This window comes from Ambystoma mexicanum, chromosome 2p, assembly GCF_040938575.1.
Source record: "Ambystoma mexicanum isolate Mex_15411 chromosome 2p, UKY_AmexF1_1, whole genome shotgun sequence".
Taxonomy (NCBI): domain Eukaryota; kingdom Metazoa; phylum Chordata; class Amphibia; order Caudata; family Ambystomatidae; genus Ambystoma; species Ambystoma mexicanum.
In genome coordinates, this window is record NC_090923.1 from 455,013,810 (window position 1) to 455,085,898 (window position 72,089).

Genomic DNA, 72,089 nt, shown 5'->3' on the forward strand with positions numbered 1-72,089 from the left:
AATGCAGGATAGCGGGACAGGCCCTTGGCCCTATCAGGTCTGAACAGGCACAGGCAGGTGAGGTCCTTGTCTTTGTACATCCTTTTTTGAGGACGCTGGCGATGAGTACACCTAAGGAGGACAAATTAAATAGGTGGCGGCGTAGCAACTGAGTGGCAGGGCCTGGTTACATGACCAGCATCTTACTCAATGCTGTCTGACTGGAGCTGGCTTATGGTCCTTAAGTAGAAGATTGGAAGGTGCAAAAACTGGAGGTGGGCTGATCAACTGAGGAGCAGTGCCTGGTCACATGACCAGCAGCCTGGTCAGTGTTGTCAGCCTGGAGCTGAGCTACAATCCTTAAGTAGAGGCTTAGAAGGCATGAAAAATGGTGGTGGGTGGAGAAGCTGAGGGGCAGGGCTTGGTCACATGAAAAGCAGTCTACTCAATGCTGTCCATGAATAACTTGAAAGTGGTCCCTTCAATCATCTATGGAGTGGAAGCGATGCATTTACAATACTGATGATGCTTTTGTAAAAATCATTTTCTTTTGAATATATAAAAATAAATTCTAAAAAATAAAAAAATAAAACTTGTAGCCATCTCTATAGAGGTTCGAATTGCTCAAGCCGATTCAGACGTTATCTTCAAAGGATTGAACTGGCATTCAAGTCTAGCACTTCAATTCTGTTCCATCCCCAATTTTAGGTAATCCCTTTGAATATAGATGCCAATATATTTTAATGTGAGTTCATTAAAACAAAAAAAGTAACAGGTGCAATATAACTGCATCATAATATAGCAGAACATTTTTACAGGAATTATTAACTCTCAGGCATCAAATAAAAATATGTGTCAACATCCCTGTGTGTTCTCAAAATGCGCTCAAAAGTTCATCAATTCCCAAAATGATTTTAATCGTATGTATTCGTTTGTGTTTATGTACGTGTAAGGGGTTCCAGATCTTTTTTTCCGTGCAGTTTTTTGTACGTCTCTTATTTTGGCGTGGTTTTGCTAGCTTTCCTGCAGTTTATCCCCTATTTCTTTTTTCTTGGTAAATGTATTATATCTGCTAGAGTGACCTCCTGGGTCCCCTTTCTGATCATTAGCTTAACTGGCAGGGTGCCAGCTTTTCAACTGTTATTTATGCTTGTTTTACAATGGGTTTTTAAATGACCTTTTAACTACGTATGTACTCTTTTGCATTTCTGTCTATTAACCTGCACTTATGTTTTGTTTTTGAACGGGGTTTGCAATGTTTCGGTTCTGCTAACTGTGGGTTTGCCAGGTTTGTATTTGTATCACTGCTTGACGTTTCGTTGTTTATTTCTTTTTGTGCGCTCACTTTTATTCATCAGGCTATTTCAGATTTTCTTTTTCGTAGATTAAACATCCGAGAGGAAGACGTCATTGCACAATTAATAATGGTCCATGTGTTTCTGTGTGATTGGAGGCCTCCCCAGTGTTGCCAATCATTTGATTGTTACTGGAAACGGCTCCGCATTTCTGTGTTATGTTATTCTGTTATGGGGTGTGACATGTACTTTAATTAAGAAGTGCAGATATGTTATTTTTACTTTGAATGAGTCCCTTGGTGGATTCGGCATAATTGTATTTTTTGAAGAACTGAGCCGCTCTTTTGGCGTCTCTCTTTTGCCGAAGGCCGCCATTTTCTTGTTGCGTATTCCATACTATAATTGATATATTAGAAATACACGTGATTATGTATTTATTTGTTTCTGTGCTGCGCTTCGATTCAGTTGAATGCCGACATCTCGCTGTTGTGCATCCTAAGGATCCATGCGCGAGTTGTGTTTGTATTCCTCGTGTTCATTATTCTTTCAGCCACTAGTGTGGCCCTTGAGGCACAGTGCAGATTGGTTATCGAACTGCTCTGCTGTGTCTTTTGCATCCTGTGCCCTATCGTTGTAAAGTTGTGCCTGTGCTCTGAACCGAACTGAAGCTTTGTATATCTTCCTGTTTCCAGTTGCGGTGCTACCAATGTGTATGTGAGTACCTTGTTTGGTAGCAATACACTGTGAATTATTTATGAATCTCCCCGATTTTCCTAAGAAAGGGTTTATCTTTTAGGGGAGTCTATGAGATGGGATTCGGAGATGTATGTTTATTTCTGTTCTTTTATGTCTGTTTTTGAGAATTAATCCAGAATGCAGAAATGTTTTTTTTTAGACTTCAATGCAACTACAATCTCAATGAGGCGCCAAGTGACTTTGGTGGAACTCGAGTGCACAATCTGTGCACAGCCAGCAAGGTACCTACACGCGTGGTACATTGCGCAGGGTTTAGTTGATCACTTTTGGCGTAACACCATCCTAGCCAATTATATTTCTATTGCTTTATCTGAAACGTGATCATTTATGGTACTTCGTTCTATGTGTTCCTAATGTCTTCCAGAATTATGTTATTTATATAATTTTCTTCTTCTTTTCTATTCTGATTTTATATAATCATGTGAAAACTTTAAATATAAACTGTAACACATTATTAAATAAATAAATAAAATAGTTGAGCAATTTGTGTATTAACACTTTTCACATAGGATCTAGCAAAGGCACGCTGATTGCCCTTGAATGGAGCTAGGTGAACAGATCAGCCCAATGTATGTGTGTCCTCTCTGGGTCGGGTTGGGAACTGTGCTGATGTCTGTGACACATTCCCCAGCCATTAACCACAATTTAGCACGAACATCGCACCGCTAATAATTATAACAATTGGGTGGGCAGATTAAATGGAACATAAGTAGCGTCTGTCTTTGTGTTACTACATTACAAAACTGGGTAACTGCCATCTGCACAATAAACCCTATTGTTTTGAGGAATAATTATGATACAGAAAGCGAGAAAATAGCGAATGTTAAGAAATCTCAATCAAAGTGGCAGCTACCTGTCATGTCCCAAAAACTGCTTCTCTGACAATGGTTTATTGCTTGTGTAAGTGCCATTTCCATCCGTTCCTTGAGTGAATAATGATCCCTGCGGCTGATGCAGAAGCCTGCTCCATAACTACCTGTGCGGTAGGTGGGAGGGGGGGAGGGGGTGTGGAGGAAGGTGTGCTGGTATTTCTCTAGGGAAAGGGAAGGGGGTGGAAGATCGATGGAACTTGGGTTGGAACTAGGGCAGAGCTGAAACTCATAAAAAGATAAGCAATTAGCATCCCTTTATAATTTAAGGATGATATATCTTGCCACTTAAAAGTAGTGCTTTTCCATTTGCCGGCGGTTTGCTAATGACCTGTGCTAAGAGCTTTGGAGTAAATGTGGTCCCGTGTCACTTGATATACCCACGCTTGACAAAGGGAAACAAATCAACAAAGAAACAGGCAAAACGGGCTTCAAGAAGCACACGCCAGCAAAGGAATACCACACGGGTACTTAGCTGCCAAGGGCATAATCATTGTGGGAGCAAATTCTGTAAGAACAGGCAACAAAGATAGTGGCACAATTGCAGACACATAGGCAGAGTGACAAAGCAGTGTCGTGCACATAATTCCACTTCTGCAGTGACTCGGGCAGTTAATTTCTCAGGGACTTGTGATGTGTCTCAAACTGTGAGTGTATTTTGTTACATGTTTATTCATATTTACGTTTTGCGTCATTGTGTTTTCAGGTGTGATCAAGTGAGTTCTGTCTCTTTGACAAGTGCACAGTAACATACATCCAACTGGAGATTGTATGTTAGAATAGATGAATGTTTTTGTGCACATGTGGTACGCCTTTTGAACATTGTTACCGATGGAACACTGCGTTTGCCATGCTGTGTACTTATTAGTGAACCCATTCTACTGCCATGGCAACATGTCGTTTGTAGTTTTTATTTTCACTGGGGGTCCTGTTTTGAGGCCTCGTCAGACACATGAATACAGACTGTCTCTCCTGACAAATTCTAGAATCAGGGTGCACCCGGTAACATGTTTCCTCGTGAATGTCTGGGAACTGAACCCCACACCTCTCGATTCTGTTGTACTTTACATAAGAAAACTATCAAAAGGTTGGAGTCTAACCTAACTTTACACAATAAACAGTAAACTCACAAGCAGTCCTTCTGCTGCCATGCCCTGGCCATCTGGAACACAATGCCCATAGAGTCTCGAAATGCCCCCACCATCCTCCAGTTCGCAATACTTTAAAAACGTGGCTATTTGGGTAATACCTGCTGGACAAATACAAATCTATCTATCCTTTCCAAGCCCAATGCTGCCCCACACCTGCTGTAAAGTGATTCACTTTTCTTGAGCTAGCTTTGTGCTATTAGCAATATAATACATTTTTTAAAACACATTTTGTATTGTTATTTGGTTAACAAAGTTAACTTTACAAACTTATAGAAGAGATACAATACAAAAAGAAAACAATTACAGGTTCACATTTTACAATTCAGAATAAAATATTCAAAAAAGCATGAGCATACAAAAAATAATCAATCATAATTAAATCATAGTTTCATGTTATTGGTAGAAAACATTCTTTTAAAAAGTGAGTTGCAGCAGTAATCTAGTTATTACAGCAATAAGAATTCATGATACGTTGCCACACTCTTTCGATCGGGACCTGGGTATAATTTTGAAAGAGGTGCCAAAAGTAAAACATACGCCTTCCATCCAAAGCCCTGCAGTACAGTAAGATGTGTCTCAAAGATTCCACCTGACCTGGTGAAGAGCAAGATCAGTACAATCTCAGGGGCCTGGGTATTTTGTTTCTAGCACCCATAATTTTGTTAGTTTGGAGCAGGTTTAGGCGCAGCCTCGTCACCCTAGATCGCCAGGATCTACTAGGAGACTTACTAAGATATTCGGGACAGGGTCCCACTGCTCTCAAATCAATCAGCAGGTCGGCATAAAGATGGTGTGTTCTAACTCTGCCAATTGTGTCTATCCAGTCCCATTCCTTTAATTTCTTTTTCAGAACAGTTGGGTGGTACAGAGATATGTTTCTGGAAATACCATACCTCTCACAGATACTGTAACAGTCAGTCTCCCAGGTGTTTAGGGCTTTCCAATATTTCTTATAAAGCAGCTGCTTTAATAACCAGCATATCAAGCCCCTCTTTGCGCAGACACTGCTCCTCAATAAGGACATATTCTTCCCATTGAGATAGAATGGAATGGATGATAGACCCAGATCATAGCAGATAACATCTGCTGTATGTTTGTTAGAGAATTGCAGAACGTTCCTCCAGAAAAGCCCGTCCAATGCATCACAGCCCGGGGATATAGTGTGACCCAGGTTCTCATCCCCATTCGTAATAGTTGGCATAACCTTCATCTTGAAAAACTTGAGCACTGGACTGAAAGAGAAATGCCCACATTTACGGTTCATAGCACAAGCTTGGGTTGCGAGCATTAGCATTTGGGAGCGATAGTGAGTCTGAGACTCAGTTCTGTTCTGTAGCACAAACAATCTGCAGCCCAGATAAGAAAAAAATGAACACTCATCCAGGGACAGGCCACTCAAATTACAGCGAAAGCTCTTATACATATCTATATATTCATTCCTGGCCTTAATGAAAGTATATGAGATTTGTTTGTGTTAATGCATACATGATTTAGTTCTGCATAAACTACCAAAGCATCCAGCATGTGCTGTAGCCCTATCAGGGTATAATCGAACATGACAAGTTTGACCACATACAACAAGTATTCCAAGCTGAGATTAGCCAAACATGGGGATAAACTGCAAATGTTCCTTGAAAATCTCAACAAGGTCTGAAAGAAAGAGGCTAAACAGTAAGGGGGCCATGACACAGCCCTGCTTGAGGCCACGCATAGTAACAGTAGATGAAGAGAGTTTGCCCTGAGCATTAAGACACACTCTGATATAAGTATTATAGTGTAAGGTACAAGAATCCCAAACAAGTGTTCTGGACACCTCCACTGTCTGAGTTTGGACCATCGGCAGGCTCGATCTACACTCTCAAATGACATAGAGAAGTCGATAAACACCATATATAATGGTTTCAACATCAGATGGCCTTTTTTTTCAACAGTCCCAGATTGAAGATATTGGCATTAGTACCTATCCCCTTCCTGAAGCCCATCTGCAGTGGATCTATTCTACCCTCACCAGGCGCCCAATCAGTCAGCTTCCTCAAAACAATGCTAGCATTCCCTTTTTGCAGGGAAAGCTAAAAGCGCAATAGGCCTATAATTGGATGGGAGTGATTGTTGTCCCTTTTTTTAAATCGGGACTATGATGGAGTCTTCCCACGATTTTGGCATACTGTCTGGTGAAGTAATTTGACTAAAAATTGTGCCTCGAATGTACACCCACAGGTAAGGGTCAAGTTTTAATACCGCGTTGGACAGACCATCAGGCCCTGGTGCTCAGGAATTCTTACTCCGAATGATTATTGAGGCAATATGCTCCTCTGAGCAATCCAAGCGCTACGAACCAGATGGAGGATCCAAAAAGCAATTCTTCTCCCAAGTTTGCCGTTATACACCTTAGTGACATTTTCAGTCCGGCCTTCTTCCCCATAGGATTGATCAGGGCACAGGAATGTGAAAGCGCAAAATTGTTAACCATTTGCCAAAAGTAGGTGACATCCTTAGAATTAACCTGCTGCAACATTTAGATACATCCTTCAATACGATGTTGTATTTATGAAGTCAGAGCCATTGTCTATATTTAAGCTTCAGACACCTAGTTGTTCAGCAACCCGAAAGTGAGCCGAGGCGTAAAGCACGCCTCAAGTCCCTTTTCTTTGACTGAATTATAGGGTTATAGACCTAGTTCCTTAGTATTTTTGTTCAGTGTTTAGGGCATGGTGTATAATAGAATATATTTGAGACAGGATGTCCCTATATGGGACAGTTAGCAAAGCCGTCTCAAGTTTGTCTGGTGGAAAAAGGTGGAAGAGTGCCGCATAGAACTTCTCCACACTCACTCTAGTCCACTATTCCAACCCACCCTGTTTTTACTTGAGGTTGCCTCTAACGCCTGGTCATAGGTTTGTCTACCCTCTTCCAATCTGACCACCTTCCAACCCAAAAATAACGGGTAGTGGTCACTAAATTCGATTTTCGTATTGTCAGGGAGTTGACATTCTGCAAGATTTCACCCGAGGCAAAGAAGCAATATCATTTTTATAAAAATGTCCGTTCATACCACTCGCTGCATTGGCCCTGCCAGTTGGTGGCAGTGGGATACAACCTGCTGTACACCTCTGTCAATCAACTACCAAGTCCAAAATCTAGCATTCCTCCTCTCAGGGGGTGGCTAGAATGTGCACGAGGACACCTATGGTCATGGCTACTGCCTACCACAGAGGGTGAGGGTTACAGTTGCAGGAATCAGGCATGACTAAATCTCTGAATGGTCAACAGCGCACAAGGGCAACCTCTACACACTCAAGGCATTGAACCATACTACAGGCAGCAGAACTATATGTGTGGGTGATTAACAAACATCATTCTGTTGTGTCCTACTTTATAGACTGAACATAAACATGTCCCTTACTTGTAGTCACAGACATTGCATTCCTTCTCTTATTCAAATGTTCTAAATCTTGCCAGTGCCGATTTCCAATAAGCCCCAAAGCATATTTTATAGTTTAAATGCTTATTTTTTAAAAAAATTATCTATATATAGTACTATTTCATCCATTCAAAAATCCGAGCAAGGTGCCACACTTCACAAAACACCATTATCAATATAACTTGACAAAATACACAACAATCCACAACTATAGGCTCTACATCCTGTGTTTAAAAAATAAAAAAAACTAGCCAGGTGGTGTGGCATATCTAAACAGGTGGTTTGAAAGAAGAGAGCATCTTCCAGTGAAACACTCACATTCTGAACCCCATCTCAGGCTTGCCATACAACAATCTGTCATTTTCTACCAAATTACACACCTGTTTCCCACTGTGCCACCAACCTCACTCCTCGCCCGTCTCTCCTCTCTCCTCTACTTGCACCTCTTTTCCGCTTCACTTGTTTCCACCAGCATTTTTGAATTCCATATTGACTCCTCTTCGGCGTGTCTTGGTGTAGCATGTGCATTCCGCAATTGTCCAATGTGCACAGGTCAGCTGCCTACCATGCAGCACAGGCAGCAGGTTCTTTAGCCAACTGTATGATCTTTTCTCTTCCAATTGTCACCCTGTAAGGGCCAATCAAAGCCTCCCCAGTAGCCCTTTGCAGCCTAGTAATGGCCCAGCGCGTTGGATAATGCTATTGCTTCACTGCCCATTCCCTCAGTTGTTTGGAGTTGACCAGCCAGTACTGCCCTCCACACATATCATTATTACTATATTCATAAAGCAGGAGCTGCATTTTTCACAAGAACACGACCATGATATTCGTGTATCTTTTAGAATCGATTCATACCATGATCATCTCATTTATATTTAAGATTTATCTCATGTGTATGGTAATGCATAATTGGGCAACATACAGGTTTTAGATCCCAGAACTTATTTTTTAAATTGCAGGTGGCATCAAATACTGTCACATTCAAAAGTACCATTCCATTGATTAGGGTAGGCACAAACTCAATGCCAATAATAACTCATCCTTAGCTTTACTGGTACAAAATGTGTTTATAGCATTATCCATCCTCTTATGATTATAGGACATCATACTTAAACTCTATGTCACTCACAATATTCAGCATGCAATTTCATGCATGGAACCAGGCAGAAGAACAATTACTGATGATGCCTCCATTATTTGTCATAATGGCAGCAAAGATAATCTGTAGTTCTCTGTTACTCATTTAGGCTCATAGATGTGTGAATGGTGCCTTGGACTCAAGCCTAAATCCATATCTAATAGCTAGCCTAGGGAATCGTGAATGGGGAGGTCCACATTAATTTGGTGTGTTCTGAAATGTTTGAATGGCTCCAAAACTGTGTCTTAGGTTGATTACCTTCCTTGCCCAATGCTCTTAATACACAGGAACATGACGTCATACTAGCCCTTAGCCAATCAGAAGGAGCAGGTCTCAGGCTTCACTGGATGGTATTGCCCAAGTACTCTGCTGGTTAGATGCCTATGCTGATGCTTTGCTGCCATTACCCACCCTGTTCCATTCAAAGGCTCACTGCGCCCCTTCTTTGACTACTGCCTCACTCCCCCAAACCCTCCATTCCTTGTCCTGCATGCTACCTGTCACCAATACACCTGGATACCAAGCATGGGAACCTCCCCCCTCCAACTCATATTGTGCTGGTAACAAACACTCTCTCACCTGACCAGCTACAGTTACCTCCAAAATGCTTGTAAACTGCCTGACTACCTACCTCATGCCACAGGGTTTAGTGACTAAGAATACTACACATCTCCGTTTTAGTGGTGGCCATAATATTTGTATTTATTATTTTAAGTTGTCAAACAGCCATTGTTCAGTTTCCCAACTTAAAAGAAGACTTTTAGCAACCTAGACACCATGCTTGAATGCTAATAGTTGTAGGTGCCCTGCAGTCAACAGGTTTAACCAAGCTGAAATTGACCCCAAACCTCATTAAGCACCCTCACTTAGCACAGGCTATTAACCTGGATAGAAGTAAAGCCCTGTTGTTCATGGCTTATTGCTTATAAAAGAATAACACTTGTGTACAGGCACGTTATAAATGCCATATCATATCATATCCTGCTGTGCTCGCTTACCTTGGTACAAGCTCCGATGTACAGAGGAAGACACCAAACCAAAGACAGATTATTGAAGAATTATGGTCTGAACATACTCCCTGCCAAGATCCTTCCTAATAGTGGGTCTCCCATTACTTGGGAAACCTCCAAGATGTGTGCTCTTCTTGGCTTAACATGACAATCTTAGTCACACGCCCCAGGATCCTATGTTGTTAGGAATAACCTGCTTGATCTTCACTTTGTGCTTCTGACATGGACAAGTATATGGTGTATAGTGTATGGAGTGTGGTGAAATGCACCATGCACCAATATCACAGTTAAACAACGGTTAATAGTGACTTTGCGCTGCTGGAAAGTGATGTTGCAGTGCCGAACTTGTATTTTTGCTGTGCAAATTCAGTGCAAAGTTATTTTTGCAGTACAAAATGACTTTGCACTGACTTTGCACAGCAGAAATACACTTTACACAGTTCCATGAATCAGGGTTTGTGCAGGAACGTCATTTCACCAAAATGCCAGGGGTAGCGGAAGTGACATCACATGACCCTTGACCCCCGATGACATCACAGGAAGTGATGTCATTTGACCACACCCCAAAGTGATATCGCGGGAAGCGATGGAACACGACCTTTCACCCGTTGACAAAACAGGAAGTGGCATCACATAGCATTGTACACTACGAAAAATATGGTTATGTTATCACTATAATATGATGTACCTTTCATACTTGAATGGATCAGCATATGTATCGTTAAGATCAGTGTGTATAGGCCCATATTACCAAATGACTGTGATTGCAAGCAGATGTCCATGACCAAATGATAATGATGTGTTATTATATAACACTTAAGCTTAAGCGCTTTACATAGAAGCAATATACACCCAATATCACCCAACCTGTGTTGGTACCCATTTATCGATCTCAGAAGGATGAAAGGCTAAGTTGAGGCGTTTGAGGACAGACTAAATCAGTGACTCCCCCTGAAGTGTGCCTGAAATAAACCTTTAATGAGTCTATTAATTATTGTATAGAATTCCAGAAAGACACATTTTTTGGCATTCCTATTCTTTCTCATTTAGGTTCAGTGCTGAAAGTGTTAAACTTGTGGCCCTCATGTTCTTATTTTTCTTCTTTTTTTAAGGGGCCTGAACAAGAAAGCTAGCCACTCCAGAATTAAAGAGCTACACAGTGCTGGCTACAGCCCAGGAGCTTGAATTGCAACAAAAAAAAAAAGGTCGCAGGGGAGACCACAGAGGTCGCAAGGGAGACCTCAGAGGTCGCACTTGCGACCTCTGGCGACCCCAAATTACATCCCTGGGTTTGTGTCTGCAGTGCAAAGTCACTTTTCAGCAGTGCAACGTCACTTGCAACCGTGCAAAAAACTCCATGAATCGGGCCCTTAGTGTCACCTGAACTGAACTGACCAGCAGCACCATAACCCAGCTGCAGGAGTTCTGCATGATTTTAGCATATCAGCAGCAATTCAAGTGGTTCAATCAGAGTTTGTGACAAACTGGATTCTGCTAAGGATGAGCAGGGGTATCATTGCCCACTTGCACACTTCTTCAAACCAAAAGACAGCGCAATCATAAAGGTAAACAGGGGCAGGTAAGAGATATACCGCCAATGCATTTTGCAGTAATGTCGGCCGAGGGAAGATTATGCACTTATGAGGGGTGCAAATGGGATCCAGTACTGACCCAAACAACAGAGTAACACCGCCCAAAATAAAAAGAAATGTCCAATTAAGGTTCTATAGAATATATATATAGATACTTTAATTAAACACATCATCTGCAATAGAACAAAATATAAGCACTGTACAAAAACCTAAACCTGTTGAAGAAAACAGCGGAAGCAAGAGACAGAAGAAAGTAGCCCTCTTAGTGTGAGTACAGGGGTGATAGGCAAATACCTATAATGAAAGGATATGTGTTAGGTGACTGAAGGTGCTATAGTGACCTAACCAGTCTCTATGGTCCCAGTGGACTGAGGGAGCAGTTTGTTGGTAAGCAGCACCTACTTTCAGTTCTTGGGTGGGTTGGCAATGTTGAACCCGGTGTTGAATGTGGATGCAAGCAGATCAAGCTCAGTTCGAATAGAGTGGATCTTTTGTGCCGAAACAGCAAGCAAGTCCTGGGAAGGTGTGAATGCATTCCCTTTCTGGGTTCGGATGGGGGCTTTCAGTTGTGCAGGTCGGAGCATTCCCCAGGATCTCATCAAAAGCTGGGCCAGGGAGTGTCAAGCTGTAGCCTCTGGGAGGAGTTGATGTGTAATGCTCTAGTGGTTCAAGTCAGTGGCCAATGATCGTCAAACTGGTGATCTGGGTGATCTGATGTGCGGGTCAGTGAAGCAGCCATTCAAGGGCTAGTCAGATCAAGCTGTGGCTGTAACATCTGATGACCAGAGTTGGTTTGTGACTCTCCAGAGATTTGTGTCAGGTCCCGGCATCAAGCAGTGGAATTGACCTTATCAGGTGGCTAGCTCGGCTAGGGCATGATGCAGCATCAAGCGGGTTAGAAGTGCAAGCAATATTTTGGATTGGTGGGGGAGCACAAAAGCCAGCGCTGGTGACTTCCCTCTCATTCAAGGAGTGGTGAACACAGCACATATGGTTCTATGTAGCAGAACCGTGAGATTCAACTGGTTTGATACTATGGCTTGTGTGAGTCCTGCTAAGGGAGATTCGAGGACACGACGGGTCCATTCAGGACCTGCTCTTCTAGCTCTGGGAGATTCTGTTGCAGAATGGCAGGTTCAGGTCCACAGCAAAAGTCACTGCAAATATGCCCTGCAAGTGGGTAGCAGGCAGACATTTCTTCTGCCTTGTATGGCTACTTCTTCACTTCAGACTGAGGGCTTTGGAAAGTACGACTTTCCCAAAAGAGGTCCAGTGAGTTCTTCTCATGTGTTGTTCTAGAGCACATCTGCTGTAGCAGAGTGAGACCTTCTTTTAAAGGCCAAGTTTTTCATCTGATTGGACTAAAGCTTGCTTTCTTTAGTGGTCCAATCCCTGCTCTTCAACAAAGTGGACTTTTTCCTTCTGACATCATGGCCAAGATGGTTTGCTCCAGAGGAAGTGAAGGGCAGAGCAAGGGAAGAGAGAAACAGGGAGAAACAAAATGGTGGAAGTCCATTTCCCATGACCAGATCTCTTGTGCATACTCTAATGTTGCCCCATCCGTTTCCACTAAGAACAAAGGCCTTTAGAGGTGCATCACCCTGGTGTGGCACAAATTCTTTTGAATGGGCTTGCTTGGAGGGTGTTACTGACACAAGTATTCAGTTTCCTGTCCTGCCATTTGGCAGTCTCAACTTGTCTGGCCAGAGTACACATCATCTTCCACAGCAGAGCTGACTTACAGGAGCTGGCACATGCTTGATATCAATTTGGATGAAGGAGTTGTGATCAGGAGTTGTGATCATAAGCACCGTCACGGAGTTTATCCTGCCACCAGCACAGGTTGCTTAAAATCATCTTCCTTTGGGTATAGAGAAGCATTTCTTAAATGTCGGCACTGCAGAGACTTGGCTGTCACTGCAGCTGTCAAATGGGCATTTGTAACCTCTGAACCTGCTCTGTGTCACTGGTAGAGCAGGCGCTGCAACTCAGAATACTGTTGCAGCCGGTCATATATGCACACTATGTTTTTTGGCACAAAGCTTATATTACCCTTTCTGAGTTGAAATTCCAAGCATTATTTTAAATCTACATATAAAAGGGAAATTTGTGGATATGTGTGTTACTGCTCAAATTGTTCAGCAAACTTCCCAACAGGCTACACACCTGACATTTGGCATGTGGGTAGGATCCTTGGTGTAGACAATGAAACAATTATAAAATGTAAATTGTTCAAATGACTTTTTTAAAGCACTTGATTTTAAGTGGTCTGCAATGTTTGGATGTGTGTGTGTGTGTGTATGTTCAAAATGTTCAAAATGTTCAACATACTTTGAAACATGCTACAAACCTGAAATTTGGCATGTGGGTAGGTTCCAAGGTGTTCAATAGTGTCTACAATGACGTTGTCCATCAGATCATGGTACATCTTTGATGATAATTACAGAAACCTAATTTCCCACGCAACAGTGCAAAGCTTACATGCTTCTGCTGTACACATACAGCACTTCAAGCTAACACACTTCAGCCCTACATGTACAGCACTTATGTTGAGGTCGCTGCGGCCTTGGCTGTAGATCGACACACCAATAATGTTGCTGCGCAATCTCAATGCTCCAACTCAAAGTAGCTGGAAACGATTTACGGGATTCATGCTTTTCTCATGGTCTGCTTTATGTGACTTGTTCCAGAGTTGGAAACAAAGAAAATATGTTCACTCTAGCTTCTACAGGAAAGACTAGCAATATTGTCTACAAAGAAGCATTGATTTAGTTCATTACACACACTTTAAACTAGGACTGAAGTAGGAATTCATGTGCGAAGCACAGGTACACCAGCTAGTTATTGAATACAAATCAAAACATACAGGGATATGCACCATTGCCAGATGGCAATTCCTCACACTGTTCTTCTCACTTAAAGATCTTCTTCAGGTGGACAGAACTGGACTCAAAAGCTAAATGACACGGGAACTATTGGCAATGCATCATTGGACACAAGGGGCATGTTCTCATAAAATAGTTCATGCACAAACAGCAAGTTAACAAATAGAAATGTTGCACCTTCAATTACATTACTGCCAGTGCAAATGCCACTGTGCTATATCTGCATGCGTTCTTATACAATTGTGCGTGCATTTCAGCACAGCTCCCTTGTAGATTATACCCACTGAGTAAATTCATCAGTCCTTGTGTTACGTTTGCGGTTAGGGGTAGACCACTCGTTGGATTTTAGTAAACTCAAAATGGACTTTATTATAATCTAATAAGTACCTTCATTAGCAAAAACATCAAGAACAGTTAAAGAAAAGAAGAGGTTGATGAGGGACTCCTTGGATCTGTTCTTATTGTCCTCTCTCTTCACCCTGGGATTCTCTAAGAAAGAATGTGGTAGCGTTTTGCATGTGGTATGAAATCTTGGGAAAGATCTCGATAGCTTTTCAGAAGGTATGAGGTCTTGAGATTAGGATCTCTATTCTCTCTGTTTTATCTCCTTCTGAATAATACAAATTCTATATAACGTTTGTCCCCTGGGGTTGGACTACATTCACTCTGCTGGAAGTTCTTCTTAACTGTTCATATCCAGCGCTCCCCTCTTGCTGAAACACACCACTCGGTTTTTAGTTCATAATGGAACTGAACGTCCTCCCATGTTACGTTTCTCTTCAGCGTGCTACTGCTTTATCCTAGCATCGCTCACCTTCTTTAATTCGTTTGACGTTGTGGATCAGTTCGCCTCGGCATATCTCGTAAGAGTTCTGGCCCCTCTCTGACATTCACTCATCAATTCCGGATCAGCTGTGCTGTTTGTGCGGCCTCCTCGTACCTGATAGGCCCTGCCGGTAGGGCCCTCTTCCTGTAGGCCTGGAGCTCAGGGAGGTGCTCAGCAGCAACTCCTCCCCCGTGAAGGTGGAGGCTAGAAGCGGCGTCGCAGACACGGCAGCGGAGGTCTCAGGAGACTGATGAGGAGTTTTCTCCGCTTCAGCTGGCTGTGTGCTTTTGACACACGTAACTTCAACTTAACCAAATAACTTATCAACTTGGCCGCTTACTCGACCAGCAGGATTCTTCTTATCTCGCACAACGGGTGCGTTTCGACTTCACTTTCACGGCCTTGAACTTATTAATAGGCCCATTCATATACACCTTCCTCCTCAGGGTCAGCCGTGTCCGGCCCCTTATCAAAACAAAACACACAAAGCCCAGTATTAGAAAAGAGCATCTTGCAAAGGTTGTCATTATCTCTCATTGGCTTATCCACGTGTCATTCATGATACTGTAGACCGTCCCTTTTACATACTTCATTAACTCTCCCTGCTCTGCTGTTCCACTAAGAGAGACTTGAGTTGGCTCTGATTTCCCCTCTCCTCCTCCGGCTTCCCACACATTGCCAAAGGAACGAGCCACACACGAGGTGGAGTTATACTCGTCTTTATCAGGGATGATGTTTGTCCCTAGAATCAGCATGAAGAGATTCTCCACTCTCTTTAATGCCTTCTCCCAGAAACACCTAATTCTACATCCCTGGGGCAGTGGCGATCCCAACCCGCATTCCCTGGGAGAGACAATAGTACACTGGTTTTGCAGGCCAGTCCCACTACCCACCAGGCCACATTTACAAACCAATATAATACTTCCCAGAGCAGATGGTTGGGGTTCTGCTCGGGTATGGAGCTTAGCTGGGCCTGGATGTTGCCCTGTACCTCAGAGAAAAGAGAAATGGCAATTACACAAATGCTGCCACAACCAGCACAATACTATACAGCCTCCTACCCTGATACTTATGATACTGAGTAATATCTGCGGTGTACTTTAAATTGTAGGCTACACTTCAGGCTTCTTTTGGATTTTTATGCATTGACAAATTTGTTTTAGTATCACTGCTTGGTTAGAAGGCCATTTACAATGATTCTGTCTTCATGCCTCTCTTCACATCCAGTCCAGAAAGAAACATGAGAGTAAGGGGTTACTTTATGTATGTTGTCTTATTTTGATCACTTTTCAGTCAAATTATGTTGCTGGTCAAACTCTAAATGCACCCACACAGAGAGGAACATTCCGATTTTGGTGTGATATGGTGTCCTTGAGCTTTCTATTCTTTTTATATGCTTGATTGGGTTGTTCATGTTGGTCTTTTAATTTGATTGGTCTTTTAAATTGGGTTCAACTGCCCTCATACATTACAGAGCTGCTGCTTGAATTCTATTCCATGCCAATGTACAGCGGGTCACCACAGCAATGAAAAATACAAAAGTAGTATAACAAAGGAGTGCACACCAGGCAAGAAGTAATGCAATTTATTCTGGGCTCAGATAAAGCTGGGAAAGCAAAACTCAGACAAGATGCAGAACAGAACTGCATGAAAAGCGCTGTCGAAAATATGGCCCCAAAATGAAAACATTTATAATCATACAAACGAATTAGCATCAAGTTATATTGCAACATTGGGTCAATCCTCCAAATGAGGCTAAGTGGCAGTCCTATGTTGTTCCCTTGTAGTAGGACATACATTATCGAAAAATTATTGGATCCTCCAAATGTCACCACAACACCTTTGACTACCCCTCTGACATCACAGTCTAGCCCATAATTCCCACATCATACGTTCAAAATATTGAGACATTTGAGATGACCAGCAGATCTTAATTTATCTGCGGCTGGACATCTCCATCCGTTTCTCATGAGAACACAATCGATCATGACAGTACAAGAGCCTTGAACTGTTCACAAGTTATCAGAATAATGTTGCCTCTTAGGAACTGTCATGTCCTCACTAGCAACCTCAAACACACCCTCACTAGAAACCTCAGACACACATACAAGGACTACTGCAACACCGGGTGGTACCTCGGCTCGTTTCCTTTCCGATGTGCTGCAACGCAGGCAAAGACTGCACCATAGCGGCACGAAGAATAAATGCTGCTATCCGAAGTCATGGCGCTGTAGGAATCACTGGCGCTGGTGGTTGCCATGGACGCTACCTGCGTTATCCCGCTCACGTGACTGCATCGGCTCAGCTTCCACAACGCTCCGAGCCTCTCATTCCTCACGGTTCAGGTCACGTGTTCCTCCGTCAACCCGCTCACGTGACCCGAGTAAATGCCGGTCACATGTTCAATCAGTAAGCGCTGCAGTATAAAGCACTGCCGGCCGCTTCAGTCAAACGCTTCTCAGCTGCTTTACCTCAGCGAGTGGCGTTTCAAATTCAATCTTCTGGTTCCTTGGATTTTGACCCTGGCTTTTGTATCACGGACTGTCTTTGCTTACCCCTGAATATTACTTGGCTACTTGTGTACACGGATCGGGATTTGGACTTTGAACTCCCTTTGACTCACGATTTTGGGTACTTTGCTTCTGGTGCTTCTTGGATCTCGCCTTTTGGGTCTGTTCAAGAGTGATTCACCCAAAGGGCCTTGCACCTTGATCAAGAGGCCCACAGGAACACCAGCCTTCCTGCTACCACCCGGCTGTTGCAGGTTCTTTCCCATATACCCCCCTGATCTACTTGGGGATAGCTCACCACCTTCCTTTGCCCATTGTGACCTATCCCAGGGGTATCATTGGTAGGTGTTTATCATTGTATTACCCAATTGTTGTTTCTGCAGTATTTGTTATTTCCTCATTGTGGTTTACTGTTTCCTTCTGCAGCTGCCTGGGTACCTGCATTCCTGTCAACAATCACCTGTGGCCTCAATAACTGGTCAGGGAGTGGTCTTGGTCCTCCCTTACCGGTGCTTGGGGACAGAGGTATCTATAGTCTACAAGGAGTTGCGTTCCTGACAGACTGAGAAGCCTTCCTCCTAGACTATGGATACCTCGGCAGGGGACCCAGAGGCTTCACAAGTCCAGGCTATTACAATGCTACGCTCTGACATGACGGCCGCCACAGCCGCCATACATCAGAGATTGGACACGATTCAAAGCGAACGGCATGCACTACCCGTTGATCCCGAGTTTGGAGACCCACCACAATCAGGTCCATCCGCCAATGTCCCCACACCAAATCCCATCTATGTACCCACACCATTCCGTTTAGCGGCCCCCGAAAAGTTCCAGGTGGACCCTAGGAAATTTCGTAGATTTCTGAATCAATGCAAACTCAATATTTTGTGTCGCTCCCCAGGCCTTCACAGACTCCACCACAAAGGCGGCCTTTACGCTCTCCCACCTTGGCAGTATAGCCGCTGCTTGGGCTAATCCTCTGCTAAAGGTACAGCCCGGTCCTGTATGACTTTGACTTGTTAATAACCGAAATGACTAGAGTATTCGATACCCGGCATAAGGCCCAAACTCGGGATTTGGAGTTGTTGGATCTAAATCAAGGCAAAACCACTCTGGTCAATTACATAACCCGCTTCAATCAGCTGTCGGTAGAAACAGCATGGCCAGAAAACAAGAAAGCTGTTGTATTCTATAGAGGCCTTAGTGAATCTATGAAAGACGCTCTAGCGGTTGTCCCCTCCTTGGCGGCCGAATATCGTGAGTTAGTGGATTTAGCCTTACAGGTAGATGCCCGAAGAGCAGAACGTAAAATGGAAACCGGGAAAAATGGCCCTTTCACACCCGGCACGGCTTCCAATGAAACACAAGGGGAACCCATACAGATAGGGGGGATCCGGAGTCCAATCACGGCCACTGAAAGGGAGCGACGGAGGGCAGCCCATGCTTGTTTCTACTGTGGTCTCGATGGTCAATTCATTAGAGAATGCCCAGGTGGCCCAAACTGAAGCCATCGGGTTTTCAGAAAGCCGTCCTTAGATATGGGGGCACGGTCGGGCTTTCCTTCGACCCCTTTGGAATCCACTTCTGTTCTCATGAGACCTGTTTATATCCAGGCCCTTTTGATACCTGTGGAGGGCACTCGACTCCAAGTACAAGTGATCATTGATTCTAGCGCCAAAGGTAACTACGTGGACATCTCTCTGGCTGCATCTCTCAACTTGCCCATTCAGAACAAAAAATGACCCGAGCACGTACAAACAGTAGACGGCTCCTCTTTGGTTTCAGGTCCAATAAAAAAGCAGACAGCCCCACTGACCCTGGTCATTCACGAGGTTCACAGGGAGGTGTTGTCTTTTGATCTCATCTCCACACCCCAGTTTGGCCTAATCCTCGGTATTCCTTGGTTATGAACACATAACCCAATCATAGACTGATTCCAAGGCAAGGTGTTCTTTGAGTCCCCGCATTGTCAGGAACACTGCCTGGTATCGTCAGACATTGTATCATGTCCTTCCCAGGCATTAGGCGCCCTAGCCCAACTGACATTGTGTGAAGACCAGGCCATGAATATGGACCCCCCAAGTCATTTGGTGGGGGCTACGGTCTCAGTTATTCCTCAGGAATACCATGATTACTTGGAGGTCTTTGATAAAAAGAGCGCTGAACACCTTCCACCTCATAGGCCCTGTTATTGCCCCATCAATCTTGTCCCTGGGGCTATCATCCCATGCAGGCGTATCTACTTTTTATCACCTTCTGAAGACCAAACCCTGAAGGAATATCTACAGACCGCCTTACGTTTAGGGCACATCCGTCCTTCCCAGTGCCCCGCTGCTCGTCCCATCTTTTTTGTGCCAAAACGGGAGGGTGATCTCCTTCCCTGTGTGGACTATCGATGGCTCAATCAAATTACCATAAAGTACCGGTACCCCATCCCACTCATTAATCCCTTACTGGACCGGCTCACACATGCTACCATTTTCACCAAGCTCGATTTCATGGGGGCTTATAACCTAATTTGGGTCCGCCGAGGGGATGAGTGGAAAACGGCTTTTTGCACTCGACACGGCCTGTATGAGTACACCATCATGCCCTTTGGCTTATGGAATACTGCAGCGACCTTCCAAAGGTTTATGAATGATGTATTTCATGATATCATTGACATCTACATGGTGGTTTACCTGGATGACATCTTAATCTTTTCACCGTCCCTCCAAACCCACATTACCCATGTTCGGGAGGTGTTACAATGACTGCGAGACAATGCATTGTTTGCTAAACCCGAGAAATGTCTCTTCCACTCCACCGAAATCAAATTTCTAGGATTCCATTTCACACCAGGAGGCCTCCCCATGAACACCGCAAAAACCAAGTCAGTTCTCGATTGGCCTGTTCCCACCATTGTCAAGTCCTTGCAGTCTTTCATTGGTTTCACAAATTTTTACAGGCGGTTTATCGCAGGCTTCTCCACAATTGTAGCTCCACTGACCCTGCATACTAGTCAGCGGAACCCTTACTTGTGGACTTCAGTTCAGCAAGAGGCATTCACTGCTCTGAAGGCTGCCTTCACTGCAGCACCTATTTTGCAACACCCCAATGCAGAACTTCAATTTATTGCAGAGGCTTATGCATCTTCCTTCGCTCTTGGCACTGTCCTTTCACAGAAATGTCCTGCTACTGGACTTCTCCACCCTGTTGCTTTTCATTCTCATAAGTTTACTCCCACTGAACTTCATTACACGGTCACTGAGAAGGAGTTGTTGGCTGTGAAAGATGCATTTCAGGTTTGGCGGCATCATTTATTGGGGGCCAAGCATCAAACCACTGTTTACTACAATCATCGGAACCTCCAGGATCTTGCTTCCCTGAAATGCGTGAACAGCCGACAGGTCCGGTGGCATCTCTTCTTTTCTTCATACGACTTTGTCATCCGACATCGCCCTGGGGCTACTCATGGTAAGGTAGACGCCTTATCCCGTCTGCCAGGAGGGGATTCCCTTCCTCTATTTCCAGACACTCTCCTGGACCCAAAACATGTCATCTGCCTCTGTACCCCCCAAGTGATATGCTTGACTCCATCCACCAGTGTGTAACACAACATCCAGAAGTGGCACATGACTGGAATCCTGTTTTTCATGAGGGATTGCCTTTTGTTCAGAATAGGTTATACTTACCCATTCCTGACACACGTACGCTGGCACTGGAATAGTCACACAGCGCCCCCCTTAATGGGCATCTGGGCCAGAAACACCCATTGGCATTACTACACCGTTGGTGCTGGTGGCCCACTATCTGTAAAGATACTTATGATTAAGTCTCTAACTGCTCGATATGCGCCCAATGTAAAACCGCAAGGGTCGTACTCTAGGGTTACTCCAGCCCATGCCTCTCCCACCCAAGCCCTGGCATACTGTCACGATGGACTTTATCACTGATCTGCCCAAGATCCAGGGAAGTGATACAGTTTGGGTTCTAGTTGACACCTTCACCAAGATGGTTTTGTTCCATGTACAAGCATTCCCTCAGCCCCTACTTTGGCCAACCTGTTCTTCCGCTTTGTGTTTTGTTTCTTTGGTCTCCCTTCTGTTTTGGTCTCTGACAGGGGTTCCCAGTTTACGTCACGGTTTTGGCGCTCTCTTACCAAACTCATAGGTATAGACGCCCGTTATTCCTCGTCATACCACCCAGAGACAGATGGCCAGACAGAATGCGTCAACCAGTCCCTAGAGCAATACTTACGTTGCCTCTCTCTCCAACACCAACAGTCATGGCTCCAAGTATTACATATTGCTGAGTTTGCATATAACAACGCCCTGCATTCCTCCACTGGCTTCTCCCCGTTTTATGCCCTTTATGGACAACATCCACAATTTTTGCCCATACCAGACTTTACTATCCCCTGTAATTTCGCTGCTGATGCATGCCTGTGGGACATGAAGGATACACACGCACAAGTCCTCACGCATCTCAAGGAGGCCCAAAACGTCATGTGCACTTCAGCTAACAAAAAACGTGCTCCTGCCCGCTCATATAACTTCCGCGACTGGGTCTGGCTGTCTACAAGACATCTCCCGGCTGTCAGAAGTTGTTGCCTCGATTCGTGGGCCCATACCGGGTCACGAGAATCATCAACTCTGTGGCATACCGTCTGTCTTTAACCCCGGCTTGGTGCATACACCCTGTTTTTCACACCTCGTTGCTAAAGCCATGCTCACCTTCAACTAGATTGGTTTCGCCCCCTTCACCTGTCCTTCGCAGTTCCCCTGATGAGTACGAGGTATGTGATATCCTGGGTTCACGGTTCCATAGGGGCCGGCTGTACTACCTGGTCGATTGGGCAGGTTTTGGTCCTGAAGAACGTTCCTGGGAATCCGCTTGTAATGTCCATGCCCCGATCCTAGTGTCCAGATTTCATAGGAACAATCCTTCTTGCCCAGGGGGTCGTGGGCCTTTGGGGGGGGGGGTTCTGTCATGCCCTCACTAGCAACCTCAGACACAACCTCACTAGCAACCTCAGACAGACATACAAGGACTACAGCAACACCGGGTGGTACCTCGGCTCATTTCCTTTCCCATGTGCTGCAACGCAGGCAAAGACTGCACCATAGCGGCATGAAGAAAAAACGCTGCTATCCGAAGTCATGGCGCTTTTGGAATCACTGGCGCTGGCGGTTGCCATGAACACTACCTGCATTATCCCGCTCACGTGACCGCATCGGCTCAGCTTCCACAACGCTCCGAGCCTCTCATTCCTCACGGTTCAGGTCACGTGTTCCTCCGTCAACCCGCTCACATGACCCGAGCAAATGTCGGTCACATGTTCAATCAGTAAGCGCCGCAGTATAAAGCACTGCCGGCCGCTTCAGTCAAACTTCTCAGCTGCTTTACCTCGGCGAGTGGCGTTTCAAATTCAATCTTCTGGTTCCTTGGATTTCGACCCTGGCTTTTGTATCACGGACTGTCTTTGCTTACCCCTGGATATTACTTGGCTACTTATGTACACAGATCCGGATTTGGACTTGGACTGCCTTTGACTCACGATTTTGGATACTTTGTTTCTGGTACTTCTAGGATCTCGCCTTTTGGGTCTGTTCAAGGGTGATTCACCCAAAGGGCCTTGCACCTTGATCAAGAGGCCCACAGGAACACCAGCCTTCCTGCTACCACCCGGCTGTTGCAGGTTCTTTCCCATATACCCCCACTGGTCTACTTGGGGATAACTCACCACTTTCCTTTCTCCATTGTGACCTATCGCAGTGGTATCACTGGTAGGTGTGTTTCACTGTATTACCCAATTGTTGTTTCTGCATTATTGATTATTTCCTCATTTTTTTTTTACTGTTTGCTTCTGCAGCTGCCTGGGTACCTGTGTTCCTGTCACCAATCACCTGTGGCCTCAATAACTGGTCAGGGAGTGGTCTTGGTCCTCCCTTACCGGTGCTTGGGGACGGAGGTATCTATAGTCTACAAGGAGTCGCGTTCCTGACAGGAACACTTCAGACCACTTATTAGGCTGAGATGTGCTAAGGGGCAATTCGAAACCACCATGAAACATTTTGAAACCGTTGGTAGACCTGTTTTATAAACTAAGATACCGAATTATAAAATGTTTGTGCATTCACTGCCTTCCACGGCACCCATGAGCTTCGCTTCCTGACCTCGAAAGTATCAAAGGCTGCTCATCTCTTACCCCCCCCCCCGATCCTAGGAACATGTTGTTTGCAATGTGCATCCAGCTTCTACGGCTGCTAGGCAGATTAATAAAATGCAAATCCATTTCTAATGATTGCAAGTCCTTGGGTCGAATGTTAAGACTTACATACTTACCTGTAATTCAAGTTATAGTTCCTATAGGTCATTTATCTAGAACACAATTTATTGGGGGCAGCTCAGTGCATAGGTAGGACTGTGTGGCTATCAACAAAGCCCCCTCCAATTAGTGGGCTAATGCTGCAGGTGACAAAGCTATTCTCCTTTAAGTGATCCCTACGGGAACCGGGAGGTGCTTATTGGATGGTATTTGAGGGTGCACACTATTGTGTTTTCTCTGTTTCTTTTCTGGGTTATTTATCACGAATCCCATTTGATATGTTGGATAGCATGGCATTTCTTTATTTTGCTCAAACTTTATGCTTTCTATCCTCCCTGAGGACCTCAAAGTCCCTCCTGGTCTCTGTCTAGTAGGAGGGGATTTTCAAAAGGTCGTTGATGACTGCAACCTTTGCATCTAAAGATTAGCAGGTGAGGTAAATCGTCTTTTTGTTGAATCATATGCTGAAACTCTTCCTCCCAGAACTATGTTTCATACATTTCTTTATTGTTTTGCTGTTTAATTCCCCTCCAGTCCATTCTTGACACAAGAAGCAAGCCACGAAGTGCCCTGTAACATGTTGTGTGTGTGTCACAACTGAATATTAGCACTTCAGTAAACCATATCACAGCCACATATCAACTGGCAAATCAATGACAAGTTATGCCAGCTACCCTGTACACGCCTTGCAAGCAGAACTATGCAGAATGACTTCCTTAAGAGTTTGTACTCAGGCCAAGTGAAATCCAACGTCCAACACTTCCATTAACATCTCCATTTCTCCCACAGCAGGCCTCATGAACTTCCAGGTAGCCCTTTTCAGGGACTTGCTCACAGTTAAGGCACATACAAAAGCCATAGCTCATTTAAGAGTTGCTGTCCTTCTGCCCTGTTATCCTATATCAGGAACATGTTTGACTGTGCTAATTCACGGCTGGAGGAGTGTGTGCCCTCTTGATTCATTGCCCAACAATTCAATTCACCAGGCTAGTGCCCTTAGTGCCAAAGTATGTGCCAAAGGTGCAACATATCTTCCGTTCACAGGCGTCATAATAAAGCCAATACTAGAGTGTTGATCCGATGTGAGGGATTCCTGTAAACCAGGTAACGAGCCATGTTTTATTTCACCACCTTACCTTTATTGTTATACCCTCCTAATGGAATACAGTGCCTTACCTACCAAAGTACTCCTCAATTCCATCATACAACAACAACATGACATACCGTAATGCCACCACCAGTATTGTACCAAAATAACGAAGAAAATAAAAACGCAACAGGCTGCATAATAATCCTGTCTTTCCCATTGGCTCTGTTTCCTTATCACCCCCACATACCTCACCATAGCACCCTCAGTGGGGTCACAATTCCACTCACCATGGACACATACTGGCCCATGAACAGAAGTGCTGTGAAAATTATAGAAGACTGTGAACATGACACAACATTGCCATAGTAAATTTCCACATGATGCCACAACATGTGTACACATACCCATTTTCACACACCACAACGATACTCAAGTGTGACAGGATACAATGTGTGATGATAATCCAGCTTTAGAATTAACAAATCATTTTGGCTTGAACCATCCACTCACTTAATTTCCTTCACCATTGTCCTCCAAACAACACCAAACAACAACCCATTCCCTCTGCACACTATTTCCCCACCCCCTCCACCCCCACCCTGAATAAGCATTTTCATAACACAGTTAAGGGGAGAAGTATAGGGGGAAATTAAAAGGTGGCCATCAGCCTTCTGAATCCATGCCTGCAGAAAACACAGGAGAATAGAAAGATGATGCCAAATACACAAGCAACCATATTGTTGTTGCCCCACCACTGCAGATCACTTGTAAAATGTTCAACCACACCCCATGCACAAAGACCATAGTGACATGCATAAAAACAAAATAGAATAAACACATGGCCACATGATCACTTGTGAAAGACATCAAGCAGTCTAACATATCCTCTTTTGGTGCCACATGCTAAACCCTTCCACCTTCACAGCACAATAGTGAAAGCTGTAGAAATCACTCTACACGGATGGCAACCACATGTGCTGGGCAACCAGCTTACCCATGGCTTGACAATGCAGCACCTTGCTGGCTTAAATGAATGATTTCAGTTACCTAACAATGCAATTATGTTAATTTCCCAGGGGTGATCCCGGGAAATGGGGAGCACTTAGGGTGCCTTGTATGTGCTGTATTCCCAACTAGAATATGCACGAGTAACTGAGGGACTGATGTTAGTGAAAAGTATTACTGAACAATTCAATGTCCATTGTAAAACATGGAGTCGTCACTTGGGCATTACTCGTCGCCCAGTATTTGAAAACCACACATAACCACTGTGGAGGAGATGCTGCAAGTTGGAGGCAACCCACATACTCAGGGCAGAATTCTTTAGGTAAGGCATGTATGGCTAGGCAAGAAGCAAGTGGGGATCCCTGGCTTGGCATGGAGAAATCTACAGCTGCAGCAGAAGAGGCCTTTGTTCAACCTAGTGAGGATGCCTGACTGGCCTGTGTTCAGGTTGCATCCCATGCAGGTACAATCTCAGATGCCTCTGCCCAGGCTAAGGAGGATGCTCTCTTAGCATACTACTGCTAATGCTGCTGATGATGAAGCAGCAGCCTACCCAGTGCCTGGGTTGAGAGCAGGCCTCAAGGCACAGCCAGGCCGCATGCATTGCCTCCTATACTGTGGTCCATCAATTGGCGTGAAGCAATGATGCCCTCTAGCATTGGAAGGTGAAGGCCAGCGTTTGCAATGTAATAAAAATGCTACTTCAGCACGGTAAAAAGACATGCACTTATCAATTGCGAGAGTAGCACTGTAAACGGGGAGGGCGCACCTTTTAATTGTTATACAGTCAAACCCAAAATAAAAGGAATTTCCATTTAAAAAAAAATACCAAGGTGCAGGTAAGTATAACCAACTTAGAGGTAGGCTGAAACGCGTGAGTTAGCTTTTTATTCATCTGCAATGAATCCGCAGTGGCTGTTAACACATTGCAGGTCCCACAATCAAAAGCTTGTTTGGTAAGAAGGAAACAATATTTGATATTTCTCGAGGTCACAGATTAGAGGCCTTGGGTCCCGCCAACAAGCAATGAGTACATAACCATTTTATAACTCAGAATGATTTGCAAAATGGAATTTTTTTTAATGGTGTCAACAGAACCACAGCAGTTTCAAATTTCCCCTGGGATTTTGCCTGGGAAGAAGATTGAACATTTGTATAGCAATTTGTCCGTGGTTCAAGGGTCTGACAGTGCTATGGTAGAGAGCATTTCTCATGAGAACGTAGATGAGATGACCAGGGCAGATGAATGAAGTTCTGCTGGTCATCTCAAATGTTTCAATGAATTGTCAGTACAATGTGGGAAATGGGGCCTGAATTGTGATGTCACAAATTATAATTAAGGGCGGTGTGGGAACGTTTGTGGACCCAATTACAGAACATAACGTATGCTTTTCTATAAGGGTGTAATGTGCGAGCACCAATCAGCTTGGTCTGGGGAGATCTTTTCATGTTGCAAAGTTACTAATGTTAATTAGCTCGATTGTTAAAACAGTTTTAGATTGAGGGGTGTTTCTTTGACAGAGTCTTTTCACGCAGTTCTGTTCTGCGATCTGTTAGAATATAGATGTCCTAGCTGAGTCTGGACCCTGAATAAATCTTTGTTACTTTTTGCCTGGCATGCACTCCTTTATGATTACTTTTGTACATTTGTATTGGTGAGTTCCGAGGCGACCCCTGACACATTTTTGGATGCCCCAGCGAGATATCTCATTCTTCTGACCAGATGTGGGGATTTCAGCCTTGCTCGTGGAGGAGTGCAGGACAGAGCTCAAGTAATGAGGTGGTCTGCGGATGCCGAGTTTCCGAAGGTATGCCTGGACCGGCACTGCCTTCACTCTGACGGGGTACAGGCATTTAAAGCGAGACTCTGAGGTCGAGAGAAGTGAAGAATCTCTTAAAAAGGATACGTGAGTGTACCCGTGCATGAAAGCACAAAGGGTGGGAGGGATTATCTTATAGTGTATAGCGACACACCTTCAGAAGTGGTGGAAGGCGATTGACTGTAGTAGTCTTAGATTTTAGGTCTGCCGATCCGATAGGGAGCAGGTGGATAGTGGCACATCTGTATTAGAGCAGAGGGTTGTGTAGTAAGTGGTGGACATTGTTAGACAAGTGTTGTGTGTAGTGCAGGCAATTGGTTTATTTTTTTGTGGAAAGAGTTTTGAGGGAGATATTTGTGCCCATGTTATGTGAGTAGCAGCAGTTTATTACCTTAGCAGTTGTAGTATTTGTTTGATGTGGGTATGGAGCTGACAGAAGGGCGAGAGCCGAAATAATGTGCAATATTTATGGAGATGCGTAGCACGCATTAAAGGTGCAGTCGATTTAAGGAAGGAGCAACTGCTCTTTTTAGCGTACTAACAGAACATTATTGTAAAGGTATTGGGTCTTTGAAGAAGGCCAGTGTATGTAAGTGTGAAGTGCGAGGTATGAAAGGCCCGTGGAGAAGGCCAGAGTGAATGAAAATAGGGCAAACAAGTAAGTGGTAAGTATAGAATTGAGTGAATGGATTGATGGAATAAGGTTTGAGAGTTTAAAGCTTTAAACTATAAAGGAAAAGCAGAAAAGGGAGGGAAGAGTATTGCGACAATAAAGATTAAGGCGAGATAATGATGTACTAGATGGATGCACCGCTTAATCACATGTGTAGGAAATTGCCTCTGTATCGTGACAAGATAACAAAGTATCATTTTGAGTGGGTACATGAAACAGTGCGGAACTGTTATAAAGAATGGCCTGGAGAGGGAACGTTCTATAAAAATATTCTCAACAGTATTTATTCCTACTTGTTGGCTGCCTGCAAAGGTGCAAAGCTTAAAAAGAGGCAGGACATTTTAGGGCTTTGGAAATTGTACGAAGAAAAGGAAAAAGAAACAGAAAAGGGGAAAGCAGAGGAGGAACAGGGAAGTGCACCCCCCCCCCCCTCGATATGTGATATACCCATTACTAAAACCAGCTGCAGGATGTACAAACCCTAAAAGAGTGTCTCAAGATAAGGAAGGAAGACATAAAAGGACAGATGACGGTGAATCGAGTGCCATTAGTAAGGATGAGAAATGGAGAGTGAAATATTTAATCGACATTAAGAAGAGCACCCAGCTGCAACTTGACTCTGTGTCAAGGGAAGCTGAGAAAGCCATGGAAAGGGAAATAGGGAAAGAAAGAAATAACAAGGAAAGGCAGCTGACGAACAGGGGTGGACAGCAGGATGCATACAATTTAAAATCGACAACTGGGGACAGGACTCGGACAATAGTGAAGATAGAAGGTGTGTGCACCATGTCAGATTGGGAGGACAGTGGTGACAGCGATCATGGGGATGATGAATTAGACTCATGCAATTTGACTGACATCAGCAGGGGAAGGAGAAGAAATGAGAGAGAAGAGGAGGAAAGAGAAGAGACATTGGGAGATTGGGGAAATAGACTTTGGAGTAGAAAAATGAGAATAACAGTTACGAAAAGACCACTATGTGGTAATAAACACAGAGCTCACAAACAGATGTCCATTTTGCAGAAAGCTGGGGTGAGGTTCACTAATACCATGGCAGACAATGGATGGGAACAATTTGGTTCGCAGTTTGCCTTCATTAATGGTGGGGCGAGCAAATGGATTTATGTTTTCCAGAAAGAGACTGCAGGAATTCCATTGTCCATAGAAGATATAAAGATGCTATCCAATGAATTTACTAGACTAGAGTTTGATCTCAAAGAAATTTGGGTAGAGTTTATAGGTAAGGTTGTTATGTGGTACGAAAGAAAGTCACACTTTGAAAATTAAACTATTATGGTTAGTTATGCCAAAGCATTTGCCAGATTGGACAGACCTGCTCAAAGTGGAACGCTGGATAAATTTACGTTGTTACATCATACATGGCTCTAGGATTTCAGTGGAAGCTGAATGGCACACAGTTGAGGGCATGTAAATGTTGGCTTAAATGGAAACTAGTTGATTACAGCTTAAAGAACGACCTAGTACAATTAACAACAAAAAGAATTAGTGGATCTTTTACACAATATAGAATGGCTAGGGTTTCCATACTGAACTATGTTTTGGCTTATCCACAGAGCGTAATTGTTAGACTGTTTTTATTGCTAAAATGCAATAATAGCCAAGTGTTAGCAATTAAAGGTGCAAAAATTGGGATTATAAGATCTGAACACCAGTGTCGAATATGTGGAGATAATGTCATTGAATGGCTGGAACATACCTTGGATCAATGTGCAAGCTTGGAAATTATCAGGAATACATATGTTAAATCCTACAATAATGAAAGGAACATATTAAAACATTTATGGAAGGACATTATATTAATTGTGTATATTATATATTTACATATGTAATGGAAATGCAATGATATTTTAAGTGTCCCTAAATGTATTTTATTGGTCAAAATTGATTTTATTTTATGTTTTGAGATGAAATGAGGTGGAAGGAAGGAAGGATGAAATTGTTGTTTTATGGTTATTTTATGTGGATATTAATAATCAGTGTTTGTATGTATTTATATGTTATCTTGTATGATGTATATGCAAAGCCAATTTGGCTATCAGAATATTAATAAAATAATAATAATAATGAGTTTATTGGTAGAGAAGTGGAAACATATGACAGGCTGGATATGCCAGGGTAGAATTTAGCTCTAACGTACATGATGGAGCACTCTTAAATAACTATTGAGCACATATTTGGAAGGTTCTAAGGGAGCTGTATCCATATACATCACACATGGGTTCAATATTGGCTCGTAAAAATCCTGATGAGGACCCCGTGGAATATATATGGTCCATTTATTTATAAATTTGTTTATTGGCATTTTTAACAATTTCAGTTACATGGCTTTCAATTTGCCTTACGCATGTTCAATTATCGTGCATTTCAATTGTACTTTAACATTATACGGTCCATACAAGGAATATCAACCCAGGATTATAAACAGTCTTTGGATGACAAAATACCTTTGTGTTACCACATCTTACTGAGGGGGCTCCCCACAGATGTGCAGACATCTCTAGAGAAGATAGCAGGAATTGAGGAAAAAGGGTGGCCTGAGATACAGGAAATAACTGTACCTTAATGCAAAATAAAGCAGGCGAAGGATAAGGAGACAGCAGACAATGCTACAAGAGCAGAAAACAAATTAGTTCTGAAAAAACTGGCTAAAATAAGCATGGGAGAAGCAGTGCTTACAGGGCCAGTTGTCGATACACAAGAGCATCAAGGGGGCTCCCAGTGTTAACGACAATACAACTAGGAGGGTACACTCAAGTACCACCCAATCAGCAGTGAGGAAGGGTGCAGATGTAGCCAGGGGTTGGGCATAGAGGAGGAGGATACGTTACATGGCACTGTATCAGACAGGGAGAGGATATTACACACAAAGAAGGCAAAAGGGGTGCATTGGCATGGGCCCATGGTTTGGGGTACAGTGCTTTGCATGTGGATATTTTGATCACTTTGCACAGACATGCCAGCTAAAAGCACAAGCAAGGAAGCTCAGTAAATACAGGTGATACAGCAGCAGCAACTACAGATACAGCCCACACAACCACAGGGTTTATCCACCTAGGTGCAAATGCAGGGTGGGGAGATGGCACGCACCTGAGGTACAGTAAGCATACTCCAGGCAGTACTACAGATACAAGTACAAGAAGGGGCTAACATTACTTGGACAGAACTTCGTGGCCCAATGCACCAGAATTACAGTGGTGGGCAGTAATCCATTTACATCTTCCGCAATACATTTTCCCAATAGGGGTGCCCACGTGGAGTGTGAGTGTGTCCTGTCCTAGCAGCAACTGTGGACCCCGAGGTAGAACCAGAGGTAGCAGTTCAGGTAGGACAGAGGGGGATTTCCTTTCTAATAGATATTTTAGCAACCCTGCATAAAGGAAAAAGATTGCCATTATCTAACAAAAGTTTGGACACACAAGGCCTTTTGGGGATAATTTTTAAAGTTCCTCTGACAAAAGGTTTACCCTTGGCAATATGGACACAGAATATTTTAGCACCATTATTGTATCCGAAAGATACTGCCAACATTCTGGGAAGGGACTTACTCTGCAAATTGAACACCACAATTTCATTTTCAGAGAAGGGGATGGTGTGCACCATACCCAGAGTGTATCCAGCTAGAGTGACAGTATTGATTCAAGCATACTATCCACAAAGCACAATGAGAGAAAAACCCACACACATGGAGGTGTTTTTGTATGGAGTACACATGTTGGGATGGTTACCAGGAATTGAAGGAAAGGTGTTTTGGCTGTCCACCACATTTTTGTTCAGGCCACGGTGTCCCTCCTCAGTTCAGACACACACACACACTGATGTACCTAGAGGAAGTAGTGCTATGGAAGAACATGATCATATTGGTGGCCACTGATGAAGACAACATGGAATGGCGTTCAATATTATGTATTGATCCCACACTGACATTGGACATTGACAGGAGTAAGTGACACAGAGCTTTTTGCAACAAAAGACAATAAAGAAGGAGACGTAGTGTTCAAATTAGGCATACCTTGTCCAGTACACATAAAAGAAAGGGCAGTTTCCCAGATGTCTCAGATAACAAAAAAGAATACAAAATATGTGCAGGAAGATTTGAAAAAAAGTGCCAAAAAGCTTATGGACAACAGGACCCCATGATGTTGGAATACTAAAAGGGGTTGGGGCAGTACCATCAAATTAAAAGAAAGAGCACTATTGCTATGTGTAAAGAAGTACACCCTTTCACAAGAAGCAGATGAATGCATTCATGAGACACTGCATGCCCTATGTCAGAAAAGCATAATACAGGCGAACACATCACCTTGCAACACAGCTATCTATCCCATCAAAAAGCAAAGGGAGGGTTATGGTGCTTTATACAGGATTTAAACACTCTTAACAATAATATTGAGGCGGAATATCCATTGGTCCCAAATCCCGCAGCTATTTATTGAAGCATTCCAGAGGCACAATACTTAACTGTGGTAGATTTGAAGAACACATTTTCTCCATCGCACTACACCCATACTCCAGGTATGTCACTGCATTAACGTATCGCAGGACCAGATTTAAATACACTACAATGCCCCAAGGGAACTGTGAAGGACCTATCATCTTTAAGAGAGTTAAGAAATGGATTTGAGCAATTTACAGGTTGCAAGGACAGTGATACAATACGTTGAACACTTATTGGTGTGCAGCTTGATAGAAGAGGAGTGTAGAAAGAGCACAGTGTCACTACTGACTTTGCTAGCTGAGAAGATACAAAGTAGACGAAGAGAATTAGCAATACTGTCAAAAAGAAGTGATGTACTTTAGTCATATTTTGTCAGTAGACACGAAAAAAATAACACCAGAAAGAGTAGAAGCCATACATAAAACTCCACGACCAAAAACAGTGAAAGAAATAAAACCGTTCTTGGGCCAATGGAACTACTGCAGGGCATGTGTTTTTGATTGCTTCAGTTACACCAGTCCATTGTTGCAGGCATTAAAAGAATCCCAGAAACACTAAACAAACATAAAATGGACAGCTGAAATGGGCGAGAACTTTGATGAACTAAAAACATGCATTAGCACATGCACCAGTACTGGCTGCACCCAATTACAAAGAGAGGTTTCACCTGTTTTCCCATTCAGATGGACAAGTTATGACAGCTGTGCTGACACAGAAGAAGGGACAGGGACACAAACCAACTGCATATTACAGTGGATCCCTAGGTGCAGAGAAGCAGAGGCATTTCCCATGTGAGCAGGCACTTGCTGCTGCTACATTTGCAATTGAGAAGGCTTCCTTAATAACTATAGGGTGCATTGTAATTGCATATGTATAGCAGACATTATTTGCAATACTGGAAAAGATCTTCAGGGTATGAGGTAATACTGACAAACCCAGCAATAGAATTGGTGAGATGAAGGACTATAAACCTAGCAGAGTTCATTGCAGAAAAAATAGAGGAGGGAGATTTCATGCATGAGTGCATAGCGTGCATAGACAGGAGCGAAGGTAACCCCCATGTTAAGAAAGAGGTGATTCAAGGGGAGGACATGATTTTCATTGACGGAAGCTCCAGTATTGATCAGACCACAGGACAGAGGCATTCAGGTTCAGCAGTGGTAAGGCACAGACATTGAGTACATAAAGGGGAGGAGTTGATAGTGTACTCACAACGCGACTAACAGACCACTACTCGGCACAGGCACCAAAACTGGTGGCCTTGATTGAGGCACTGAACATGTGAGAGGACCAGGTAATGAAAATGTTCTCTGATTCGGCCTACAGTACTTCCATGGTGCACTCAGGGCTAGTAAGATGGGAAAGGAGAGGGTCCAAAAGTAGTTATGGTATGCCTGTTCAGCATGCAGGATCACTGAGTAAATTATTAGAAATGTTACCACTCCCAGTAGAACTAGCTTTAATAAAGTGCAAGGCCCACACAGGAGGGCAAGATTTTATTTCATTGGGAAACCAAAGAGCAGACGGAGCAGCACAAAAATCAGCATATCTACTAGAAGGAACACATGTGCTGTTCCCGGAAAAAACAAAAAAATATTGAACCATTAGGCCCTTTTAAATGAGGTAGAGCGTCGTTAGATGGGTGGGGATGCAGACTAAATCTCTTACACCAATAATAAGACTGACTCAGGAAATTGGCAAACATAATCTGTTTTATTCTCAATTGTCTAAAACAGGGAGTACAATAGACATCAACAGATTTCTCACATCATAATCTCAACGTATCAAATAAAAAATAACAATTTTATAGTAGAAACTCGTCACACGTGACATCATAATACGTGGCACACTGAGAAAACGTATTTAGGATTGTGGTTTATCTATGGGGAACATCTAAGTATACTTTTTGCAGGGGATTGGATTGTGAGAGGGTCTCTATAGTCAGGTGGACAACTTATTCCCACTGCTTGTGCAAGTCATTCTCAATATTTGCTAGATACACAAAACAACATTGGCTTTCAAACTATAGGGCTCTTCAATATATGGCCCTCTATGTACCCTTCTGGAATATTCGACTCGCTAGCAGCACACAAGCTGGTACCCCAGCTGCTGGAGGGTGGACTTGACCATGAATCTCCACCCAATAAGCCCATCATCCATCATCATTCATGTCTCTGCCATTTGAATTGTATCACTGCTCCTGAGTTTAGAAGGGAGTGTGAGCACATTCTTATCTTCAAGTCTCGGTGCTGCTTGCCCATGTTCTATTTCCATCTAACCATTGTGACAGGAGATCCTTCTTTGCATTTAATGATATTAAATTAATAAAACTTGGCACTCAAAGTGTCTTTCCATTGCACATTAACAAGAGCTCACCTCACTTCTCACGTTCTTTGTATCTCCTTGAATAGATAACCAGTTCTTGGCTGCCCCAACCCTTGACACTGGACCAGGCAGCATTCTCGATCCTTCTTTGATTTTCTCTTGTGCACCATATTTTCAGCCCTTCTCTTTCACGGGTCCTGGCTTACTAAAGTTGTGACATCGAATATCCAGATTCTATATATATATATATATATATATATATATATATATATATATATATATATATATATATATATATATATATACATACTACATGGACGCAGTAGCGTCCATGTAGTTATGGTTAAGTTGGTGTTTCCATAGGAAGAGCATTTTTTGGGTGGCTTATAACTTCGCTCCCTCTGGACTCACCAAACCTTGCAATAAAAGTATATGGCCCACTCTGAATTTATTTGCAAAGTTTGGTGAGGGTTCGTCCATGGGGGGAAAAGTTATAGGGGGGTCCCAAAACTTGTGTTTTCTCCTATAGACATAATGGGAAAAAACTTTGCGCACGGCCACAGGCCAAACCGCTGGATGGATTTACACCAAATTTGCGGCAGGAGCAGGGGCTTGGTCCCGAAAGCGTGCTTTTGCACATTTGGTGTAAATCCGTCCAGTAGTTTTTTATGAAATGACCAAAACGTAAGGCAAAAAAATGAGTGATATCTGTGTTCGCTTCGCGGACGGACTTCCCAGTTCGCTCCGTGGACAGCACCCCGATTGGCCCATGGCCTTGCGTCATGTCCGCGGACATGCGACGTGTTCACTGATTGGACGGCGAGGGGCGTGGAGCGCGTCCGATTTTCTGTGGCGCCCGCCATCTTGTATTCGCCGTCGACCGCGTACAGTGCGATGAAACGTGGAAAAAAAATTGTATTTAGTGCCGTGTGTTGGTGTGTAAGAGTGTTTGGGGAGGGTGGGGGAGTATGAGATAGGTTCAATGTTTTGTTTTTTTATGTTCTAGACTTTATTTTTTGCGTTCGAATTGTCAACAGAGAACATGGCTGTTCTGACATTTTGTAAATAAACTAAATGGTGGGGTGTTTAGAGGACGGAGTATGTGTCATTTTTGTTCTCAAGGAAGGTAAAAATGAGCTATGAACACTCGCGGTGTACTTAATTGTTCGTAAATACACAAACTGGGGGTGTCCTCAGGACGCTGTCCGTATTGTAATCTGTCTAGTTGAATGTGTTCTAAGAACACTCGCTGTGTCCCGAAATGGTTGCAATTACACAAAATGGGGGTGTTCTGAGAACGTTGTTTGTATTGTTCGTTGTCAGGGTGAAAGTGTTTTAAGACCACTCCTTTTGTCCGCTAATAGTACAATTTCCTATGGGCGTCAACCGACTTTTTGTCCACTAAAGAAATGATAAATCCGGCTGGTGTGTGCCGACATTATGTGATAATCCTATGACTGGCGCTATTGACCTGGCTGACTTGCTTTTGCAACACTAAATCATATCTCCCGCCCCTAAGCCTGATATTATCAAAGCATTCATATTCCCCGCCTCTCTCCGTGACGTTACAGGGTGCGTCATCAAACGTGCCCAGTCCTCTGCAGTCCTAAGTGACTTTACACAGAACCCGGAAGACAACACATATTATGTCACAACACAGCGCGCCACAATTCGGAATATGAAACAGTGATTTAAAAGCAAACAGCAAGATTGTAAATTTTGTAAAGTACATTTATTTGACATCAAATGTTTAGAGAATATTCAGCAATTTGCATTTGTCTTTGTTGTCGATCCGCAAAAGTTCATGTTGAGGCACGCGATGTTCCTTTGCGGTACAGAGGGTGTTAGATCAGCTTGCAACTCAGTGCGCCACAATTCGGAATGTAAAACTGTGGTTTAAAAGTAAACAGCAGGATTGTACATTTGGTAAACTACATTTATTTCACATGAAATGTTTAGTAAGTATTCAGTGATTTACTATTGTCTCTGCTGTCGATCAGCAAAAGTTTATTTTGAGCCACGCGTTGTTCCTTTGCGGTAGATAGGTTGTTGGTTTATGATAAAAGCAGTAAATGGTCGCTCTGATAATCGGAAGGTTGCTCCAACAACGAGCCATTAGACCACCCTATTGGTTGGTGTATTGTTTGTAGCCGCTAGTACTGCGTAAGGGCCTATTGTTCCTTGGCGATTGTCCCATAAAATGGTGAGGGTCATGAAGTTGCATATTTGGACCTGCACCTGGCAGTTGAAGACCTCATCCGCTGGAGTCTGTAAATCGTGACATAGGCAAAATGGGGCCACATACCTGTTTTAAAAAACATAAATTAGTCTCACCAGCTGATCTTCATTTAAAATCATCATTTTATTTATTAGGGCGTGAAACTATTTGCTATTGAAGATAGTGCAACGGAGTATGTTAATAATAAAATAATAATATTTTCCCATTCATATAGCACTAAGAACCGTGAGGTATCTAAGCGGTGCTTATTATTAACCAGGGTGTGTGGTGCTCATTTATCGACCACAGAAGGATGAAAGGCTGAGTTTGGCCTTGCCGGGATTCGAACTTGCGTTAGCAAGCTGTACACGGATGTCAAAGCGAGAGTTGTACTCGCTGTGCCACTTGACAGGCTACAGTGAAGTGGCACAGCGAGTAGAGCGCTTGACTGCCTATAGACCGGTTAAATTATTTCTATTAACCCACCCTGTGTCATCTGCCTTTTTCAGAGGTCTCTAAACGACAGGGGATCAATTCGACGGTGGTAGTGCGTGGTAGAAAACATTATGCCACTTTCAATGAACAAGTTCAACTTGAGCGGTCTTTAATGCTACGCTATTGTAATTATATTTTGTATAAAAATGATCTAAAGGGTTACTTACAGTACAATTGCAATTTCCATTGTCTACGAGTAGTGCAGTCCCAAAATTCGACTCCGCGTGTGCGAACGATCTTTCGCATAGTGATATAATATATGTAAAAGTGGTTCAGTTTCAGAAATGTCATCCTTATCTTCTCTTACGTTTTAGCAACACTCTTTCAAGAGAAGTCTTTCATCACAATATCTGTCTGTCAAGGACAAAACAAAATACAACCTTATAGTCTGCTTCGTGAGCCTCTCCGGGGCCCGAGAAAAAAATGGAAGCAGCTGACCGTCACTGTGAACAAGCATAAATTCTTACTTTGCAACATTCTGTGTAAAGCCATCTGTGAGAAGTTGGTTTTTGCATGTCATGTTTGTATATTGTTTGCGTGATATTAAAACAAGTTTGTTTAAGGGACGTTATGGTTCTAAGTACAGCCGAAAGACCCCTGAAAATCGCAAGTTATGGTAAGCTATGAAAAATAACTCGCGCCACCACCGTGCACTGCTAAGACTAACACCCAGGACATCAAAGATGACATCGCAAATGTCAATGATGAAATCACTGATGACATCACATGTGTATGTACTTTTCATGGAATTTGTGTACTAGGGATTTTTATTATAATGTTGCGAAAAAAGTGTCAAGGATATTGCAATAAATATCATACCGTTATTAGTGCTTTGAACGATGCATTGATATAAATAACATTGTATTATGGGATTCTATCTAGTATACTGAGCTACTAATGGAGAAACATAGCATTGTGTGCAAAGTACAAGATGAAAGTATAACATTTGTAATGTAAATATGTTGAATAATGAATTGATAATTGTCCTGAAATGTTTGAAATTTCACAAAATGGGGGTGTTCTGAGGACGTTATTCGTATTGTGTGATTGCTTAGCTGTAATGAGGGAATGGCACAGAGAGTAAAGTGGACGCCGTCCGCGGACACCGTGGCTGTTCGTGGACAGGGCGTGCTACATCCGGGTTTTTCCAGGAAATCCAACATGGAAAGAAGACTGTACGGATCAGCCAATCAGATGTCGAGGTTGTGGATTTGTGTTGAAAGAGACTGTGTGTTGAAGATGGCAGAAGTAGAGAAAGTCAGGGTGTTGGTGCTTGGAGATATATTTGTGCATGGTTTACAACAGTACGCTCAATGCAGGCATGTTGCAAAGAACTTTGATGTGAAATGAGTGGAGGTGGTATGGAGCACTGTGCCTGATTGCAATGTACATGGAATTGTACAAGTTTGTGAGGATATGGCCACGATGAACAGTCCGCATGTGGTAGTTTTGCACTATGGTGCTTTCCATTTGGGCAACGTCAGTGCCCCTACTTTGTTGGCTGATTTGGAACGCTTGGTTCAGGCCTTAATGAAGATCCTTCCAAATGCGAAAGTAATTTTTTCTGGATTACTACCTAGGGCAATATGGGACAATAGTTCAGTTTTTTGTCCTAAGCAAAACATTGCTAGGTGTGTCATCAACCGAGGCATGTGTGCCTTCATGCTTAGAGCTGGTATGTTCTTCTGTAATAATGAGAATATTGATGCCAGTAATGCTGTTAATTTTAAAGAAGATGGCATTTCTTTATCTTTTACGGGAAATGCCTTTCTATTTTGGAATGTAAGGGTTGCTTTGGAGAAGGTTATGTGAAGATTTTAGGAGTAAAGTAAGAAAAAAAACAAGAAAAAAAATACAAAATAATAGGTGTCTGTCAAGCATCTGTAAAAAAAAAAAAAATAAACAGCTCTTTTCAGAGCCAACTTCAAAGGGGAAATGGGGCACACTATTTAAATTTACATTCACCACGCTCAGATTTTCTATATGTCCGCGGACATGGCGGTAGTCCGCGGACATGAAAATCACTACGAGTGGGTTAGTATGTTCTATGTTACATGTATATGAAGTCAGGGATATTATGGTTAAGTTGTGCTACTAAAAACCTATGAAATTCAGTGAAAAAACCTTGTTAAAGGGACGTTATGGTTAAGTTGTGCTACTAAAAACCTATGAAATTCAGTAAAAAAACTTTGTTAAAGGGACGTTATGGTTAAGTTGCGCTACTAAAAACCTATGAAATTCAGTGAAAAAACTTTGTTAAAGGGACGTTATGGTTCAAAATAAAACCGAAAACCCCCTGAAATTCGGCAGTTATGGTAACATAAGCAACCATAACTCGCACCACCGTGCCGTGCACTAATCAATGACATTTGTGATGTCATCTTTGATGTCCTGGGTGTTAGTGTTAGCAGTGCACGGTGGCGCGAGTTATGGTTGCTTATGTTACCATAACTGCCGAATTTCAGGGGTTTTTCAGTTTTATTTTGAACCATAACGTCCCTTTAACAAAGTTTTTTTACTGAATATATATATATATATATATATATATATATATATATATATATATATATATATATATATATATATATATGTGTTGAAAAAAAGAGGAGAGGGGCGCACTCCAGTTCCCTGCACAGTAAACCTTCCCAGCCACAGGTGTTCTCCTCCGACCGGTTTCTGTGCCAATACACGTCATCAGGGAGGCTGTCTTAACTTGCAGCTCACAGCAAGTGCAGGTGTTACCACTTAGTGAGGATTCTGCTGCAAGGACTTCTGGTAGCTGTAGTCATCAGGTTAGCAAGGAACAGACTCACACCCAATCCCACAGTGGGGAAAGGGGGGGAGTAGCCTACAGTGAGGCACTCCAAAGTTGGGCATAAATTATATTATATTATATATATTGGCAGCACCGCCTGCAGTCTATTCACTATGTATGGGCAGCCTTCATGATTACTTACTCTACTTGCATTGCAGCATCTATACAGTTGTAAAATGACTTTCTTCAGTGCTCTTCGCTCGTGCAATCTTAATTCTGCACATGAAAGGTTACTCCATTCTTTATTTCGTCATCAGATTCCATAATGACTATACATTCTCTTCTTCGACCATTCTTCTTAATGCGTCGTCTTCACCTCATATGACCCCACCCATCCTCTCTTTCATTCAACTTTAGACATCTTCAGGGATCTCTCTTAAGAGACCGTCATCTCTCTGCGGGTAAATCTTATAAGGCTTTCTCAGTAGACACCTTGTTTGGAATATCTTTTGTGGTATCGGTGTCATTACTGGTGTTATGCATGTCGCTATTTCTGGCTTCCAACATATAGACAGAATAGGGGCGGGACTTCTGTAGAGGCATTTGGCTCATCCTCTACACTCCCCTCTCTGCTTGATTCATCAACCTTTCCTCCATCAGTCTTCACATCTAGACATCTTCATCTGCAAAAGTGCTTCTTTGGAGTCCATATCATCATTACTCCTTTCAGAGACCCTTCTGATTTTACATGGTCATGAACACTCCAGGTAATGTGTGTACATTGTCCATTCGGGCTGCAGTAAATCCATCTTCCTGCATACTTCTTGTGGTTCCTCGGATACTGGAAATTCATTCCCACAGGTGCTAGAATACTTGCTTCTATATATTTTCTGATTTCCTCATCTATCAGCTCCTTGGGTCCAAACCCAGACTCAACATCGATCATGACCCTCATTCCTACTGTTTTCTTTGCTGTCTTCTTACACTGTGTGATTATTATCCTGATCACACAGAATCCAAACATGATCATCACCAATAGTGCTCCAAGAAACTTGAAGATATTCGCCATCCATTGTGGAATCCATGTGAAGATCGATGCAAGTGAGCTGCCATCTCCAATATCTTCTACTTCATCTTCCAACTTGATGCCCAAGTTCTTTAGCAACGTTATGGCCTCTGTCAAGGTCCCATTCTCGTCAATGTGAAAATGCAACACAATTCCCTGATTTTGGCACAAACACATCCATCCATTGCTGAATCATGTCCAGGACATACCTATTCTGGAGAGTCATCAATCTTATGGCTCTCAATTCTTTCTTGATAGCTATGAATCCATTTATAGTATTGTTGATCGTTTGCAGCAGCTCCCAGCTAGTGATTTGCAACCACTTTGCATTAGCCATCGTCTGTATCCCTGGCATAAAGATAGTCGTGAATACTGCAGCAGTCTGACTGAACAACCAGTGTACATACGGAATAGCATCAAAGGCTTCTGTTGACATAGCTGAAAAGTAATTCTCCCTTCTTGTCCGATTGAGATATCCAAACGATCTTCTCTTTCTCATTTGAGCATTTGCTTTTGCATACTCTGCAATGTCTAGCTCACTCTTTGGAATCACTAATGCTGGAACATTAATAAGTTCTATGGAACACAGTCCTCCCCAATCTTTGGGTAACTTCATATAAGCTCTGGATCCACAGGTCCAGCAGTGATCCATTAACACCACTGTTCCATCCTTCATTCCTGGTACATAAACATTCACCCACACTGCTGATTCATTCAACCTTTCTTGTGCCATTGTTTATGAAACACAAGGATGTATTAGCTAGAGGTACAATCTGCAAAGGTCCTCCTTTATCAATGACCCACGTCAGCAACTTCACAATTTTTGGCCAATGATGCTTGCATTCATTCTCAGAAGTATCTATGACTGGCTCATAATATCCTGTTAGTGCTAGTACTTCAGCCCATCCTCTGGATTCAGCACTGTTCCCTTTATTTGCAACTGACCCCTTTCCTTGCCTCTTTGTATTTCTTCATGATTTTTTCCTTGACAGTTTAGCATTTTGTTTTCTTTTCTTCTGATTCCTGCCCCATTTATTCCAGGCTGTTCATATCTTATTACTTGATTCACTGTCTCCGATTTCTCTCTTGTCTTTAAATCTTGCACATAGTCATCTTCTCTTGGAGATGTCTTCTCAGTCACCCATACCAAGGATGCTGTTCGACCCTGGAACTGACCTCTTGTCTGGCGGAGTGTAAGGTGCGTCAGGCAATTAGCTTTCTGGACTGCTACTTCAATAGCTATAAATATCTTGGAAGTCCCCATGGCATAAGGTATGAAAGAACAAACATAGCAACTCTCTTTGGACGCTCTCTCTCCCACCTTTTTCATGTGTTCATACCACATGTTATTACCCAATTGTGCTGTACTGTCTAGATAATTATTTAATTCATTATCATCTTCCCTTGTGCTTCTCCTGTGCCTCCCTTTCACAAAGTGCTTGCATAATAATCAGAAAACATACCAGAAAGTGTTCTTTTTTCAGGGAGAACCATAGGAACATTTGTCTCAGCAATAGGCAACCCTACACGAGCTACTGGAGTGGGGAAAATCACAAAAGGTCTTCGCCTTTCAGTAATAGACAATTTTACATGAGTCACTGCAGTGGGAAGTATCACGGGCACTTCTACTTTGCTCGGATCAATAAAGTAGATAGTATGGATCAAAAGAACCAGGAACACAAGGATAAATGCTGAGCATGCATATATTATACACCAGTATAGCAACCCCCACCATTTACGATTCTCTGAACATTGTTGGGCTTGCTCACTTTAAAAAATGGTACCGATTTCAACATTCCTCATTGTGCCTGTGTGCTGCTTTAAGGAAGAAAAAAACCTTTTTAATCAGGCAATTAATGTAAATCAGGTAGCTGCAGGATCAGTTCAACTATCGCCACAAGCAGCCTCCTTATCTCAGGGCCATGTTTTGGATCATGCAGAAACGTTTATATGTTGACACTATGTCCAACAAGATGAGGATAAGGTCAAAGAATAAATATGAAATCAGTAAATATGAGCCCATTGGCATTGCCATTTGTCAGAACCATAGACTCAACGGAACAATTGCATTGTATGAAAGAATCAGCGCATTGTTCATACTTCTAATCCTTATTGCCGGTCATTTTTCAAAGATTCCTGCGGCTCAAGAACTGATTTTGCCCTCCTGCTTTAATACCTATACAGTATCTGGGGCGAGTCAAAGTCCAAATGCATATGTGCCTGTATTTTCTCAGCAACCTTAGAGTCCTTCTTCCTCGTCATTGATTGGGTCTGCACGCGCTGAACTTCTTCTTCTTGTCTTGCTTCTGAATTGATCGTTAGCAGTGCGACGGTCTCACCAGTGTGGAGTTTGATGTTGTTCAGATGGATCCAAGCATGTCTCCCTTGGACTTTCACAGCTGAAGGAGTAACTATCTCCACAATATAAGGTCCACTAAATCGCTGTTCATGCCACTTTCTGGTGAAGTTCTGAATCAATATTGTGTCTCCAGTAAAAATCTAGGTACAGAGAGTAGTTCAGAAATTCCGGTTGCTGAATGGTCTTCATTTGTGTTCTGAGACCGACCCCCCTGGCGCTTGAGTTGATATGAAATGACAGAGAGACTAGTGTCATACATGTCAAGTAAGCACATAACTCATTTCCTAACATTTCTGCATTCTTCTGGGCATCAATTCTGCTCCTCGATTGCGGAAACAAAGGCTTTCTCATTCGCCTCCCTGTCACTAACTCGTGGGGTATGAGGTGGTAGTCCGACCCAGGCTGATTCCTTAATGCATAAAAACCTAGGGGTAGGCAATATAGCCATCCCTTCCTCGGTGTCAATATGAGCTTTGCGATCCTCTCTTTTGGGAGACGTTGAGTCTCTCACATCCGGTTTGCTTGTGGGTGATAAGCCAAAGAATACTTGTGCTTAATATTCCATAACAGGCAAATCTGTTCAAATACTTCATTAACAAAATGGGGCCCGTATCAGATCTCAGCACGTCACACACTCCCCATTTTGGAAAGATTTCTCGTACTAAAAACTTTTCTGCAGAAGTGGCATCAGGGTGTGTGCAAGGACCCGCTTTGATCCACCTAGAGAAGGGACACACCAGCACTATCATATACCCATATCCATCACATATTTGCAGCATATCAACATAGACAATATATAAATGCTGAAAATGATAATTTGGTTGTGTAATCAGTCCTGTAATGATTCGCAGTGTATGCCCAGCAGTAAACTTTTGACATACAATGCAATTTACAATATAAAATGCAACGTGTTCCAGCAGGTTTTGTACGAACCAGTCCTCCGCAATGGTTGCTTTGAGGCTTTCCCTAGTACCTGTGCAGGTTAGTGCAGCTGTTCAAGTGCAACCTTTTACTTTGCTATTGGCATCACTGGCTATCCAGTGCTTTTCTATCTGCATAATGCTTCCAAGGGGGATAAAGTACACCCATTTGTTTCCATAATTCTTGCACTGCCCTGAATTTCCATCTACTGTGTTCTCGGTAAATGATTAAACCCTTCATTTACTACCATAATCGTGACTACTTTCTCCTTACATCTGGAGTATCAAAACTTGAAATATCTAGCAAGTATGCAACCCTTTTGGCCTCTACGTCAGCAGCTTCTTCCAGCAAGAAATAAAGTCAGTTTGCTTAGTATGTGCTGCGCATTTAACTATCGCTATGGCTATTGGGAGTTGTGTGCTTTAATAAATCTGTACAATAACGCTGTGTGTTGCCTCTCCTTTTCCAACATGCTAGTCCTTGTGCACGGTTGACATCACATAGGCAGAATCACTGTACACCATCACTTCCTGCCCTGCATGATTTTCCAGCACGACAATAAGTACTACCAATTATGACGCTTGTGCTGAAAAGTGAGACGGTAGTCTTGCACTTGCTATAACCTCAAATTTGCAGTTTGCTCTATGTCTCACCACAGTTGCACCAGAATGCCTTTCTCCACTAGCTTGATAGATTTTCAAAGAACCATCAATAAAGAGAATCTCTCCCCTGCTAACGCATTCTCTTTTACGTGCGGTATGTCATCATAGAACTCCTTGTAGTTCACGCAATCATGCATATGCTCGTCCTCTGCCACAGGCTCAGCTGCAAACGTGGCAGTGTTCACTATTTTACATCTGACTATTTTAATTGCTGGATTCCATATGATCACCTCATACGCAGAAGCTCTTTGAGATGTCAATGTACCCCTAGGTTCTCCAAAACAGCAAACAAAGTATGCTCCACAAAAAGCATCATAGAACACCCCTTTACACTACTGGAAGACTTCTCAAATTTGCAAGGAAGGTGTTCCTTTGTAGCTGGATGTAGAATCCCACTGTAATATGCCAGAAGTGTATACCCTAGTGTAGTCCTCTGCGTAAGTACTGCTGTCACGAATGAAAATGAAAAGAACTCCTCAGCATAATTGGGAATTCCTACAATGAGAGCTGTACAAATTGCTTTCTTCAATTCTTCAAACCCTCTCTCCATTTCCTCAGTCCATTCTATTTTCTCATTGTTTACCTGTGATTCCTTTAGAGCTTACAAAAGGGGTTTTGTGTATGAACTATAATCACACACCCGTGCTCTAACATAATTGCATAGTCCCAAAAACTGCTGCATTTGCTTCACCGTGTGCGGTTTTGCTGTTTTCATGATCGCCTTTCAGGTGTGACCCTTTTTCCCTCGTGTGAGATAAACTGGTCTATGTACAACATCTTGTCTTGACAGTATTGTAACTTTTCTTTTTCTACCTAGTATCCCTTGGCTGCTAGGATAGTCATTAACTGGATCTTCTGTAGTGCTACAAATCAGAATGTCATCTACGTACTGTATCACAACGCCATTCAAATCAATATTGCCTAGGTCCATTTGAAAGAAACTATTAAAGATTGACAGGCACTCACAGTACCCTTGAGGCAAACAAGTTTGTTTCAGTTGGATTTGGTGGAATGAAAAGGAAGTTAAGTCTTGTGAGTCCTTGTGCAAAGGGATTGAGAAAAATGCATTTTTTAAGTCAATCACAGTGAAATATTATGCTTCTACTGGTATACTGCATACTATCATTGCTGGGTTAGGAACTAACGGAAACTCTACCTCTACAATCTGGTTAATCAGTCTCATATCTTGTGTGAATCTCCACGACACCCCCTTTCATTTTTTGTATCGGATACACCACGGTATTGCCCTTCATCCACCTCTCGAGACATGGGGTACTGTCTTCCTCGAGGTATAATTTCTCCTGGTTTCAACTTTATTTTAACCTCCCCATCCCCTTCAATATGCCTATGTTATAGGGGCCTGTATTCCATAAAGTGCTTGGCACATTTTCTAAGTCTTCATAAAAAAATGGTGGACGCTGCGGCACTATCGCCATTCGCCATAGGATCTCTCTTTTCTCTATTCTAATCCAATATGTAATGCTCATCTCGAATATTACTTCATCATCTATTGGATCATCTCTAAACATGTCATTGTCAGTGTAGTTAGTCAGTTTACACCTTTCCCCAATGGCAATCACTGTTCTCTATTGCCTGGCCTTTTCATCTGTTCCTTCGAACATTGCCATTTCCCCTTGTACTATGGCTGCATTTATCTCTAAGGTAATAGTCTGTACCCCCTCTTTGTCCATTGGTATCTGTGGCCTGACCAAGAATTCATCAGGTATTCTCATAATCTTTCCTACTAAACCGGGTAGCCATGTCAACAGAATGCGTACCCCATAAATAAAAACTTTTGGTTCCAGTGGCATTCCTCACAGAGCCATTTGCCCTGTAAATGCCAATATAAATTCACCCACATTCTTATAATGTATCCCTGGAGTAGAGCACACTTTGCCTTCATCAGTGAAATCAATCGTCATGTTAAGCTTTGTCTAGAATGTCAACTGGTGTCTGCTTTGAATACAATAATGTAACAGACATGTCACACTCTCCTATGGAGACTGGTAATTTGTCAGTAAAAGAAACTCGACTCGTAGCTCCAGAGAATCCGTGAGCATTCATAGCAATTCCGCACTAGTGTCTACTTATAAAGAAAAAGATTTGCCTCCTATCATCACATCAACCCTTGTGTCCTCTTGGGGGTCTGGTGTCACTGATAGTACAGAACACATCAAGTCACCATGTGAGCTGTCCTATTGTAATTACCCATGTAATAATACCCATGTACCTGTGAAACAACTTCCTCCTACCACTGTGACCCCTATTCTAGGTGTCCATAATTGTCCCGTGTTTGAGTTCTGCTGTATCTGCATGGGTGCATGCGCAACTGCACTTGTGGTGGATTCAATGGTGCTTCTGTGGCTGCAATGCCTTTTGCATTTGCAGCGCTTGTGCCTGGTACACTCTCTGATCTTGGGCGAACCCATCCCTAGCTTGTGAGCTATATACTGGAGGATACACTGCCCCCCTCTTGAGAATTGCCCATTCTGTACATACCCGTGGCTCCCGCATACCCGCGCAATGTGCCCTGTCATTCCACATGTCCAACATACAGGAGGAGCCCTTCTGACTAGTCCCCCTTTTTAAATCCTCCTTGCACATTGTGATTATCATTCTGCATATTCTGAAAACTGCTTTGATTATTCTGAAAACCACCCCTTCCTCTATTTCCAATTCCCATGCCTTGTGGCACAAATCCATTCGCTGAATGGTCCATCTGGCACTGATTATTCACTGTGATGTACCCGCTGCCTGCTCTATTCCCATTCCTTCTCCACTTGTTAATACTGTCCCTTCTATGGCATATTTTGACAATTTCTTCTGACATACTCTGACTTCCTCAAGTTTTCTAGCATCTTCCTTCTTCCTATTTCTCTCCTGTAACAGCACTATAGTCAACTGTATCTCTGCCCATGGCTTTCGCTTCCATTCCCACTAGTTTCTTGAGCTGCCTCTGTACCTGTTTGGGCAATCTCTGACATAAAATATGGTAAAATACTGCCACTGTTTTTCCCAATGGCTTGCAAGTTTCAAGAGTCCAGCGCTCCTGAATGTCCTGAATGTAAGCATGCAGATATTCATCTTCTTTCATCTTACGTGTCATAATTGCACCCATATCTGACGTGTCAGGATACTGCACCCTGAGAGCTCTCCAGACATCTGCTCTACAATTCTTAAATGGCGCTCCATCGTGCACTGTGTTCTGTGCCGTGACCCTTGAATAGCCTGCTCCCATCCAAATGTTATCAGCTCTTTCCCCAAGAATGGCTGCTAGGCGACCCTTAAAGTGTGCTATTGCCAGAGTATTTCCCCCTGTCATTTTCTCTAATTCATAAATCAATTTTCCCCCATTGCGGTTAAACTAGAGAGTCTGCATCTTAAATGATCCTTATCCATTTGTGTCCATGGAATATACTGCGGTCTGGTACCTCTTTTATCCAATAAAGAGAACTGTGTGAATCCCAATCCACAATCGGCTCCCATCGTCTGCCTATCCATAGTGGAGACAATGATTCCTGATCACTTTCTACATGGCAATGACCTCAGCCTGCTCACATATGGTGGTGACTCTCCCTTTTCGCTATATGATCGTCCTCTAGGATGCTCTGGATATGCTACAGGATCTAGCATCCTATCCTTAGGTTGCTCTAAAGCAGACCATCTTACTTCCTTGTCTGTCTGCAGACATCCCTCGGGGGTGCATGCACTTCCTCCCTCCTCCCCATGGAAGATTTCTCTCTCTTCGTCTGACACATCTAGCCCCCAGCTGGTATGGCTCTCATCCCTTTATCCCTTATCTAAAGTCAGCCTGTATTAGGACAAAGCTCTAGGCTTAAAACTGAACAGGTCGCTTTCTCTGCTTCGTGATTGGAAGACCAGGGATCGATCGCCCTTCCCTTGACTTATCGATTAGCCACCTTCTCTTAAATATTTATAGGCCTTATCGATCCTATCGCCAATGCTCCCTATGTCAAAATTCTCTTCTAGGGCTACTCTAAATGGCCCTGGCATTGCCTCCTTTAACAGAAACAACTCCTCTATGCTGCCCCCTTATATTACTGGACTCAATTCCATTAACCCCTTCTGAATGTGATCAATATCGAGCTCCTGCGGTCTCATTTTTCACTCCAATTTGTGAAACCTGATAGTATGGGAATCCTGGGTTGTTATCATTATGTAATCATTACTCTTTGTTATGGAATCATTACCCATCATTCCATCATTGCATCCTGTTTAGTTCTGATTAGTATTGAAGTGGTGACATCATTAGACTATCCAGATTATACTGCCACATATATGTAGCCATTTGCTTATAGAATGAGGCCTGGTATATTTGTAGAGACATGTAGAGCCATGTAGAGACACATGTAGATATGTTGCTATGTATTATGTACGCATTGAGTGTGTACTTAGAATATGCATTGAGCTTTAAGTATAGTGCTTGGTATGAATGAAAGCTTATAGGCACTATATTCGAGAATAGAGAGCATTTAGCTGGCATTATGAAGCCATTCAGAAGCTGTACGTTCCACGGTGAAGCTGTTATGGTACACTGTGAAAGATTGAAAAAAGGTACCTCAAAATAATGACAGAAATAATGTGACCCAGATGCATAGAGGGTTTGCCTTTGAAGATGTGCATTATGAAACTGTATCATTGTAGACACCTTAGAATGGGAGCAGTTATGTGCATTTAGGCAGTTATGTGAAGTATTTGCAAACTAGATTTGTGGAGAGAAACACGATGGTGAAAATCTTTGATTTGAATAGAAATGGCATTTGTAATGACATTGTTGGCCGGATTGATAATAGCAGTGTTTGCCTATGTTATCGAGTGAGAAAAATATTTTGTCTATTGACATTGAATAGCATTGAAGGAGAACGTGAATAGAGTGAATCGTGTGAAAGTTGGATGTTCTGAGATAAAGGATTCCTTGAATTTTTTGAGTTTGAATGAGTGCATGGAGAGAAGGATTGTTTACATAAGCAGAAACATTGCCCGGGATTTGCAGACTGTTTATATGGGAAGGAATGTTGTTTGAATCTGAATTGTATAATTAATGCGGGAGGCAGTGTTAGTTTGAATGAAATCAATTTGTTTTTTCAACATGGAGGGATTCAGCTTTGTGAATACTTAATGTTAAAAGGGTAGTGCGTGGCTAGAAGACATGGAAATGACACAGAAAGCAATGCAGGCAATGGAGTGCAATTAAATGAGAGGAATACAGTGGTGCAGCATTTGAATGTGCAATTTTTGAAGTTGAAATTTTTGGAATACGTGAAATGGGCTGTCCTGTTCTGTTTTGAAAAATACAGGAACAGAGAAATGCATTTTTTGTTTTTGAACATCTGCTTGTAGACACTTTTGGCTTTGATTTTTGACTTGACTTTTTGTAATATAAATTTTAATATGCTATTCTGAATTCTGACACATTTGCAGCTATGCATTTGAAATTTTAGCTTGCCACTGATAGAGTGAAATGCTTGCATTTTAAGGTTGTTGTTGCATTATGAATTAGAATGTTTTTTCCCTTTGCAATTTTGCCTGATTTAGCATGCACATTGAGACATTTTTTTGACAAATAGTTATTAATGATTATATAATGATAATGGGAGAGATTGTGATACCTGATAGTATGGAGAAGCCTTGGTTGTTATCATTATGGAATCATTACTCTTTGGTATGGAATCATTACCCATCATTCCATCATTGCATCCTGTTTAGTTCTGATTAGTATTGAAGTGGTGACATCATTAGACTATCCACATTATACTGCCATATATATGTAGCCATTTGCTTATAGAATGAGACCTGGTATATTTGTAGAGACATGTAGAGCCATGTAGAGACACATGCAGATATGTTGCTATGTATATGCATTGAGCTTTAAGTATAGTGCTTGGTATGAATGAAAGCTTATAGGCACTATATTCGAGAATAGAGAGCATTTAGCGCCTTATGAAGCCATTCAGAAGCTGTACGTTCCACGGTGAAGCTGTTATGGTACACTGTGAACGACTGGAATGCAAACACAGATAACACAACCCTTGTCCGAGTGGAGAGGGATGCTGGCCTTATCAGCATTGCTGGCTGTGCATCGTGGAGAGAGAAAAGGTGGGGGCAGCACCATGGGAGAGGGAGAGGAGCTTTTTCAGGGACTGCTTTTGCACGTAGAGGAGAGATGGTCTGTTCTCTGAGGAGAGAGGGATTTCATGGATAGTGAATGGAGAAATATGAATAGATGGTAGGATGCTTCGCAGACAGAAGGAGATACGCTAGTAGATATGATGACAAATGACATGATGACAGAACACGCAGTGACTGACCAGAACACGGAGTGAAAGTACATGCAACACAGACATTTAGGCACAGCTCAAATATAGAATGCTGACACACAGAGAAACGGAGGAATTCTTAATGTAACCATGGATATGTGTAGGTCATTGAATAGTACAACCATAGGTGAGGAGATTTGAGTTTTTAGATATAAATGGAGTTCGATGAGAGAGAGACGTCTGGTTGGCATGAGATGGAGAGGCGAATGAAAGGAAGTTGCCATTAAGGAAGGGGTGTTTTTGGTACAGAAGAATCGAATGACTTTGGGAGTTCAGAAGCTTGGGGAAGCATTCTGACGAGAGGAGAGATCGAGAGCTTGGCAGAGGCTTGAGGCAGTTTGAGTGACCAGACTTGGCAAAGGGAGCTGGAAAGGGGAGTATTGCTGAAAAAGACACGTGCATGGGGGAATTAGAACAGACACAAACAGAGCTTTGGGTTTGGAGAAGGAGAAATCAGACAAGGACTGTCTGAGAGAGAGAGAGAGTGAGGAACGTTGTGGATTGGAGAGGAATGCTGAATGCTGGCACTTGCCATATGTATATTGCATTAGAGGCCTGTAAGGCTTACAGTTATTGAACTGCATGGTAGATTTGCACCAGAAGCCTAAAAGGTGCAAATTCGAGATTTGCATAGTTTTAGTGGTGTTTGTATCATGCATTGTTATGTATGAATAAAAGTGTTTCTATTGTTTGAATCAATTCATGTGTATTCTTTGTGTCTTATGTTTATGTGTTCATAGGAGTAAGATGGGAGTAAGTAATCTAGGAGTAACACAGTGCACAAAGGCCCTTAGATACAAGAGCAGGGGGGGCATAGTGATCCACACCCCCGTAGGAGTTTGTCTAAGACTGATGCATGGTCGCCCACAACGTAAACAACGGTTTAGTAGAGAAGATGAATGGACTGCTTAAAATACGGTTACACAATCGCTTGGACAATCCAGGCGTACTGATTGCCTTTTGATTTCATTGCACTGCACAATATGGCCCGAAGAGATCATCACTTTACTCCTCAAGGGATTGTTACAGGTCGGAGAATGCATGTTCCTATTCTGCAGTTGCATACCATCTCTGATGCACACTCTTCTTCTAGCATTCTGGGGGAGGGAGGATTTTGATATTTATCTTAAAGTACTTGCAAAATCCCTTCAATACATATCCTTGCAGACAAGGCCAAAAACTCAAACCAGACAATCAGGTGATCAGAAAGGACATTTTCCACAAGCATCACTTCTTTACCTGGGAGAGAAGGTCTTCATCTGGAATCACATTCACAGATGGAAGGAGGAGCACTTCACTGGCACACATAGCGTGATCTGTTTCATACCAAGATCAGTGAAAATCGAGGAGCGGCGAGGATGGGTCCACATCACAGATGTGCGCAAAGACAAAAGCTCTGCTTCCCCAAGCATAACATGTGGGAAGTATATGGGAGATTTCTTTACGTTTTTTCACTGCCTTTAGATTATGTCGAAAGCCAGCAAAAGAGATTAATGAAAATGTCTTTAAAGAAAATGATTTAATGAAGAAAAAAAAGAAGTTTACAGTATTTTGGAGTGTGATGATATTAATATGTTTTAGTGTAGGATTAATACTTTTGGTCTATTTGGTTTTAAGAGAAAAAAGTGGAACACAATTGAATGAAAATATAAATAGGAAAAAAAGGCTAAATGAGGAAGGTTTTCATCATGGCTCTGAAGGAGAGCCCGATTCGTAAACTAGAAATGTTTGGGATGATAAGATGTATTAGGTGTGGGGAGGGAAAGGGCGAATGGCACTTGCCACGTCTGCTCTCTCATCCCAAACATGATATGAGCGCCCACACTTTTTCTACCCCAAGCTGTCTTATGAGGAAGCAGGATGCCTATTGCAACTGTCACTCTCAAATATAGAAATGTATTCCAGGGAAAAAAAGTTAACAGATCAGTGGGTGGATGAAGGGGCAAAGTTTATTAAGAAATTAACAAAAATAGTTGAAAATGAGGAAACACAGCATAAGGTAGTGGAGTATGTGACAGAATGTCCTAGGAAAAAGGGGAATTACAAATATGAGACAGCAAGAGATTATGGTGCACAAGTGAAGAAGGGCAAAACATGTCCTGGTGTCATACCAGGCCACTGATGAGGGTAGAAGGAGCATTGTAGTATGGGGACAAATGGGAGGGGTGAATAATGAAATGTCATGCTGAGGGATTGGTAGGTTTTGAGCACAATGTGACTGCCAAGGTGAATGACAGTTGCAGGGAAATATGGGGAAAATATTTACATGCATTAACTTGGTTACATGAAAAGCATCAACCAGTTGACACCAAGAGTTTTACACAATACCCTCTGTGTTTCAGGTCGAGTTGATTTATCAATCTGGGCACTAACTCTGGATGCACCAAGTTGATAGAGAATGCAGCACTGACACAGGGGACTGAGGCCACTATGCTTGTTGGCTCTCCAGAACTGGTTCATGCTGGACCTCCTAATGGCTATTGAGGGAGGGGTGTGTGCCAAGTTTGGGAGCAGCTGTTGCACAATGACACCCAATGGAGAAGCTTCAAATGGAACATTGAAAGCAGCCACAACAGAGAAATGGAGACTCCATGAACAAATGGCCAGCAGAATTAATCACATAACTGGTTCGACAGCATTTTCACATTGGTAACGACATGGCTTTCTGGATTGTTTTGAGTGACTGTCCCCACCTTGGTGCTCATTATCGTCACCTTCTGCATCATTAAGAACATGTTTAGATTAGATTCTAATAAAACAAAGGGCAGCTGATGTTACCCTTCAGTGTTGATAAAAGGTGCTGCGAAAAGAAGGGTAGTGATAAAGTAATTGGGGACAACGAAGAAGGGGATCTTGATGGGTGGGCCTTTGCACAACCAGCAGACCTAGAAAACAATCAACAATTTTGGATTTCATATCTAAAGGATGGAACACAGTGTATATGTGTGGGGGGGAAAACGGATGGTTGGGATGAGATTGGAGGAGATATGACTAGATTGGAAACAATTTAGATTCAGAAAGATAAAGTAGCAGAAAGGGAACTGTGGGCAAAATAAGTTAGTCATTGCTAGATCAATTAAAGGGGGGAACAATGTAATAAAAATGCAAGTGCAGTGCGGTAAAAAGGCAAGCACTTATCAATTGCCAGAGAAGCACTGTAAATGTCGAGGAGGCTTCTTTTAATTGTTATTGTTATGCAGTGAAGCCTAAAATAAAATGTATTTGCATTAAAAAAAATATAGAGGCCCAGTTAAGTGTAACCAAATGTATGGGTAGGCTGAAACGCTGTAAGTAAGCCTTAAAACATACTTTTACAGAAAATGTGTCTTAGCTTTTTATTAATCTTTTTTATTAACCTGCACCGAACTCGCATTGACTGGTAACACATTGCAGGTCCCACGATCCCATGCTGGTATGATAAGAAGCGAAAAATAATTGTTATTTCTCGAGGTCACAGATTAGAGCACTTGGGTCCCGCCAACAAGCAATGAGTGCATAACCATTTTATAGCTCAGAATCATTTGCAAAAACACAATTTTTAAACGGTTTCAGATTGCCCGTTAGTATGTTTCGTCTGGGAAGAAGGTCAAAGAGTTCTTAATATGCAACATTTGTATAGCACTATGTCCGTGGTTCAAGGTTCTGACAGTGCCATGGTAGAGTGCGTTTCTGATGAGAATGTAGATAAGATGACTGGGGCAGATGAATAAAGTTTCACTGTTCATCTCAAATGTTTCTATGAATTGTCATTACAATGTGGGAAATGGGTGTGTGGGAAGGTTTGTGGACCCAATTAAAGAATATAATGTATTTTTTTTCTATAAGGGTATAATGTGCGAGCACCAAACAGCTTGGTGTGGGGAGATTTTTACATCTTGTAAAGTTACTAATGTTAATTAGCTTGATAGTTATACATGTTTTAGATTGGGGGGTGTTTCTTTGACAGTGCTTTTTCATGCAGTTCTGTTCCGTGATCTGTTTGACTATAGCTGTCCCAGCTGTATCTGGTCCCTAAATAAACCTGCGTTACCTCTTGCCTGGGTACACTCCTTTTGGACTACTTTTGTTATTTTGTATTGGTGAGTCACAAGGGGACCCTCAACACAGCTATGTCCAGTCACAGCTTTGACTGGCTGCTGACAATCCGGACACAGTTTCTTCACAACATGCAGGAGTTTGTCGGGAGGGATTGAACCTCTCACCTTTCTTCCCTCCATTTCATCCCTGGTAGGTTTGCCACTCTATCCCATTTTATGCATATGTCAACACCCAGGCATCTGTATAAAACTCATTGAATGCACATTTTTTTAACAACACACCCACAACTTGGCCTCAATGGACTTGGCACTTGACTCTTGTATTTGTGGACTCCGTTTGGAAACCTTCCTTTTTTTGATGATTTGTTGTTCACTTGTTATTGTCGTTTCACGTGTTTTCATTGCAGCAATTCTCACTGCGGCTATTTGCATTGTGGTGTTATCACCCCAGCCATTTTTGGATTTTTTTTAATGGGGGCTTCCCTTCTACCCCCACAATTATAACCCACCCCCTCCACCTCACCCACCACCCCCAAAGCTCCTATGCAAACCGACTACACATATATTTAGTTTTTACATCACCAAAATCAGCTGGGGTGAAAACACCACAGTGAAAATAGCTGTTGCTAAAATTTGCCTCGATTAAAACAGGGTAACCAGTTATTGTCATTTCCTTAGTGACCCTCATTTAGAGCACGGGGGAGGGCCATGTTATTGTTCACAGTGATGCATTCACCTTTGCAGGAAGACATTGTTGATCACCTTCTCCTACAGGACTAGCCCATCAATGGTTTCATGGTGGTGCTCTGACCCTAGTGCCTCCCCATCATAGCCATAGCCTCACTTATGGAATCAGGGTTTTCATCATCCTCATAGGGCATGTGCACATTGTGCCTTATGACAATGTTGTCCCACCTGAAACACATGGCCATAATGAGGCAAATCTTCTCAGGCCAGTGTAGAAATACAACACCTGTCTGGTGCAGGGACAGAAAGTGGTTATTGATGACCCCACATTCCTGCTCAATGGGCTTGCAGTTGCAGGTTTTGTCAGCATTGTAGTTGTGCAGTCTGGGGTCACAGGATTCTAAAGAGGTGTCATCAGCCATGGATGCATGAGATATCCAGCAACATCTGCGTAGCAGAAAGTATGACGATGATAGCCAGTCCACTACTTCACTGTGCAAATCGCTTGTATCATCCAATGTGAAAATGTTTGTGTGACAGGCTTGTCTGTTGTTTTAAAGATGCAACTTGTATGTGACCATGCTAAGAGGAACTGGTGAGGTTTGTGTCTATTTGAGTGAGTTGGGTGAGATGTAAATGTGTAGGGCATACATATGGTTAGAGGTGGTGTTGGGAAACCACTTTTTACATAACATGAAATCCTGTTTCAGGGCTGTTCCTTAACATTCAAGTTTTGGCAGTGGAATGTGATGTTGCCTGTTGTATTGAGTGTAGTGAGTTATAAGGTTTGTTTGTTTGTTTGTTTATTTTATTTATATAGCACACCAGACCCTGGAGTAAAAGGGCGCTTACAGACAAGTTACAGAAGGCACAGTATATGTAGAATTTACAGTTATACAATAAGTGGAGGTAATGTACAATGTATACAGTCAGTGTCATTAAGGTAAACAATTGAGGCAATCGAATAGTATGTACAGTATATGCAGTATGCGTGGGCTTAGTCGGGCTGAGGATTAGTTTATTGCTTGTCCAGTAGCCAACCAATGACTGGCTTCCTGAACATATGGAATGAGGTGGCAGACTTGATGTCCAGCGGTAGGGTGTTCCAAAGTTGAGGGGCGAGGACCGAGAAGCTTGAGCCACCAGCTCTTTTAGAGGAGAACCTAGGCACCATGAGGCAGAAGGTGTTGGCGGATCTGGTAATTATGGTGTTAGGTTTCAAGGAGAGTTTGTTGGTAAGATAAGGGGGGCAAGGTGGTTTAAGGCTTTGTAAGTGAGGCAAAGAGTTTTTAAATCGATTTGTTGTTGAATGGAAAGCCATTTGCAGGCAATTCTGATGGGGGAGATGTGCTCTCTCCTCGGGATGTTTAATGCTGCGCACAGTGCGTTGTTTTGGAGAACTTGGAGTTTATTCACTATGGCTTGGTTAGCCCCTAGGTAAAGGCTGTTACAGTAGTCAAGCTTAGATTATATAACCGCTCTCGCTAGTATGAGGCAGCTATTCGTGGATAGAAAAGGTCTGCAAGCTCTGATTAGTTTCCCGGTATAGGCGGAAGTAGAGGCAGTCATGTTGACTTGTTTTGACAGGTTGGTGTTGGCGTCAAGATAGAAGCCAAAGGTTTTGACGTGTTTGGCAACGGGGATGGTGTTGCCATCAATGGTGATGTTGGAATAAGCAGGACTGAGTTTCTGTAGATTATTGGGAGAGCCGACCAGGAGAAGTTCCGTCTTCTCATCATTCAGGCAGAGGCCATGTGTGGCCACCCATGCCTGAATGATGGAGAAAATTTAGTTGATCCCGGTGATGTCAGCCAGGTAGTTACCCGAGATGGTGAGGAGTATGTGGGTGTCATCTGCATAGTTAGTGTAGGTGACACCCAGATGGTCCAATTCGTCAAAGAGGGGTTTCGTAAAAATATTGTAGAGGGTGGGGAGACACAAGATCCTTGTGGGACGCCACAGTTGATGGGGATAGGATCTGCTGCAGCTGCCAGTGAGAAGACTCTCATAGTTCTGTTGGCTAACAAAGATTGTATCCAGCTGACAGCTGAAGGTGAGAAATGGGCGGCGGATGAGAGGTGGTTGCATAGTATTTTATCATCGACCAGGTCGAAAGCTGCGGAGAGGTCAAGAAGGAGTAGTATGGCCGCTTTTCCTTTGTCTTTGATGTCATCAATCTGACTTTTTAGGTCAACAAGGGCCGTTTCAGTTCCATGTTGCGGTCGAAAGCCAGATTGACGTAGCCATAGTAGTTGATTGGATTCTAGGTATTCCTGAATTTGTAAGTATGCAACTCTATCGAGGATTTTTAGCAGGAGGGGGACCGTGGTGATCGGCCTGTAGTTTGTTGGAATGGCTGGGTCTAAAGATTGTTTTTTGAGGAGGGGGAGAACCCATGATTGTTTCAGATTGTCAGGTATAGTGTTGGTGGAGAAGGAAAGGTTTATGAGTATGGCGATGAAGGGAGAGAGGTCTCTTGCAGCATCTTTGATGATCTGGGCAGGACAGCTATCCCCTTTGCAGTTCGAAGGTTTGAGGGATGCTATGATCTTTTGGACTTCCAGTGTGGTGACCTGTTTGAATGTGAAACCAGCAGAGGTATTGGTAGGGGTAGATGCGCTGGGGATGGAGGAGTTGCTATTGGATAGTTGTAGTCATTTAGCCTCAATTTTAGTTTGGAAGCCAGAGATTTTGTTGGCAAGGCATTTTAGATACCGGTGCACCAGGGGTTGTCTCATTGGAGAAAGGGGCTCAATGGAGAAAAAATAACGGGCAAATGTTTAATGTTGCGTGCATGGGACCCCTATCATTGGCACATAGCTCATGTGACATGCATAAGCCTAAGGTGTAAACATATATGACTTGGTTTTATTCCTTGTCTGCCTTTGTAAGTGTGTGTCTAGTTCAAAATGACTTTATTCACAGATTTCTTGATTCATTTCTTCATTGATTATCAGTATGTATAGAGATTATATCCAGCACTGTTTATTCCCAGCTTCAGACTTTTTAAATGTTCAGAAATATATATATTTTAAATGGATTTCTATCTATTACTTTTGTTTCAAGATCTGTAATACGTTTTATACTTCATTATTCATGATACTTTCTCATAAATAATTTAAGTTTCTTGTTAAAAGTAACAGCATCATTTTTCTATGATCAGAAGTCATTGCCTCATTCAGCATTTCAGGTTCTTCTATCCCTGTAATATGACTCTTGCAAAATGTTTTGAATATTGTTTCACGCAGGGCTTATCCTTCTCTGGTTGCTTAGACATAATTGCAGTCACTAACTTGATTGGGGTATGTTTTGCTTAGGTGTCAGCATCAGCACTCGACTAATGGTTTTGTCTAGGACCCTTCTTACTCTGGTCTGCCAGTGGTCCATGGGTGTGAAAAGGTAGGATCTATCCCTGTGGGAGGCCAGCCTGTAGACTGTGACCTTATACCTGGCAGACCATCCCAAGGAGGTAGCCCAATACTGGGGGAAACCCTCTGGGGAAGAAAACCTCTTGTGATGATATCTGCAATGGCAAATGGCAGCTACATCGAGTTCCTGGGCCCCATCCTTCAAGATGGGAGTTGGACGGTCATGCCACCTACGATTCAAAAGATCAGATAAGCATCCATGGTGAACTGCGGAATGAAACCCTGCATGAATTCTCTGGCAGGATATGTGTAGCTGGAGGCAAAAATACACTGGCATGATTTTGCATACAATCTTAAAGGCGCCATAATAGGAGGGGACAGCTTGAGGGGCACCAAATGACATCGTAGGTGTTTAAAGGTCAGCCAAACACAATCTTCTACTTGAAAAGCTGGATCCAGTAATCTCCAACAATCTGCGCACAATTTCATAGACCCTTGGACCACCAGAAAATATTTAGAAATCCTCCTTTGTCCTTTTTGTTTTCCGGGACCAGACCATCTTATCTAGTGAGGGCACGGGTGTGGAAGGAATAGTGGTTACTGGGAACATATGAGGATGGAATCTGTATAAAGTCAAGAACAGGGAGGCTCTTGTAGGTGAGTGTGTCATGTTGTTGTAAGTAAATTCAGTGACTGGTAACAACTGAACTCAGTTTTCAGCTGCTGTGGTGGAAATCAGCATAAATACTGCTCCAGCACATGTTTAACCTGTTCTGTAGCACCATATGATGGTGGAGGGTACCCTGAGGATAGGTTTATTGCAATCGGGTTCTTGATCAGAGACAATAGATGCACGCAGGCCATGATGGTGGAAGATTCCATGTGGACATTTATGCCATTCCTTCAACTGAAGGCAATTTAGCCAAGTAGTCAAAATGGGCCTACTTGGTAAATCTGTCTATGGTAACCATTATAGGTGTTATGTTCTGGGAAAGAGGTAGAGCCACAATAAAATCCATCGAAATGGCATGCAACAATCCCACCGCTATGGTAACGGGCAACAGCTTTCCCAGATTAGGTCATGTGGAATGTTTGCTTTATCTGCAAGTAGTACAGGTTTTCACGTATTCTGAAACATCCGTCATTTAGGCCAATAAAAATATCTAGCAAAGATTTTGCTTGTAATCCTTAACTGTGGTGTCTAGTCGCAGGATATTTGTGGCAGAGGCATAGAGCATGTGCTCTCAAGGGGGTTACAGGAATGAACAGTCTTGTTCCTTTGAAGGCATATCCCTGGTGGCTTTGACAGACCTGAGTACATCAGATTAGGAATTAGTACAGGCTCTAATTTCATGTGTAACTTCAAGTACCTGCTTGAAGAAAGGTTGGATGGAGAAGGGAAACCTCTTTCCTACCAACAGTACTTCCCTTGGTTTTTGGATGCTCGTATGGTCATAATCACATATGGAAAGGGCATCTGTGATGATGTTCTTAGTTTGTTAAATGTATGTCACAAAGAAGTCATATTGTGGATGACAATATGCCCATCTGGCCTCTTTGCTAGTCTCAATGTATACACTGTGGAGGGTAAATATTTTATCGTGGTCAGTACAGACCTCTACAAGATGGCAGCAGGTGTCTTATTCTTGATATGCTGATTTTAGAGCCAACAGTTCTTTCGCTAGTACGGAATGCTTCCTTTTTTTAGAGTTCAAGGAATGCAAGTAATAAGTTATCAGGTTTTCTTGTTGATCTGGTTGGAGTAGCACTAAACCACACCTACAACTCCATCAGAAGTATATGGATCCAACACGAAGGGTTAGGCCGTATTTGGTTGACCCAACATAGGGGCTTGTTTGAAAGCCTTCTTTAGTTGACAAAAGGTTGTATTCGCTTCAGCCATCTAGAAAAATGTGTTTCTTTGATTTCCTTATTGGAATTAAGTGCGTCAAGGGCTCTACCTGATCTTAGAAATTCTGGATGACTTTTCTGTAGAAATGTGCTAGACACATGAACTATTGTACTTGTTGTACAGAAGTAGTGACCATGGCATTATAGTACTGACCTTGCATAGATCCATCTCAATTCTATTGGCTGAAAGTATGAATCCAATATACTGTACTGAGCATACATTAAACAGACACTGATTTGGCCTTCATGTGGTCTCTCAGTAAATGTCTCAAAACTTCTCTGACATGTAGAACATTGTTGGCAGGGTATTTCGAGAAGACCGGGATGTTGTTGAGGTTAAGGATTACTGAGACAAAAAGCAATTATGGTGCAGTCCTCATATCTGTGGGGTGATAATTCCACTTCAGATGCCTCTACAAATAGGTCTGAAAAATCTAATTATTCCTTTGGAAGAGAGTGTATCAGTGCCACTGTCTGATTGTCCTTAGAAGATTGTGTAGCCTGTCTCGGCTTTGGGCTATCAGGAATGCATTCTCCTATTTAGTGTTCTGAACCTAGGGACAAGGTTCCAGCTTTCCATCTTATGTAAGGTGTATGCTTCTCTAACCATGATATACCTAAGGAAAATGTACTATTCTTATAAGATCGAAGCACAAGGTTTCCAGATGCTGGCCTATATGGATGGTAGTAGTAACAGTCTGTTTTATTGCAGGGCCAGAACTCAACAGCTTTCCATCCACTCCCTTGACTTCCTGAATTACTTCCGAAGGTTCTTTGGGTATAAGGTGTTTGGTGGCCCATTGGATGTCCATAAAGAGGCTGACTGTCCCACTGTCTATCAAGGCTGGTAGATAGTAGGTCCATCCCCCAGGTAGGACTTCTATTCCCACCAACAATAGAGATGACTCCTCTTTTTCTGTCGGTTGCCAAGTGGAACTCTGATAAATCTCCCAAGCCAAGGTCCCACTTATTAACGGGAGAGATCATTTCCCTGTCAGTGGTCTAGGCCTACAGAGCATTTTTCGGCAAGATGACCTTGACCGCCATAGTACATTCAGAGGCCCTGTGATCATCAATGCTTTCTTTTATAGTCAGGAAGGGGACCGTGGGCCATACCTATTTGCATTGGCTCAAGAGAATCTGGTTCAGACTTGGTGGACGGGTAGGCTAGACCAAGACCCATCCTGGAATAATGTTGCTTTTTGCATTCAGACTTCCGCTCCTGGAGCTGGTAATCCTACTGTAGAACCATGGTTACAAAGTCTTAAAAGGAAGCTGGGGGTGCAACGCAAGTAAGCGTGTCCATTAGTTTGTCTGATATGCCTCTTTGTGACAAGGCAAATCTGTCTCCTATGGACAACCAGTCTCGTTTGCCAATTGGCAGCACTTTGTTACATAAGTCAAGGTATCCAGAGTTCCTTGTCTGAAATCAAGAAGGTTCTCTTGAGCTGTACAAGTTGTCTCATGTCTTTTGAACATTCCCTCTTTGCAGTGACAAAGGTGGGATTACTATCTGGGACTGGATTACCAGCTATCACTGGAGGTTTTATCCAGTCTAGGGAATTTCCTCCAATACTGGTAACCATATATCCCTCTTTTGCCGGGTCTGAGAGAAAAGGATGGGGTCCAAAAGTGAAGTGGATAATGCAATGGTCCATGAATCCTTTGAGCTTCTTTGGGGAGTCACGCCTTCGCCACCATGGCCTGGCTCAGGGTAGTGTTCTCTTGGTGTAGTCCATGCATCTCTGCGGTTAGCCTTCCCACAGCCTCCATAAGAGTCTGCATCTGATCCATGATGTGTTCTGGAAAAGGTGGGCATTGCAAACTGTCAGCATCAGTACTCGACTCACCTATAGGCTTTGTATTGTCTTGGGTCCTTCTTGCACAGGCTGCAAGTGGTCTGTGAAGCAGGATCTATCCCTGTAGACCAGAATTGAACTGGATACCCAGTGGACCTGCCCAAAGAGGTAGTCCAATACTGCCAGAAGAAAACCCCCAGTGACGGCATCAGCCTCTAGTAAGAGCAAGTCACTTAGAAGTTGCTAGGAACAGGTGGTAATTAAAGTACCCTAGGATGGAAAAAGGAAGGGAGAAAAAGTCCAGGAAGACCATGGATCTGAACAGGGCAAGACTGGTAGAAAAAAGGGCCCAGGCGGCAGATGCACATAGGAAGGCTACAGCTACAGTCAAGACGAAAAAGGCAACAGAAAAACGTAAGAAGCATTGTGATGCGAAAATCCAGATTGAAGAATATTTTCCTGGTATCTAAAGACTAGACCGCTCACTAACATTGTTTCCGCAGGGTGTGCCTGGCACCTAGAGGGACCTCGGTAGCTCAGAAGCATTATATTAGGGGACCTAAAGAAGGATTTGTGGTAACACCTCTAGCATTCTGCTAGCATGTCCGCATTTGTAGGAGTTTCATTTTACCGCTGGTCATTTTGGTCATTTATCTTTCCAAGAAAGAATATTTATTCTCCGCCCTTAATTCTCTTGAAGGGTAGTGTTGGGTCTTTTCAGATTCAAAGGAGGATTACCCACTCTTTTATGATATGCTGGTAAATTTGGAAACTTCTTTGTTGATCTACAATCTGGTCCTTCCTAACAAGTGACTCATGTGATATCTCACATCCAGCAACACTAAAGATGGGCTTAGTGAGAAAGAAACATTCTGATGGCACATGACATTTTCACGTATGCCAATTGCCTCCCTCCACCAAAACTAATGTTACATTCTCTTGGTCTAGCATCATTCCATAGCACAATTGTCAGTGTGGACTCTGAGATGATTGGAGGGCTACCAGTCATGGCTAATTACGGATCAGGCCCACCTGATCGCAGGTGTGATTTTGCTGCTTTTTTCCCTGTGTTTTTTTCATGGTGGGCATGACCCTATCCTCTGCTGCCATGGCACTCTGTTGTATTATCTCGCCCACGCAATGGCATCCCAACGTTCCACACTGGAATGCCAATCCGTGCGCCTCATGAAGTGACATTTGGCCGAAGTGTAAAACAGAAAGTGTAGTCTGTGAATCTAGGCGGATGGACCTGCATGGTGTCTTATGTTCCAATTACCTGATCTTGGCCCTCTTCATTATGGCATCTTGTGGCAAAAAGGAGACAAGAAAAAGGTAGTCCCCATCGCGGAGCAGAACATTCATGTTCTGAAGGACAGATGTCATTGTAGCTGTCAGAGGCATCTCCTAGATCGGTAGTGGGCTCAGAGTCTTAGCCAGGTTAGCCCCACTGTACCATCTGGGCTACTGTTGTCTCTACTTTTTTGGCTGGGTGAGCTCAGGTTTTCCATTCCGCTTATCACTCTCGTGTCCGCGGCAGATTCGAGTGAGGTTGACTGATCCATCCCTTTGCAGGCACCGGAGCAAGGGGTGGTGCCATTTTCAGATTCGCACCTTGCTGTGGGGGATCCCTTTGCCCGGTTGTCTTGGCGGGTGTCTATGAGGTCAATAGTGTGGCTGATTGCTTCTGCTTGCTGTTGATGTGCAGTACAGGTTTGTGATCAGGCAGCAGCATTTTGTTGTCCCAGCACACGTCAGGGCTCGGAAGGTTGCTGCAGTTGAATTTGGCACCTCATCTGGTCCAAGGCTCGTGACACAGCGACCCTGATTTGCGTGTCGGCTGGAGAGGAAGTGTTCTGTCCAGACATGTGCATGGAGGTGACAGCCTGAAAGGAGGTGGAGGAGGGCTGCGTCACAGTTTGGGTGTGTGTAAATCTTGTTACACCCCGCAGCCAGGCTTCTCAACGCTGACATTGTGTGGTCGGGACTGTGCAGTGACACCTTCAGTTCAGGCGGAATGCTGTAGGACAGTGGGCCATATTGACTCCAGGCAAGATATTCTTACTGGGCCCACGTGAACTATTGTTGTGCTATTGCAAGTCAGGCTCGATTTAGCTAGGTGCATATTCTACAGCTTTCAATTTAGGTGGCAGTGGGATATTGTCCTGCTAGGTACTTTTAAGTTTTAGTTTTAGTTGTATGAATATATAGAGCATTATGTCACATCCCCACCACTCCCCCGCCCTTTAGGTACCACCTAAATAAATGTATAACACCCGGTCACCACCAATAAAAGAATGGCAAAAAATGTGGTAAAGCTGCCGTTTGACCAAAAACAGCTGAGATTAGATGGGCTGGTAGCTGATGTACCCTGATTTGTCATTGATCGATTAAAGATTGTTACATTCAACATTGCATCACCAAATCAAAAGACGCCATATCATCTGGAAAATCCTTAATTCCTCAAGGCTGCTTGTGAAATGCAGTAGGGTCTGCCTTTGGGCACATGTGATTCACTGCCGTTCCTGCCATCCATCTGCGTGCGTCATGTCTGCTTCCAACACTTGCTGATGGATTCACTCTCAGTGCCCCGGGCAAGTAGGGCACTAGGCACAACGATTACCAATGTGCGCTAAATGAGTTCCTTTCTTTGACTGGCATTCGATCGTACTTCACTGCAAATATATTTTGTTTATTTCAACTTCTATTTGAGAGGCAGAAATGCAGAAAACGGAAGTTGAAATGCTAATGTAAAGCAGGAACATTTCTCTTTTAGTAAATTAGGGTCACACTTGTAACTTCAATAGTTACACAGCATGCATGCCCCAGTGCACCCACAGAATAAAGGTGTTGTCTATTATAGCTTTATAGACCTGCAGCGATGGCCGTAATGGGCGTTATGGGCTCTGAAGACCGAGTTAATGGCCCGAGCGAAGTGAGGCCCAATAACGAGGTATGAGGGACAATAACGCCTGGTACGGCCGTCGCTGCAGTTTTATAAAGATATTAGAACACCCTCAGGACCTGATTCTGAACTTGGCTCAGTGAATGTGCTAAAGAGCATGATTCACTGCTCCAAATCAGAACGCCCAGGCTCCACCAGTGTTTTCAAGTGAGCCTGGGCGTCCTCGTAGTGCATGACAGTGCATCACCAGGATTGCGCCTGTTTGCCATAACGGGCGCAACCCCAGTAGCATTTTTGTAAAATTACGAGATATTCGTCGCAAAATGCTGCTGAGAACACAGGTGTACATAAACACCCTCATATACACCAAAGCAAGCAGCTTCCACTTTGTATTCTGCAACGATTTTCATATACACCAAAGCAAGCAGCTTCAACGTTACTGCCACTGCTCCGACCTCCATTTTGGCCCTGATTTTAAAAAAATAGCACAATTTCCCGTGTCCCTGTGTGCCCGTATCCCCTGCTCTCCCCTTCCTGCTTTCCCTCCCAACCCGACCCGCCCTGCTCCCATTGGTCTTCTCGCCCTTCATCTCCGGTCCTCCCAGGGCAGCCCTGTGCCCGTGCAGCCCCCACGGCTAAGGGCCCCTAGGCAAAGGGCGGCTCCAACAGAGGCGGCTCCAAGAAGTGTCTGCAGGTGTCCGCAAGGGAAGCCAATGAAGCCAGCAACTAACAGACACCACCAAAACCGTGAGTGTGGTATGGGTGGAGAGTAGAGCAATCACTCCACTGCAGAAAGCCCATGCCACTCTATCTTACCTCCAAATAACACAGACTGCCATAATGTTAGCATGTCCACTCTTAGATGGAATTGTGTAAGTTAGCATGTCCACTCTTAGATGGAATTGTGAAAGTTAGCATGTCCACTCTTAGATGGAATTGTGTAAGTTAGCATGTCCACTCTTAGATGGAACTATGAATATTGACCTGCGTCGCATCTAGATGGAACTGTGAATGTTAGCATGTGAAAGTTGCATTCACAAAGTGTCCCCTACAGCCTCTCCGTCAAGTCCGGAAATGTGCCCAATAGCCTCTCGGGTAAATGGAATTTAGAAGTGTGCCCAAGATCCCCTGTGAAAGTTGCATTTAGAAGTGTGCCCAATAGCCTCTCGGGTAAATGGAATTTAGAAGTGTGCCCAAGATCCCCTGTGAAAGCTGCATTTAGAAGTGCTACCACCTGTGAAAGTTGATTTTAGAAGTGTGCCCAATAGACACTCTGGAAAATTGAATTTAGAAATATGCCCAGTAGACGCTCTGTGAAAATTGCATTTAGAAGTGTGCCCAATAGACACTCTGGAAAGTTGCATATAGAAGTGTGCCCAATAGCCTCTCTGGAAAATTGAATTTAGAAATATGCCCAGTAGACGCTCTGTGAAAATTGCATTTAGAAATGTGGCCAATAGACACTCTGGAAAGTTGCACTTAGAAATGTACCCAATAACCTCGCTGTGATATTTAGAAGTGTACCCATTAGCCCCTGCGAAAGCTACATCTAGAAACGCTACCAATGGCTCCTGTGAAAGTTGATTTTAGAAGTGTATCCAATAGACACTCTGGAAAATTGCATTCAGAAGTGTGCCCAGTAGACGCTCTGTGAAAATTGCACTTAAACGTGTGCTCAATAACCTCGCTGTGAATTTAGTAGTGCTCCCAATAAACCACTCTGTGAAAGTTGCATTTAGAAGTGTGCCCAGTAGACGCTCTGTGAAAATTGCACTTAAACGTGTGCCCAATAACCTCGCTGTGAATTTAGTAGTGCTCCCAATAAACCACTCTGTGAAAGTTGCATTTAGAAGTGTGCCCAATAGCATCTCTGGTAAATTGAATTTAGAAGTGTTCCCAATAGCCTCGCTGGAAAAATGAATTTAGAAGTATTCCCAATAGCCTCGCTGGAAAATTGATTTTATAGTGCGCCCAGTAGCCTCTCTGTAGAAAATTGAATTTAGATACGAGTCCAATATCCTCTGTGAAAGCTGCATTTAGAAGTGCTACCAATAGCATCTGTGAAAGTTGATTTTAGAAGTGTATCCAATAGACACTCTGGAAAGTTGCATATAGAAGTTTGCCCAATAGCCTCTCTGGAAAACTGAAGTAATAGAGTGCCCAGTAGACGCTCTATGAAAAATTGCGTTTAGAAGTGTACCCAATAGCCTCTGCGAGAGTTACACTTGAAGTGTGCCAATACCCTCTCTGACGAAATGAATTTAGAAGTGTTCCCAATAGACTCTGTATGGAAAATTGTACTTAGAAGTTCGCCCAGTTCCCTCTCTGGGAAAGTTGCATTTAGAAGTTTGCACACTGAAAGAGCATATAACCCATCACACCACACCCCACGCTTACTCTCTCCTTTACATCACCACTCAACTAGAACACAGAGATACTATGACACCATTCGGTATAACTGTTCTCATACGAACATCCACCACTTACTCCACATCATTCTATGTAAACACTGCTGGTCTCACACCCCCAGCCAGGCGTTTTCCTCAGGCCTAACGCAGCCACATCCGTTCCGGATAAATCCTGCCAGAACGAACACATTCTCCTGATCTCTCAACCACCACACCTACCGATAAGAAGCAGCTATTACACGTGTACCGCACAAGCTGCACACATATCCGGTGCTCACACGCACCTTTTGACTCTCCCTACTCTCTCTACTGATCTGAACTTCGGTTCCCAAGGGCGTTCAACCTACCAGCGCCTTCAGACCATACCAATGGTATATAAGGCGCTATATAAGTGCAAAATAACAATAACAATAACAATAATACAACGCTGAAGCTGCTTACTTTGCGAACACCCGATTTTCGGGCTGTAATCAATCTGCAGGCTATACCAGTTCGTATAGCCCGCAGATTGACCAATCAAGATTGAGAAACACCCACTATGGTGTTCTAATGCATATGACCTGAAGATACGCGTGTGGATGGCACATGTGTTCAACTGTGCCGAGGGGGCAAGTCTTAAAAATTAAAGTGGGGGGACTCATCAACAAACGCAATGGGATGTGACATCACCAGAAATTAGCATATCAAGGTGAAATATGCACTTTTCATTAAATTGGCTTTGCATAACGACCCAATTTGCACAGGATGAATGGCATTTGCCTTTCATAAAATCAGCACACACACAAAACCAACAGAGGATATTTTCTTCTAATAGGGAAGTGCTTAATTTGTAAAAAAATAAGTACCAGTGCCCAAAAACATATTGGCCCGATAAAGCCGGGCGCGGTGCCCAGTGTGGGCGTGGCGCCGCCCTCAGCGCGGGTGCACCTGCCGCGCCAGTTCAGTGCTAGACCTACCTAGATCGGCCCACCACCAGCCCATCACACTGCTGCTGCTCCATGTCGCATGTTTGGTGCTGCAGCAACTGCAGGCACAGGCTAGTAGTAAATACGCAACTAAGACATGCTCCTCCTGTAACTGCGTCTATATGCCCCCTGGCTGTGTGAGCGCTTTAAAAATGCAAATAAATTAAAAAGCATTCTGTTTCAGTCACTGTTGCATTGTACTTGTCTCTACCCCTTCTGCCCCACCTGGCAGTCAGTTAAATATACCAAGTATTGTTAATCGGTTACCTCCAGGAAGAGCACCCTCCCCTCAGCCCGTTCTTCAGTTACCTCATCCAGGTGTTTTGTGTAATCAATTTACTCTCAACCCCTTATCAGTCATCACATCTCATAAATGCATCCCCCTTCACCCTTCCTTCAAGCATAAGCATGGTGTTGTATTACTTGGAAAAAGTCATTTCTGCAAGACATTTTTGTGAAATCAACGGCCTCTGCTACTTCTGCTTTAGGGCCTCTTTCCACCTTAACACATATTAAAAAACTAAATATGTTTTGTCACCCAAATTCAGGAGCTAGAGGAGAGTGCATATTCAGATATCTCCTTCCCACTGACATGTTCTTGACATACTTCACTAAACTGCGTGGTGTAACAGACACCCACCTCCCTATCTGAGGATTCCTATCTGATGATTGCATGTGCCCTCATTCGGAGCACATGCTCGGGGTGTATTGTACCCAGGTTAAGGGGCCACATCTGGTGTATAAACCACACATCAGGATAGAAAACCTGCGCTGGAATTATGTAAAACAATGACAGCAAAAGACGGTTGAGAATTATACACGAATACTCAACTAGTGCTTTTATTTATGACAAAAGATTAGTGGGCATGTGCACCATGTTTATCCCCGTCTAGTTTCCATGTGTGTATCTTTAAGCGTTAAATAGCATTTCTGAAGTTCGGATGGGATTTTCTCACGAAGTGCAGTCGGTTCGGTTTTGCCCAATACGTGCACCATTCCGGGTACCCTCGCTGAAGCTCGTTTGTGAAATAATGAGGCTGATCACATTAAAAGGAAGAACGGAAACACCCAGGCAAAAATTCACAGTTCATGTTTCGCTTAGATGAATGCTATCCAGGGTCGGACTGGGGCATACAATTGTCTCGAGTCGGGCTCGGCACCAATGAAAAAGTGGCCAAATTTGCAAACGACAATTCATTCCTTTTGTGACAGACACTTGTGGGACCACGCTGCCGCCTGTGCTCCCCGGTCCTGGGCTTTGCCCTGCCTTGCATCAATCACTTAGGCTACTTTCCGTGGGGCCACCACCGCCACGGCCATGCTGAACCTGATGATGATAAAAATAGTTGTGCAGCGCAGCGGCCCCACAGAAGGTAAGATTTTAAAAGAAAAAACAAATATTTGGGCGGCTGAGGCCCATCACTTTCGAAGTGATGGCCCACAGCCGCCACTCAAAATAAGTTATTTCTTTTAAAACCTACCTTCTGTGGGGCGGGGCCCTGGCCACCGGTCCCACGGAAGGTCAGGTTTTCAAAGACCTGTTTCCAAAAACATAATTTTGGGCACAATCCACGGGCCGGGCCTACTGCGGCAGAGTCATCGACTCAGTCTGATGCAGCCGGCAGCCCCTGGTTGCAGAAATTGGCCTGGGCCTGGTACTGACTGCAGTCAACAGCACACTGCACACATGTCACACAGACAGAAGCCCAGTCAGGACACCTCAGGGGACCACGCCGCCGCCCGGGCCCCGACCTGGGCCTTCCTTGCCTAATCACTTGACTGTGACAGGCTCAGGCTGCACCGCATGCAACAAAAAGTGACTTACCTGCTTTGCCGGCGGGTTATTGGTCTCCTGTCGGGGCCTCAGAGTTGGGGGGGCCGGGTGCACACACTGGCATCCGCACAAATGAAAACGCGGGCAGAGGTGGCCCCAGGAATCAACTAGGCCACACCACGCAGTGCAGCAGGGCAGGGTCTCTCTCTCACAAGTCAAGACTGCCCCCTGTGGCAACAACAACACGTCACCATGTAATTTCACTGGCTCAGAAGAACAGCCAATGACAACTGCACATTCTGTGTTACTATAC